We start from the raw sequence: 72,089 nt of genomic DNA, 5'->3' as shown, positions 1-72,089 counted from the left end.
CTTGGCCCCTCTCCTATTTTTAAAAGCAGCAGCTTTTACAGTCAAGATGATTGCAGTTCCTTTCCTGCCTTTGAAGCACTGTATGTTTTAGTAAATCATAAGGTTGTTCCCCTAGACAGACTTGATTCTCTGGTTTTGAGAACTCAGGACATGTTATTAATAATAGATTATTTCAAGTGCTATTTTAAGAAGGTAGATGAACACTAGCTTATTGCGTGACTCATTGTTTTCTAGAATCAGTAACTGAGCACAAATAGGTCTCTGAGGGGATGTATTTGGCAATTTATTAAGTTTTCTCTCCATAGAGACGACCAAAGGATGGTAAGGTGGATTTGCAATTTTTAGAAAGACATTAAGTAATGCTGGACATTGTGAAAACTCCACCTTGTGCAGGAAGGCAGGATGCCTTCAGGAACCCAGAGTAAGCCCAAATTTTTAGTCCAAAGGAGGATGGAAAGCAGGATTTTATTCTCAGCAGCCTTTATGAGACCTAGACTTCCATGAGAATCATGGGTTGAATAAGTTTTGGTTTTTCTCCTTGAGATAATCTTCAGAACACTTTACTCTTCTAAAAGCACAGAGTTTGGCTTTTTCTGAAAAGGATGCACTGTGTAATGGAAATTAAAGAACTCAGAGAAAACATTGTTATTGATCATTTTTATTTTTAATTGAGATACTTTTTGCTCCAAAATATTAAAAATTATTATTTACCAAAAACATCAGAGGAGAAACTACCCTAAATAAAAAATGAGAAATTATCAGCTAGTGATCAATCATTGCATAGGCTTGATACAAAACATCATAAAAGATGCATAAGAGCAGATGCCGTGCCTGGAAATGACATTTCAGTAAGCAGATTACCATAAACATATACACTCTTACCACCTCCGTGTTTACACTGAGGTTAAATAATTCAAGATGGTGTAACCAGCTCACAGAAATGTGACACAAGTCTTTTAATAAATTGGATTGTTGCCATGCCAAATAACCTAAAGAAATGTAACAACAGAAAAACACTTAGACAAGAAGAGACTGGGAAAGTCCTAAAACTGGAAGGTTCAGTATTTGTTGGCAAAAACTCAAAGTGCAGGATGTTACTAACCTGTACCTTGTGTTTCCACCCACAAATACCATCTTCCAGAAGCAGCCCAAACTTTCATGTATGAATGATTGCTGGCCTTCAAACCGTATTTGTCACTGTATGACTCAACTCCCATTACAATGTAGAGAGCTTGGTAAAACTTCTCTTGCAGAACGTCCTCAGAGACTGACACTCAGCTCACAAGAAAACGGGTTCCTTTACTTTTTAATCCATCCTAGATTTTCAGGAGGTACACTGCCCAAATGAACAGGAAGGCTTTGGAGGGCCAAGAATGATCAACTCCACATGAAAATGTATTGCCTTGACAGAGACTTACATTATTAACAGGAGACAGGCAGCATTTTGATGTGCTTTTAGAGGGAAGGAAGTGGGGATGAGGGAGGCGAGAGGGGCCAACTGAAGGAAAAGTTGAAGAATGAGAGGACACTGTGTTACTGTTATTTGCTCTGTCCCTCTTTCGCAAATTCAAAGTGGGTATCGGTGTACTAAAAGCTTATGGAAAGACTGCAGGAAAAAAAAAGAAAAACCTGTTTAACTTGGTTTAACATATCTTTTCTCAAACTGACTTGACTACAAAGTCCCTTCTTCATATAACAATTTTTTTTTTTTTTTTTAAAGATGACCGGTAAGGGGATCTTAACTCTTGACTTGGTGTTGTCAGCACCACGCTCTCCCAAGTGAGCAACCGGCCATCCCTATATAGGCATCCGAACCCATGGCCTTGGTGTTATCAGCACCACACTCTCCCAAGTGAGCCATGGGCCGGCCCTCATATAACAATTTTTAATATCCCAATTCTACAGGATGTGTTTTGGGGAATGTGGTAGCCTGTCTTCCAGATGGCCTCCAATGGTTCTCCCCTCCTGAGATTCACACCCTCATGTCATCCCCTCCCACATTTAATAGGGGTGGCCTGTGTCACGAAAAGGATATTGCAGAAATGATAGAGTGTGTCTTTTGAGGCTAGGCCATTGTGGCTTTCACCTTGGACTCTCCTGGATTATTCACCCTGAAAGAGGCTCACATGGGAAGGGAACTGACAGAGCTCACTCGTGCATGTGCCATCTTGGAAGTGAACCCTCCAGCCCCAGTCAAGCCTTCAGATGACCGCAGCCCCAGCCAACATTTTGACTGCAGTCTTACAAAAGACCCTGAGCCAGAAACATCCAGGTAAGCCAGTCCTGAACTGCAAACCACAGACACTATGTGAGATCATACATGTTCATTGTTATTTTATGCCATTAAGTTTGGGGGTAATTAGTTATGCAGCAATAGATAGCTAGTACAGAACTTTTCACCTAAAGAAAGCACTTGATATCAATCACTTAAGTCTGTCATTTCATCATCATGCAGCTTCAGTGTGGAATTTGTTTTTACACTGTTCTGCCTCTCTAGATACAGTTAATTGATTGAGGGATGGACTCATACCTAAAGCCAACCAATCAGCGTCATGAAAAAGATATTGCATTTTTCTAGGATTTTTATAACTGAAGCTGAACAAAGAGATTTATTCTCTGGTGAGGCCAGGAGATACGGGGTTCAGGAACTGTAGTGGCCATATTTCCTACTTTTCCAAGAGAAAGAAGTCGATAACACAGAGAGAAGCAGAGTCAAGAGACTGAGAAAAGACCTAGTAGCACTCAAGTTGCTAGCTCCAGTTACCCCGATACCACCTGCCCCTCATCCTTCTCAGTGTGAGCCTTCTAGTAAGTTCCCCTTTTTGCCTAAGTTCGTTTAGGTTGGGTTTCCAAACTTTGCCTCCAAATGGGTCTTGCCTGATATATTCCCACATGCTTCCTCTAGCACGGTGCTGTTAACACCATCTGATGCTGGCTCGTCTACCTCCCTATCTACAAAGAGAGACATGCATTCAGGTTCATGCATTCTGCCCTTCACTGGATAATGCACTCAATCCACCAGGTAGAACTCTGACAACCATGTCTGCACTTCATAACCCTGAGCCCTGAACTGTAGATGAGTCACCCAAGCTGAGCCAATCAGATTACCCTCTAAAATTTTGGAACTGAGTCATTCGGAGATTGAACACAGAAACCCTTTCACACTAATAATAGCACTCTTCAGAAGAAGTTATTAAACTCTAGCTAGTAAGGGGCCCAAGCTAAGTCCCTGCCTGTTCTATGAATTCTCCAAGAACCTCTAGTATTCATTCAACTAGCTTGCAAGGTCACTCTGCTTCACAAGGCCAAAAGAAACAAGACTAATGTACACCCCCCACCCATTGCAGTCTCTGTGTGAGCAGCAACAACTTGTTCATTATGATATCTCCAAGGCCAGCAATCAGAACCCACTAAGTATGATGAAAGACTGAAGCTCAGTGCCCTGAGTGGGAGATGCTCATTTTCTCACTTAGATAAGGAAATTTTGATTTTTTTTTTTTTAACTCTCTTGCCTTCAAGGTCCTGCACTCATCTGTCCTGGCCTTGGTTCTTCCCATGCTGTCAGCTAGAGGGACCAGTGTGTGCTTCATAGGCAGTATATCATATTCCTGCTCAAGGACCTTAGAGACTAGCAATCCTAGTCCTCCCATCATCTACGAAACTACCCTTGACTACATTCCCAGGGTCATTAATCCTATCACCCCGGTTTTCCTGTGCATCTTGTCTATGCTGAACTAGAGCCATGATGACTCATTGATTTCCATGACCAGTGAGTGCTGTCTTTATCTTGATATCGCCATGTTTCCAGAAGGCTCTGACCCTCAGGTCTTATTCTTCCTCCAGTCCTTGCTCTCAGCATTCTAGGAGGGGCTTTTTTATGGCCTCCCTACCTTGGGCAGGAAAGAATAGATTCCAGGGAAATTTCCACCTTTCTGTAGAAGCATCCTTCTAAGAACAGACCTCTGGTATGAATAGAAGGAGAGGGGTAGGTAGGGAATGGAACAGAGCATGAGGATTATAAATTAAGTACAAGAGCTTCCAATTACAAGAAGAGCTGAGAAATCATGGTTGGCAGAGGATAAAGAAGAAGCAAGCTTTCTGGGCAATTGTTGGGTTGACCACCTAAAATTCATTCCCCATTTTTTCTCCGTTCTAAAAGTACCCAGAGTTTCCTTTAAGGAGTTGTCTCTTCTCTGTGCTTAGCCATGGGTAGAATTGATGACCCTTTATCTCCAGGCCCTGAATAGCCTGAGCCAATCACCTTTCACCTTGGTGATCTATCATCATGTGGCATTTCTCAGGTCAGAGCAATTGGTGAGCACATGACCTAAACTGGCTTAATCAGATGAAGCCCAGCATTTTCTTTGACAGTTGGAGGAGAAAGTCTATTTTTCTCTGATGTGGAAGAAGTATGCAGACCTAGGACCTGTTGGCAGCCATCTCACCCCCAGAGGGGGTGGAACCCTTTGGATAAAGCTGACTCCATGGCAGGCAGAGTGAAAATAAACTAAGTTCTGGGCAACATCACTGAGATCAAACTCAACTTGAAGGTCACTCTACCTCAGAACTTTGCAGTGACATAAGACAGTAAACTCTCTAATAACTTAAGTAAGTTTGAGTTCAATTTTCTCATACTGCCTAAAAGATATGGACCATACACAAGGGCTAACTAACAAATGCCACATGCTAGACTGTGCAGAACTTCAGGGATGGTGATCTACTCTAGAAAGGACTTTTCCACAGTCTCCCAGCTCTGCTCCCTCAGTAGGCATACACCCACTAGTTTTATTTTATTTATTTTATTTTATTTTATTTTTATTTTATCAATATACAATGTAGTTGATTTTCATGTCCCTTTACTGATTCCTCCCTCCCCTACCCTCTCCTCCTCCCACCCATCAACATCATATCTGTTCACTTGTCTTAACAAGTTCAAGGAATTGTGCTTGTTGTGTCTTCTTCCCCACCCCCCACCCATTTGTTTGTGTATTTATTTTTAGCTCCCACAAATAAGTGAGAACATGTGATATTTCTCTCTCTGTGCCTGACTAGTTTCACTTAATATAATTTTTTCTAAGTCCATCCATGTTGCTGCAAATGGTAGTATTTCATTCTTTTTTATAGCAGAGTAGAATTCCATTGTGTAGATATACCACATCACCCACTCCACTGGTTTTACTTTTTTTTTAAAGATGACCGGTAAGGGGATCTTAACCCTTGACTTGGTGTTGTCAGCACCACACTCAGCCAGTGAGCTAACCGGCCATCCCTATATGGGATCTGAACCCGTGGCCTTGGGGTTATCAGCACCACACTCTCCCGAGTGAGCCACGGAGCCAGCCCCACCCACTGGTTTTAAAAGAGTGGACTAGAGCCCCAAAGCTGATAGAAACTTATAGAACAGTTGAAATGCATGTAATTCTAAAGCTTAGCAGCATAAAATGTCTTGTAATTTGGGCTGCATTTACAATTGCCACACCTGGTCTGCTATATTAAATGTGGTTTATCCACAAGCAAATAAAAACGTACTAGCTAAATTTACTTCCAAGTTTAAATGCTGAGAACTGACAGAGGCTACTACCTTCTACTGTACTGTATAATACTTAGGAGTTTCTTGGGTTTTTCCAATTCATGAGAGGCAGGCAAAACTTGTGTGGAGGGGGAAGGGAAGATGATCAACATCACAGGAAAATGAAGACAGTCATTAGGTTTTCCTGAAATCCCAGAGAAGTGTGAGGGGGGAGGGCTAGGATGCATGCGTCCTTCCGGTGACTCTCTCCCACAGCCCTGCATTTCATCCGCTTGGGGCATGTTCCACTTCCCTCATGACAAAGCCTTTGACAAAGCTGACTCCACGAAAGGCTGTACCCAGGCAGTGAGCCCTTGAGGAAGGTGCTTCTGCATCAGGCTGTGAGTCAGAGACTGGGCAAAGCTGTGGGACCCACCCAGGCAGGCCCTTCATTCCTCTGGGCCCTGGTCCCAGACACTCCACCAGTGCTCTCCCGCCTGTCTTTCCATTCACTGCTAGGACCTTGATCCACCAAGTACCTACCACTTTCCCTGTATCTCCAGCCTCTTCTTTTCTCCTGACTCTTCCACATAATCTATAAACACGCCCACGTTGCCCCCATCTTTAAATAAAGAAAAAGAGAGACAGGAAGGGAGGAAGGGAAGGAGGAAAAGAATGGAAGATAGAAAAGAAAACCTTCCTGCGCTAGGGTCAAATAGTGTCCCCCCAAAATTCACGTCTACCTGGAACTTCAGAATGTAACCTTATTTGGAAATAGGGTCTTAGCTGATAGAATTAGTTACATTAAGATGAGGTCATACTAGATTGATAATGAAAATGTTTCTACCCTCATTATTGAAACTTAAAAAACAATCAATGAACATAAACCTTTGGAAATCAATATGCTATTTAAGTTTTGTTTACACCGGCAAGTCTTAAATTCCTGGGAAAAAAAAGAACCCTGAATCAACAGGTCTATTTAGAGAAATACATCTCTTCTTTTCCTATCTAAAAAGTTCACTCCTAGATGGCTTTCATGGCTTAAATCCTGGTATTGTATTCATTTTAGTAGTCTGGGAACTTCCTCTGAACCTCCCTTTATTTCATCTTTCCCATGATTTCTCTTCAAGTTTTGCAAATTGGTTTAAAGCACAAAATCAAAATCACAAATACACACACACATATTCTCTTTTCCCAGAGCTGTCCTAATAATCTGATTCATTCTCAAGGAGATTGGCACCTCCTAAAGAATCTTCATTTTCTCTCTGTGCTTGGCTGTCCAGGAATGCCAAGCATTCCCTTGTAGATTACACTAGGCAGGCACGTCATCCTGGCAGCAAGACTGCCATGAGATGGCCAAGAGAAACAGCACCCCATCTCCCCTCCCTCAGGGACTATGTGAGTCTGAACCACATTCATAATCTGGAGTAGTGGCCAAATTTCCAGACTAGAGCACACCAATCTCTCCAGGCCAGGCACCTACAATTCCTCTGACCTAGGAATGACCCCCCCAGTAGGCAAAGTAAAACCCGCCAACCTAAGCTAACCTGAACTGCCTCTTAACTAAACCAGCATTGACTCTTCCTCCAAGGATTTCATTAATTAAAGAGGTTCAACTGGGTTATAACTCTACTCTTTTAAATATACATCTAAATATCCCATTGGCAATATATACTAATGGTTAATTGAGTGCTATTGTATTACAGTAATTAAATTTATATCTGGGATTATTTGATATTTAAAAAATCTTGATATGGGGGGCTGGCCAGTTAGCTCAGTTGGTTAGAGCACAGCCTTGTAACACCAAGGTCACAGGTTCGGATCCCCATGCCAGCCAGCCACCAAAAAAAAAAAAAAAAATCTTGATTTTCCACATCCATATCATATGGATCAAAAAATTTAATCTTATAAGTAAACAGTATATAAATACGAGGGGTCTTCAGAAAGTTCAAGGAAAGATTCATATTATCTTTTAATTCTATTTTCTCATGAACTTTTTGAAGTATATACAGTATATATAATTAGTATATATATTTTATAGTATAAAAGTCAGAAATACAGATAAACAAAAAGAAACAGGAAAAAAAATTCCATAATTTTCTCATCATCCAGAATGTACATTTGTAGCAGTCCTATGCATATGCAGCAGGATGATACAAGAGGTCTTCAAAAAGTTCATGAAGGGATTTTTTTTTTTTTTTTGACGGCTGGCCAGTATGAGGATCTGAACCTTGACCTTGGTATTATCAACACCAAGCTGTAACCAACTGAGCCAACAAGCCAGCCACATATCATCTTTTAATTCCATTTTTCCACAAACTTTTTGAAGTACCCTCGTATAAAAAATATTATCTTTGTTATGCATATGTAGCAGGATGATATGTAAAATATTAACTGCTTTGCTTTCTAAGACTTTGTGCTATCCTATTGCCCCAGAGAGGAAACCATTCTGAAGTGTCAGGACTTTAAGTGACTGAGAAACCACCAAAATCAATTCTGTTTACCTGGAAGCAACCAAATGCTGTTTTCTGTATCAGGAAGAATGGGCAGGAGAAGTAGAAATATGGGAATAGAAATCATAAACTGAGTTTTAGAAAATAATTGTTATATTTCTATCACACCCAATTTGTGTCCTTGATATATCACACCCTCCACCTATACACACGCACATAGTCATGCACACACACACATATACAGCTTTGTATATCTGCAAACAAAAAGGGAATCACACTGTACATGCTGTTCTATAATCTGCTTTTCTCATTTAATAACATATCTAGAACATCTTTACACGAATCAAACTTTCAGTGCAAGGCTGAAGTGTGCTCAAACCACCTCACCTTACCAAAGAGGCCTCAACAGTATCTCCTATCTTATATGCTCTTCTGCAATGTGACCTTGCCACTCCCCCATCAAGAAGAGGAGTCTAGGGCTGGCCAGTTAGCTCACTTCTCACTTGGGACAGCGTGGTGCTGATAACATCAAGGTCAAGGGTTAAGATTCCCAAATCGGCCAGGTGCCAAAAAAAAAAGAAGAGGAATCTAATTCACCTCCCCTTGAATCTGGGCTGGCCTTGATGATTCACCGATAGACTATGGCAAAAGTGACTACTGTGTGACTTCTGAGACTAGGTCAGAAAAGGCCATGTAGCTCCCCGCTGGCACTCTTGGATTGTTGGCTGTCTGCATGCTCTCTCTTAGAACCCACCTGCCATGCTGTAAGAAGCCCAAGCCCCATAGAGAGGCCAAACATAGGTGTTCCGCGTGACAGCCTCAGTTAAATCCAGCCTGCAAGTCATGCCAGTCCAGACACCAGATATGTGGGTAAAGACATCTCTAAATGATTCTAGCTCCTCATCTTTCGAGTCACCACTAGTTAGCTATGCAAGTCTTCCCAGCTGAGACCCAGACAACATGCCATCCCCCTGATGTTTGATTCCTGACCCACATAATCCAGGAGCATAATAAAATACTTGTTATTTTACACCACTAGGTTTTATGGTGGTTTGTTCTGCAACAATTAAAAGTCAGACCATAGGTCCAAGAGTTCCCAGGGAAAACTACAATAATGTTGTCACCAGCCTAACACACCAAACATACTCAACAGTTTATTTAATTCACAAGTACCCTACAAGAAATGTATTTTATCCCCACTTTACAGATGACAAATTTGAGATTCAGAAGAGTTACTCAGCTAATAAATGGCAGAACAGAGATTTGAACGTCCACCCTTTGGCTCCAGATTGATGCGCTCTGCTCACTATTATACAAGATAGTTGGCTTTATAGCACTTGCAGAAAGCTTATATAGCATAATAAAACCATAATTTCACCATACCCCTAAAAATACAAGTAGGATTTTAATGAAATCTGGTCATGGAGAGAATTCCATGGCTTCATTCCTGGTTCTTTCCTGTGATGGCACACTCTAGAAATGCATCCACTAACCTTTTATTTCACAGAGATATTTATATGTTAATACTTTCTCAGCCAAAAATTTTATCAAACCAGTTTGCCAGCACATACAGTATAAAAGAGCCCTCCACGAAGAAACACCAAATATAACATTGTCAGTACCAACATGCATTGAGCTGCTCTCTGCTTCTGTTTTGTTGTTTTTGGCGGCTGGCCGGTACAAGGATCAGAACCTTGACCCTGGTGTTTTCACACTGCACTCTAACTAACTGAGCTAACCGGCCAGCCCTGCACTTTTTTCTACTTCGATTTTTCATAAGAGCATATGTTGACCTATAATTGGCATTCTGTGATTGTAATGTGGACAGATAAAGTGGGGAGAAGATGTTGGAAGATGGTGCGTATAACAGAGGCATTTATAATTTATCAGAATATTGGTACTAACCCTTCCTGTTTTGTTTTGGTTTTTTTTTAACCAGAAAAAGGGGCTCTGAATTTAGTACTCAAACTGTAATTCCTGAGACAGAAGCCATCCAATGCACTACAATGGTTAAATTTTATATCAGCGGCTTTGATTGTCTTATATCAACAATGCCAACAACCAGATCAGTAATAATAGTATGAGCTTGTAATTAGTGAGAAAGCTTCTAATTAGTGAGTGTTCATCATGCCCAAGGCACTAGGTTAAATGCTTTGTGCTTTACCTCATTTAATCTTAATAGCACCTCTGTGATGTAGCCACTATCATCATCTGTATTTTACAGATGAGGAAACAGGCTTACAGAGGCTGAGTAGCTGACACACAGTGACTCAGCTGGGAAGCTGTGCGGCTGGCCTTGAACGAAGGTCCATCTGACTCCAAAGCCAATGCTCTTTTTATTTAAAAGACAATCACAACAATAATAACTAATATTTATTAAGAACTTTCTAAGTGTGCAATAAGTGTGAAGCCAATGCTCTTAACCCTGTCTGTCATCTTTCGATTTGGCAAGTGTCCTATTCATGGCTGCCTAGCATCTTTTGTACATAATTCCTACGTTTGGAGAATTATCTACTTTATGAGTCCCACCTTCAGAGGCACAAATCAGAAACTGGCTTTCTCAGCCTTTCTTGCAGCTGGGGTGCTGACGTGTGCTACAGGCTCCACTAATCATATATATCCATATGAGAATTCAATTTGCAGAAGAACACCACGAGGAAACAGGCAATGCACACAAGCCATGCTTGTGGGGAGGGTGCTGGTGGAGGTGCTGTTCTAGTGGGGGTCTTCATGGCAGACAGTGGTAAAGGGCACCTAACAGGGTCTTCAGTGGCTGACATTGTAATGGAGTCTTTGCTGTAACTACCATGCCCTTTGTTCCTGGTTGTCAAGCCACCAAGCCTAACTCTGACCCTCCCAGAATTTCCTTGAGCTATCAGTTAAACCTTAATGAATTGTATTTCTGCTTAAACTAGCTAGTTATGTTACACGGAACTAAGAACCTGACTGGCACAATCCTTTCAGAACTCAGGAACTAGTATTTCAGACAGAACGACAAAGACGTTCCTGTTTGTTCCGTTTTTCACAAGCTACAATCAATTTTATTATTAATGATTTATTTTAAATGCACACAGCTTTTTCTAAGGGGGTGAGTCTTCTAATAATTCATCAAAAGCTATAATCCTTAGCTATGTAGAGAGGTCTGCTGACTTTTTTCCAGCTGAGAACCATTTTTTTTCATGAGTAGAAACTCCAAAACAAAATTCAAATACAGTACTTTTTTCATTTTTACTTTTTGGAAGTATTTTCTTTCTTTGCTTATTTTGCTATTAATATTAATGTTTTATATCTGGTTCTAACTGTGAATTTAATCAAATTCTTATTCCATTGTCTTAATGTTATTCCTAAAGCAAAACTCTGAAACCTCTGCTAATGCTAGTCAGATATTTCCTTCTTATAAAATACATCCTCATCCTCTTTCTCTGTTCTACTGATGGATTAAATGACATTACGTAATTGTGAGGTGTTTAGAACACTTTTTTATCTGATTTAGGCTTCTGGTTGACAACTACTCAACAGTGTCTGCCATGTTACATGTTACCTGAGGAACATGCATACAGAGTAGTTACTTGACAGCCATTTCTCCTTATTTCTTTCTCACAGAGCTCCAATTTGTGCAGGCATAAGGCAGAAATATGCTCCAGATGGTGGGCTCTTCCCTAGCCCCAGCTACTGAGCCCTGATGGTTTCCCTTCCCTTTTGCTATGATTGATTTAGGGGTGGACATGTGGTAGGCATACAAATCTGACCAATCAGACCGAGCGTAGTCTAACTTTGGAGCAATTTATCTTCCTAATAAAACAAGAAGAATGCATAAAGAAGAGCATCTGTACTCTTTTCTCCCAGTTTGGACATTGTCATGAGCAGATGTAATGTTTGGAGTTGCAGCAGCCATTTTGTAACAACGAAGGATTTTTTAAAAAAACATAAATCCACAAGGTATGAAAGAACAGGAGAGGAGGCAATAGCAAGAAATGTTGGACACTGGAAAACAGATCGATTGAGGGGCAACTGATGGCAGACCCAAGAAAGTTGAATTCTAAGTGGTCAGTGAGCAAAGCTGAGAACCAACCTGATTAACACTTCAGAATCCTCAAAGGTCGTAGGAACTAGTAGCACCAAGGACCTCTGAAACCGGGGGTAGAAAAAGGTGATAAAATAAGGAGGAAGCAGTTAATCCCCTAGAACCCTTTCCTCATTCCTAAACCAGTGCCTCTCTCCCACACCAGCGAAATACTCATGGTTTATTTGCTGAAGAAGATAAAATAGAGTTCTCTAGACTTGAGGATAGTTGAAGTCATGGATACCACACCCAAATCAGGAGTATTAAGTAACTATATTCACTGAAGGCTGAATGCTGAGACCCTCACTCTCTTTCCTCACATGGTTCCCAAAACATTGGCAAGCAGACTTTAATCCTCTTAAAACTGTTCAGGCAGTTAACTGAAACACTTTCCAAGTAATCCAACCAGCTCAAGAGGAAAGAACTAAAGATGCACACATGGAGATAGGGGATAATCACTCAGGATCGCCACAGTGAGGCTCCCAAAATGAACAAGCGTTACCCACATCCAGAACTGCAATTGTCTTCAGGTTCTTAATCAGGAGCAAATAACCAGGCATTTCCAATCATCTGAGAATTGCTCCTAGTATAGACACTGAAAACCAAATAAACGGAAGGGGAAAGCAAAGCAACTTGAAGGAAACAGAAACTGTAGGAGAAAACTTCAAAAGTACTCTTTAATATTCTCAGAGAGAAAAGATAATATCTTGTTTCCATAAAATAAGAACTAAATGCTGTTTTACAAGTTACAATCCTTGTGAAAGAATGAGCACTTGAAATTTGAAAATATGCTAACAAAATTAAAAACTCAAAATACAGGTTGGAAGATAAATTTGTAAAAATCCTCCAAAAGTATAGCAAAGAGAAAGCTATGGGAAATACTAATTACATTTCTTTTAATTAGAGGACTAACCCAGGAAGACCAACATCCATTTAATAGGAATTCCAGAAAGACAAAACAGAGAAAACAAACAGAAGAAAATAATCAATCCAGAAAAATGTCCCAGAACTGCAAGGCATGAGTCACTAGATTAAGAAGTCACCCTAGGAATCATATACTTTGGATGAAAAATAAAAATCATTCACAAAACATCACTGTGAAATTTCAAAACACTAAGGGACAAAGAGGCGATTGACCAGCCCCAGAGAGGAAAAAAGGTGCACGTATTAGAAATCAAAATAACTTCAGATTTCTCAATAGCAATGCTGAAAGCAAAATGACTCTATCAGTCAAGATCTGACCCAGGAAAACAGAAAACTCTCTAGGTGTAGAAACAGAGTTTTAACCGAGGAAAATAGGGGGCTGGCCTGTTAGCTCAGTTGGTTAGAGCATGCTGTTGTAACTAGGGTGTGGATCCTCATACTGGCTAGCCACCAAAAAAATGAAATTAAAAAATAAATAAATAAAACTTGGGAATCAAAGGCTCATACACCTAAGGGTCAAGGGTATGGAAGTAGGCATGACCTAATCACATGAGCCCTTTAAAAGCAAAGCATTTTCTCTAGTTGTTAGCAAAGAGGAAGCCAGAGAGATTCTAAGCATAAGAGGGACTCAACACAAGGGAGATTCTCTGTTGCTGGTGGAGGGGCCACCTGAGAGCATCCTCTAGGAGCTGAGAGCAGTCCCCACAGACAGCCAGAAAGAAAATGGAGCTTTCAGTCCTACAGTCGCAAGGAAGTGAATTCTGCTAACAACCTGAGGTAGCTTGGAAATGGATCTTTCCCCAGTCGAGCCTCTGGATGAGGATGCAGCTGACCAACATCCTGATTTCAGCCTTATGAGACCCTGAGCAGAGGAGCCAGGTAAAATATGCCAGACTCCTGACCTGTGGAAACTGTGAGAAAATAAATGTGTGTTATTCTAAGCTGCTACATTTGTGGTAATTTGTGATGTGACAGTAGACAACTAACACACCCACCATGGCCTGCAGTCTGGATGAACTGAGAAAATTCACTTTGCCTCATAGAAGGGGTCCACTGATTTCCTCTTGAGAGTAGGAGAGAAGCCATGGAGAGATTGGGAGCAGCTGGTAGAGCTACTCCCTCGTTGACTATATTTCTGCAGATTTCCATTATCTGACCCAAACTATAGCTCTGCAGATGTCCCAACTGTAGTATAGCCTGTGTTTCCCAGAACTCTTGACCCTGACTCCTGACTTCTCAAAAGGGGCTCTTGTATTCTCTCAGAAAGTGGAAGTTAAATTTGATCCAGAGATTTGTTCTGCTTATCATTTGAGAGCCTGCCACAATAGTTGTGGTTGTCACTCATTTGCAAAAATAAACAATATAGTATTTAAGAATACTTATAGGTGGTAAAAGTATAAAGCAAAGCAAGAAATAAATACTTATCAAAAAATTTAAAAACAGGACAGTTTTTTAACCTCTTGAGGAGAAGAAAGAAGAATATGGTTGAAGCAGAGCCCAACGAGGACGTTCAAGTTACTGGCAATGTTTTACTTGTTCACTTGGGTAACAGGTTCACAAGTTTCATTTTACCATTATTCTTTAGACTCTAGATATATTTTACACAGTCTTCCGTGTGTATTATAATTAACACAAAATGCTTAAGAAAAAATGGTATAATAAAACGAGGATGCGTTAAGACATGCAACTACAAGCTAAACTTTCATTCTGACTGCTTTGTCCTTGAATTCATTTCTTAGAACTTACTATAGTATTAGAAGTTTCATAGGAAATAGTCTCTGAAAATCAAGAACACTTTAGAGTCTCCATCAGTGAGAAAAAGATAGAATATTAAATAAACAGTATTAGATTTGATTCATACCTCAAACCTTACACCAAAATAAATGCCACATGGATCAAGATTTACATGTGAAAAATTAAAAACCTCAAAGTAAGAGAAGAAAATATGGGAGAGTCATTTTATAATCTGAGAGTAGAGAAAGCCTTCCTAAGTATGATACAAAATATAGGAGTTATAAAAGGAAAGAAGCTAAATATAAATACATTCTTAAAATTCTGCTTAGTAACAACACCATAAACAAACTCAAAAGACATGAAAAACTGCGAACTACTTCCATTTCTAAATATTGATAAGAAAAAGACCAATAATTCACTCAAAAAATGGGCAAAGAATATGAACAGACAGTTCTCAGGAAAGAAATTGCAAATAGCTTTTAAACATACGAAAATATGCTCAATCTTCTCCATAATAAGGGAAATGCAAATTAAAACTACCAGATTGGCACAGATAAAAATTTTGATAACAGCATGTGGATGAAGGTTAGAGAAACAGATGCTCTCACATATTGCTGGTGGGAGTATAAACTGGCTCAACCGCTGTGGGGAACAACTTGACAATATCTATCAAAATCTAAAATGCATGTGTTGGCAGGCACCATGAGTTGTGTACCCCAAAATCATTCCTCCATATTTCTAGCTAACAGAATCCAGTTGCTCAGGTGGCAATGTGCCAAGCCCCATGCAATGATTTTATGTATTGATTCATTCATATTTATTAAGCACTTACTATGTGTTTGGCACTGTTCTCGCCTCTTGGGATACAACAGTGAAGGAAGCCAACCAAACCCCAGACTTCGTGGCAATTCTGCACCTACTGATTAAGAGATACAAGAGCAAAATGGCAACAGTGGTATTTTGATCTGTATTTCAAATAATAAATGACTATATAATTTTTCATCCAAATTAGGACACTTTTTCAGAGTGAAAGAAGTGCTACTACAAAATACGCCAGGAAAACAGGCACAAACTAGGCCTGTCCAAAGCAAACTGGGAAATATGGTCACCCTTAGTAATTCTAAAATAATGATGACGTCAACAATGTCTCAGTTGCTGTTCTAAATGATGCCCTTCCATTCTAAAAACACCTCACCAGGAAACTCTGAAAGAAAATCAGGACCCAGGGGCCAGCCTGTGACTCACTCGGGAGAGTGTGGTGCTGATAACACCAGGGCCATGGGTTTGGATCCCATATAGGGATGGCTGGTTTGCTGACAGGGTGAGCGTGGTGCTGACAACACCAAGTCAAGGGTTAAGATCTCCTTACCGGTCATCTTTTAGAAAAAAAAAAAAACAATCAGGACCCAAAGTAGCTCTGGAGAAGATACAAATGACAGATAAACATGAAAAGATGCTCAACCTCCTTAATAATGAGGAAGAATGGAATTAAATCAATAATAAAATGCCCTGGAAGGATTTGAAAGAGAGGAGGGATGTGGTCAGAATGCTTTCAAAACGTGTGCAACTTTGATTTGAAATTGTAATGCAGTATATACATAATTGTCTGGGCACATCTCCTGACATAAAAATCATTAAAGCATCATTGTTGAATTAAGTGAAAACAGTATTATATTTATAAGATTCCATTCTTAAAAACAGCACAGAATACTAGAATACAAAAAACCAGTATAAGAATCACTATACATTCTTTTTTGCCTGATAGTCACTTTCTCAGCCTCCTTGTGATCCAATAGTGGCTCATGAAACAGGGAAACAACTGCCAGAGTTGTTCTGGGAAGGCTTGTTTCCTGTTAAAAGGGACAAATTCTAAAGGAAAGTGTGTTGGAAATGCCTCTTCCCTCATGCTCCAGCCTTGAAAGTGGCCGTAATACCTGCAGCAGCAATCCTGCAGCGATGAGGTGGCAATCATGAAAAAAAAAAAAGTCAATTTGCTACATGTTGCAGAGAAGAAACAGAAGAAAGAACCTAGAGCCACCCTTCATGACCTCCTTGAGCTGCCTGACCAATCCTGACATCACTCAAGAGAACTGTAGCTGTGAATTAGTGATGAGAGACCTTCCTCTATATACCTTTTGGTACTTTTGGAATTTTGTACTATGTGTATGAATCACCTATTCAAATAAAGCTGTAATGCCTGGGATCCTATCAATCAAACATTTAAACCAAAAATATTTTGTCTACATTTCTGTTTTTTTTTTTTTTAGTGAAGATGTAATTTTTTAAAAAACACAGTTTCGGCTAGCCGGTTAGCTCAGTAGGTGATAGTTAGCATGGTGCTGATAATACCAAGTTGCAGGGTTCAACCCTGTACAGGCCAGCCACGTAAAAACAACAACCAAAATACACAGTTTGATGAAAAATGCAATACAATGAAGTATATTATAGACAAAAGGAGTCATCAGTATCAACCCACATTAAATTGATAAAGCTCAAAGTCGCAGAAATCATTATCAACAGTCAAGCTAAAGCCTAGATATCCAGACCTCTTCCACCTAGTTTATTTGCAATTAATCCAAAGTATTGATTTTTGCTGTACAGAACAAAACTTGACTTTCTTAGTTTTAAAACCCAGAAACCTCTGCCAAATGCTTTGAGAATTGACTTATTTACTATTAGATTTTTTTTTTTAACACTTGCGGCACAGATGCTGATTTTTTTTTTTTTAATCAGTATCCATACCTATAGGCTCTGATTAAATTTCAAAGACTAAGCCCGCCATGCGTGGTGTGTGATTCCTTCCTCCGAGACTGCAGACAACCTCATCTCTAAGCATCACCATGTGGGGAGAGCACTGTGAGAAAATGGCTGTGATCTGTCGGTTTTGCTTGGTTATACCACATTGGGACACCAGAGGGCGCGAGAAAGGCCAGCACTTGTTTTTCTTTAAACGTCGAGTCAAAAGTCCGTGCAGAGAACAACAAAAGACCAGGAACACAGGGGCTTCGAGACAAAGGGACAAGGGAAAAAGACTGCACGCCCTGTTTACTGGAGCTGAATTTGCTTTCTCAACTCCCTCGCCCCCACTTCTTCCTCCTGCCTGGTCTTAAGGAACTAGAAATAAACAACTTAAGCTGCAAAATAATGAAATTTTCGGCTAACAAGGAAAACCAGAGTACAATAGATTAGTCAACATAGGGCTAGGGAAGACCACCACAGGTGTGCATTTGAGCTGTTTGCTTTGCCCAGTATTAGCAACTTTTAAAAAAAAATTGTTTATTGTTTGCTTTTCTGAGTTCAAGAATATATACACATAGTACAAAATTTAGAAAATACAGAAAAGCAAAAAGAATAGAGATCATCCACACCTCTGACTCAGATGTAACTATTTTCAATATTTTCACCTATTTCTTTCCAGACTTTTCCAATATTTATAAATGCATAGAAAAAATATCATTCTGCATGCTATTTTGTATTGGTTTTCTTCTCATTTACTAGATCATTAACTTCATTTTTATCAATAAATTCTGATTTAAAAAAAAAACTTGGCTAATCACATGAGTTAATCACAGGTAGAAAAATTAAAAATTTCAGAAGAGCTACAGGTAGCTTTTTTCCTGATAGCAGCAACTTTAATACCAGACCTGAGCCACACATTTGAATCAGGAGTTTTTCTGTTCCTTTGCCTTTAAAAGAGGAAACAGGTAAAGACCAAAGGAAAGAAGTAAAAACCATTTCATTCCACCCCAAACAGACAGAGTGTATGTCTTTTCCAGCAGCCTTGAGGACTAACTCGTGAAGGGCCAGGGGAGTGTTGGTCACCCAGACACTCTGTCCCTCCCAGTGGGGCCGGTGCTTGCATTAAGGCCAGAAAAATCAGCACAGCTACAAATCTGGGCAGGTTAGCAGGTGGTCAGCAAGACAGGAAAAAGGTCAGGAACAGGAAGATCACTTACCATGAGGCTTGGGGCCAATGACCAGCAGGTTGGTTCCTCAAAGGAAAGGAAGCTTACTTAGACCAGCCCAGGGGCAGATAGCCATGAAGACGGTGATGCCAAGATATGATGACCTGGAAGCCTTCTATGGACATCTAATCACTAAGCCCTCACATTCCCTTACATTACAGCAACAGATAAAGGGAATAGTGGTGATGTTCTTGGCTGTAAGAATTTAGTTAAATAGCTAGAGCTGTCTGGACCTCAGTTTCCTTATCTCTATAATGAAATAGTCAAAAATATCTGTAAGATTCCTGCCAGCTCCTCAAAGTCTGTGATTTTTAACTATCCCCAATTGTGCATTGTAATGAAAGGTGAAGATGTTTCCTGCCTCCTGCCACCCTAGGCCCTAAGCAGCAGCCCCTCTACTTGTTATCCCAAATCCCCACATACTCTTTCACAACCTCTGAGCCTTTGCATTAGTGTTTCCCTTTTCCCCCAAGTGCTAGAAAACTTTTCCCCTTCTGTTTCAAAGTTCTTCATCATCCTTTGGAGAAAGAGTAGGTCTTCTTTGGCCATGCCAGGTGGGATTCCTTCTCTGTACTCCCATAGTATTTTGCACATACTTCCATCACTTTCTACGTCTGTGACCTTAACCTTCCTGTGCCTCAATTTCCTCACTGTAAAAGGAAGAAAATTATTGTACCAAATTCATAGGATTGGAATATGAATTAAATGGTTAATGTTATGTAAAGCACATCAAACAGAGCCTAACATATAGCTCTTATTACACATGAATATCCCTCCATCATAGCACTTAAATTGTACTGTAACTACCAGTTCAAGGACCCACCTCCCCCATAAAATTTGAGTTTCCTGAAGGCAGTCTTACTCATTTTTTGGTCCCCAACGCCTAGCTCCATGCCTGGCACAAGTATACATCGGTAAAGGTTTTTTTGTTTGTTTTTAATGAGGGAAAGAAAAGACTGAAGTGTTGATTTAACTCGAGGGATACAGACTTTTGCCTCTCAATTATTGTTAAATAAATTCTGTTATTGTTTAAATAAGTTAGGCTGGAAAATAGTGAACTATGAGCATCCCCAATAATTTTTTTTTCTGTCTGAATTATCTAAACATGTACCCATCTAAGTCTGTCCTCCAGACCCAAATCATAAACATCCACTCCTAGATTTTAATGTTTATGGATGGTAGTTACCATAATTGCATGGGAAATTTTGGATTTAATAGATGTAAATAATGTTTCCGTGAATGAATGACTATAGAATCCAGGAGAAATTTAGGGTCTTCCTCAATTATGGGGAGGAGAGAAGGGAAGAAAGGTTGGGTAGTGAGCTGGCCTGGATTCTTGTTTACTTTATGTTCAAAGGTTGAGTTGAGGAAGTGAGAATAACAGAGGAAAAAGAGAAAGAATCAAGAGAAAGAAAAAACCAGGTCTCATATGCTATTTAAAACCTTTCATGGTTTCTTATTACTCTTAGGATAAAAACAAAAGTTCATTAAGGGATGGTTGGCTCAGTTGGTTAGATTGTGCTAATAATAGCAAGGTCCAGGGTTCGATCCCTGTACTGGCCAGCTGCCAAAAAAAATTTTTTTAAGTCCATTAAAATTCTAAAAACAAGACACAGCTTGGGAAAAATATTTACAAAACATATACCTGATTTAAAAAAAAAAAAAAAAAAAAAAGCCTGGTAATTAGAATCGATGTAAAGAACTTTCAAAACAGTAAGAAAACAACCCAATTAAAAAATGGGCAGAGGGGCTAGCCAGTTAGCTCAGTTAGCTGATTAGCTGATAACACCAAGGGCAAGAGTTAAGATCCCTGTAATGGCCAGCCACCCCGTCCCCCGAAAAAGGGCAGAAAATTTGGATACTTGGATACTTAAATAAGTCCATGAAAAGATGCTGAACAGCATGAATCATTAGGGAAAGGCATATTAAAACTACAGTGAGATCTCACTACACATCTATTAGAATGACTCAAATAAAAAATTTTTTAAATATAAAATTTACAATACCAAGTGCTAGCAAAGATGTGGAACAACAACACGTATTTTTAGTGAGAAAGCAAAATGTTACAGTCACTTAGAAAAACAGGTCGGCAATTTCTTGCAAAGATAAATATACATTTACCCTAAGACCCAGCAATTCCACTCCTAGGTGTTGACTTCCCCAAAACGAAGACATATATCCACCCAAAAATCTATACACTTATGTTTATAATAGCTGTATTTATAATTGTCAAAAACTAGAAACAATCCGAATGTCCATCAACTGGTGAATGGATAAACAAATAAACATCCATACAATAAAATACTAACAGCAATTAAAAAAAAAAAAACACTGATACACACAACACCACGGATAACTCTCAGAAGCATTGTGCTAAGTGATAGAAGCCATACAATACACACAAGGTTCCACACTGTACGATGCCATTAATATGACATTCTGGAAATGGAAATCAAACCCTTGGTTGCTTGGGGTGGAGGGAGGAGACTGACTACAAAGGGACAAAAGTGAATTTGGTGATGGAAGTGATGGGGTGAGGGAAATAGTCTATTACCTGGATTATGGTCAAAAGTCATTGAATGATACACCTAAAGGGAATGAATTTTACTGTATTTAAATTATACGTTAATAATAAACCCCCCAAATAGTAAATAGGTAGGTAGGTAGGTAGTGATGATAGATAGACAGAAATGAATGAGTCCCCAAAAAGTTCTTAACACAGCCTGGGAGACCCTGTATTGTCCTTCCCCCATCGGCCTTTTTAGCCTCGTCCCTCCCATGACCCTGCTCACCCCTGCTTCTCTCTAGCCACTTCAGCTTTCTTCCAAACCTCTACTCACCATGTTTCCTTAGTTCCTATAACCTTTGCACACCCAGTTTCATCTACCTAGGAAACACTTCGCTCCGTGTCATCTTCTCAGTAACTGTCATAGTCGTCATTCTACACTTTCTCATGTTATTCTTTGATTAGTGATATGCATCTCCTGTACTAAAGTGAGAGCTCCTGGAGATCAGGGTCTGTCTCTGTTCATCACTGTATCTTCACCAGCCCCAGCACCCAGTACTGTGTTTGAGTTACACGGTGAGTAGTCAACCATTACATTCAACTGGTGACTCACGTCTCAATCTTAGCACATCCCAAACTGAAATGCTGATCATCCACCCAGTTACTGTTCCATGTTCAGGGCTACCATGTTGCACAATTCTACAGAGTGCCACCCACAGGGAAGTGTATGTGGCAGTGTATGTGAATGGTGCCCTTCCTTCTCTCCAGACGTGCCCCTTCACGTGAACTATCAATATGAATGGTGTCCTTTGAAGTTCTATGTTATTCTTCTCCATCTCAGCGATGGGAACTCCATCCTTCCAGTTGCTCAGGTCAGAAATTTTGGAGGCATGTTTGATTCCTCTTTCTCTCATACCTCACATTCACTCTCTCAAGAAGTTCTATTGGTTCTACCTTCCAAATATATTAGCATCTCGCCCTCTCTCCACCACTCCCACTCTAGCCTGAATCACCATCATCTCCCATGTAGATTATTGCAGTAGACCTCATTGGTCTCCCTGCTTCTGCTCTTGCCACACTACAGTCTACTCTCAACCCAGCAGCCAAAGACACCCTTTAAAACATAAATCAGACAATCACTATGGTGTTCAAAACCCTGCAGTGGCTCCCCATTTCCCTTAGAGTAACAGCCAAAGTCTTTACAATGATCTCTAAGGCCCACAGGCCTCCCAGAGAGCTATAGGACTACTGACCGTTACCTCCTTCAAGTCTGTTCCAATGTTAGTGAGCCCTTCTTAATGAGACCTACTTTGACCATCCTATTTAACATGCCACTTTCCAGACCCCCTCGCTCTGGGATTTTTTTTCTATTTACACTCTTATTACTGTCCAACATATTTATTTATTGCCTTCTTTGTTTATTGTCTGTCTTCCTTCTGCTAGAATATAAGCTCCACAAGAACAGGATTTATCTATTAAAAACTCCCCATGCATCTAAAATAATGTCTGGCACATTGTAGATTCAATAAGTGAATGAATAATTACAGTGCCTGCCAAGTAATTAGAGAATTAGTAAATCCTAATATAGAAACAAGCATGACACATACGTAAGTACTAGTTATAAAGTTTTTCTCACCATAGCATATATTTATTTGTTAAAATACATGTATATGGAACTATGCAGCAGGATGAAAACTGCAGAGGATTTGTTGTCAACGCTTGAATGATTCCTGGTCTCTCACTACTTCCTACCTGTGAGACCCTGCACAAGATTCCCAAGTGTAAAATAGGGATTAAAAACACTTGCCCTATTGGCCTCACAGGGCTATAGTGAAGATGAAATAAAGGGGAATCATTGTGCAAGCTGTGATAAGCTATACAAACAGTTATTTAGGCAGGGCAAGATTTGAAACTATCAATAACATCGATTGCCATCATGCTATTTACCTCCAAGAGAGTTCTGTGCCCTCTGTACTGCCAGATTTTAACATTTGCTCTCTCCCAGTGCTGACAGCAAGTAATCTCTGAGCTTCCTCACCCTGTTCAGGTTAATTACCCTCTTTTCCTTTCCATTTTAGGAAGATGGACAGCAGGTGTTGAGTTCCTGCTCTGCTGACTCAGGCTGTTTCTTAGTTTCCCCAGGCAGGGAAAAAAGAGCAGTAACAACACATGTGTATGAACACTGCCATAGCCTAACCAGAGCTTCAGTGGAGAGGATGTTGTCTCTTCTGAAGGAACAGAGATTAAACCTCTCCTCCCAGGGGATAGAACACTGGGAAACAGGAGATTCAGCAGACTTGGGTTCCCACTGCCCTGTAGCCCTACCAACTGAGAGACCTGGGGCAAGTCCCTTAAATTTTACCAGGAAAAGGACATCATCATAGTTATCACAGTGACTTTTGGACCTCATAAGAGTTATTGGAGGGTTGGGATGTAAGAAAACCCCAGGACACTGGAGTTTTGGGGTTTTTTTTTTTTTTTCTTTTTTTTTGAGGCTGTTGCTGTATTTAAGCATGGAAAAAATATGCCAAACAGGCCTCAGAAATCACCATTTGTTTAATGTCTGCATTAAACAAGTTATCCCTTTCATCACGTGAAAAACACAGATGCTCCTCAACTTATGATGGGGTTACGTCCTGATAAATTTGTTATAAATTAAAAATATCATGTGAAAAATGCATTTAATACACCTAACCTACCAAACACCATAGTTTAACCTAGCCTACCTTAAACGTGGTCAGAACGCTTACATTAGCCTACAGTTGTGCAAAAATCATCTAACATAAAGCGTATTTTACAAAAAAGAGTTGAATATCTCACATAATTTATTGAATACTGTAAAATTAATTATTATCCCAGGAAAAGACAGAAATTCAAAAATTGAAGTATGTTTCTACCAAATGGCTATCACTTTTGCATTGCTAAGTCGAAAAATAATAGGTCCATCTGTACCATGTAATCTATGATCTATAAAAATATATTAATCCATAGCACACTACAAAGTATTTTTTTAAGACACATAAATTTAAGTTCTATAATGATACTCTTTCCGTCTTGTCAGTTTATCTGTGACTCCAAAGATGTGCTTATTTAGAGACAAAGTCAAGGGTGTACATGTGAGGTCCTCCTAGTCCCCCTGGGAAGAGTATGCTGTTTATGAAAAGGCTCAGGATGACACAAGTTATCATCTTAGAGCACTTTCCTAACCCCATGTTAATCAATGGCACCTCCTTGTACTGAATTATTTACGTGCATTACTATTTAGCCATTTGCGTATTTATCTGTCATTTTCAAGTAGACCATAGACGCTTCAGAAGAGACCGATACGGGCAGAGCGGGCTGATAACATTTCACTGGGCCGCAGCTGGTCAAATGCTCGAGCCCTTTTGTGTCATGAAAGCTTACAAATTGTCTGAAGAGGCACCAGGCTGTGGGACAACCCTGACTGTGCCAGACATCTGGCAGCCATATGATGTCGTTGAACTTCAACTTCAGAAGGAACGTACGAATTTGTGAGGGTAAAGCTCTGCTTCAATTCACATACCCTTGGTCACGATTAAATCAAACAAAAGAACCTCACGCCAGCCACCTAAATCATTTGGAAAGCGTGAAGAGCCCCGGGAGGCTCTTTTAGCAAAATTCACCACCACTAACACTGGAAGTGTATTTTGGTTTTTTGGTTTGAGAGGGGACAGCTGGCCCGGTACAGGCATGGAAGTGTATTTTGTTTCATTTATTCTAAGCCATTTATCCTTTCCACAGAGGGCAGAAGAGTTCAAGTCTCCCAGACACGATAACAAGCGGAGAGGCAGGTTCCAAGAGTCCGGGTTTTCACACTTGGGGCCGCAGGCAGAAGACAGACGGAACTTGGAGGGACCTTACCTCTCCTAGAAGAAATACCCTGAAAAGGACAGAGCTAACAGCTCCTCGTTAGTATAGTGGTTAGTATCCCCGCCTGTCACGCGGGAGACCGGGGTTCAATTCCCCGACGGGGAGAGAAGGTGACTTTTTATTGACCAAAACTAACTGTTTTCCGTGTAATTTAACGGAGCGACATTCCCCTCTAATACAACATGCTGAGATATCTTACGTAAGTGCGTAACCATGGCCTTTCAAAATGGCAAGTGTTAAGCTTAATGCTCACTGTGAAATGAAAGCCTCCTCCGGGTGAAAACGTCTTATCAGTGGGCAGAAGAGGACGGAAAAGAAAGAGAAAACACCCTGAGATGCCTCTGCGCTCGCTTCCAGCCGCCAGCTGGCACAGGCTTGCGCGTGCGCGGTGGCGCCCGTCCGGATGACAACTCGAGGTCGCGAACCCAGCGCGCGGAGCCCGTGGGGGGAGGGGAAAGCGCGCGGAGTCTCCGCCCGCAACGGGGCGGGGGCGGGGCGGACAAGGACGGAAATCGCCTCCTAAGGAAGAGGAAGGGCCGGTTTCCTTTGACCCTGGGGACCCGATGAAACGGAAACCCCAGTCTCCCGCCTCCGCTGGTTATGTCCCAATCTAGGTAGACGGCCAGCTGGCAGGCAGGTTTGGGCGCCAAAGGAATCGGCAGCTCGGACAGATACCAGGCGGAGGGGCAGGGAAGGGATGGAGGGAAAGGCTCGCGGAAGAAACGCCATGTTGTCGGAGACCTAAGAAACTGCGCGAGACACAGCCCAGCAGGACCTCGTGGCGCAACGGTAGCGCGTCTGACTCCAGATCAGAAGGCTGCGTGTTCGAATCACGTCGGGGTCAGGGCTTTTTCGTCTTTTTTTTATAAACATATGTGTATTCCTGCCATTTCTCGAAAATGTTTTTAATGTTAAGGTTAAATTATCCTCGTCCAAATGTTATAGTAATCCTTGGTCTACAAAAAGATAAGGCTCACCTTACATCGAAGAGTTTTAAGGCTGATGTTTGTACTGTTTTGCCTTGCAAAATGAGGTTTTTGTCTTTTAACGTGCATAGTGCGTAGAGAGGTGGACGCATTAGCCGGCATGTGGGTTCAATGTGATCCTTCACAGGAAATGTACAGTAAACTGTACGGCTGGGTATTGGGGGGGGGTTAACTTGTAAAAATAAAACTTTATTACACTTCTAGTTGTGTCCTTTTGTGTGATATATTTAGGGTCAAGTACTTCGTAGAGAAGGCCTATATCCTTGGACTGATTTGATTTCTACCGCCACCAATAGACTGACTCTTGTCCCCCTTCCCCACTCCAGCTTGAGACACTTGGTGTTACAGAAGAAGCAGTGGCTGGCTGGAGAGATGGGGCTGGAGTTAAAAAAAAAAAAAAAAAAAAAAACCCAGCGTGAGTTATAGAACAGAGAGGAAGTCACCTTGCTCTCAGGGCCCTCCCTGGGTTAGCCAAAGGAAAGAACACAGAAGTCGTCTTGGGCATCACAGTTGGCTTCACTATCTCTCAGACCAGGTGGGGGACACCAAGGCATTTTCCCTGCCCCCACCCCAGTCTCTCTTCATCCTGTTTACTTCCTGGCCAGACCTAACGACCCTACAAACCAGCCCATTTCTTGACCTTAGCCCCTCACTTTCTGCTCTGAGTGGCCTGAGCACAAGAAGCAAGAGGACTCTCTGACCAGAGATCTCAGAAGCACCCAAGGAGGCCGCAGCCAGCTTGGGAGAATGGGGGCCAAATGGCTACACACAGCCTTCTCTCTCTGTCACTGTCATAAGTCAGAAGGAATCCCAGGATAGATGTTCCATATTGGCCCTGAACTTTATTTTGCTCACTCTTCCTCCCCTACGCCTAACTCAGATAAACAATGTATATGCATCATTGAAACAAGAAGGGATTGAAGTGGAGAGACCCATGGGCACAGATCTCTTCTACCTTCCTGAGCTAAAAGGTGCCAAGCCACAGGAGTATAGGACAATGGCCTATGAGTCCAGGAGGCTGGGGACAAAGCTCTCTGGCTTTGCTGGGGATTAGGAGAGGAAATAGCTGCACTGTAGAGCTCTTTTACCTGCCTGTAATCCTGCCAACTGAGCCAATTGTTGAGCTAGGGCTGGGTCTAGAGCTCACAGACCCCTCAAGCCCATTGTCCAGACTGGGTCACAAACCCTTCACAGGGCAGGCTGGGTCCCCAGACCCCTCACACGCAGCTCCATGAGCTAGGTAACCAGCCAAACGGTCTTTGGAGCCATAGGTTCGAGAGCACGGACGCCCAAGGCAGTCAACACCAGCCAGGTTGCATACGCACTAACTCCACCCACCCACACACACACAAAATCTGCCTACAAAGAATGTGCTGCTCCACCCCCAACCAGACCTAAGGCGAGGGGGCCTGATCAAACTATTGTTTTCCCAACATGCAGCTACCTAGCCTAGAAGTCTATAGCAGAGGTGAGAGCGGAAACCTCATCACCTTAAAGTCACTTCTGTCTTTCATATTCCTTTTACCATAGAATAGGCTCCTTTCACCTCCCTCGCTCCCACCCCCATCCGAGCTGTTAAGAATTTGGTGCCATGTAGTGGAGGGAAGAAGACACATCTTCAACCTTGTCCCTGCCGAGCCCACCAAGGGTGAGAGTTAATCCTCAAGCTCCTCCATCCCCACCAGGTGTACCTACACATCTACAGCCAGAGAGGCCACCCTTCCCCCAGACAAGAAGGAAACTGGGCATATTACTGGAGGGGAAGGAAAGTGGCCTGGGGTGCAGAGCCCAGTCACAGGGCCCAGCCCTCTAGGGAAAGGAGAGCCCAGAGTGGGGTAGAACAGGGGGGCACTCCTTAATAATGATCCCCCACCAGCTGTACAGCTGTTTTTCCCAAAACAGACTTAGGTCTTTTACCTTTTGAAAGCAAGTACAACCGAGTGCAGTTTCTAACTTTGAAAATTATGATAGTTGACAAGTTTTAGATCTTACCATGTGCCAGGCACTGTAAACAAACTTACGATGCATGATTAATATCCCACTTTTACAGATGAGACTGTGGCACACAGTGACCTGCCAAGGATCACCCCAGATTCCGAACCAGGCAACTGAGTCCAGATCCCCTTCTTTAATAAATGTTAGATAATAAAGATGGAAACAAATTGTTGAAAGAATGTGCTAGCCGTTGGATTTAAGTGACAGACCAGTGCGCCTTTTGTATTTTCACCAATTCATGCGAGTGGTGACAAGTCACATACCACTTTTGATTATTAATCTCTGTGATAGAAGGGAGCAAAGCTTACTCATTTGCCTTTGTAAGCTCCAGGTCGCTTAGTACTGAATAGTGCCTTACAGGTATGTGTCAAATATTTGAACAAAAAATGAATAGCAAAACTATGAGAAAGTAATATTTTTTAGATGCTTTTTGGATATGTTCCATAAAAGTCCCTGAGTTTTTCTGTTCAGTGTTTTGCAAATATCAAATACTAATTTCTTATGATTCAACATAATGTAGCAGTGTATCTGGGCATTGAATTTTCATTTGGTATAATTTGTTCATTCCTTTCCTGTTTGGTTGGATTCAAATTAGATCATCTATTTCAATGGATATTTATGGACTGCCAACTAGGATAGGCCTGATATTGTGCTAAACACTGAGGATATGCTGAGTAAAAATGTTTTTGGGGGGGGCAGCAGGAGATGGGTATTTTAAGCCACCAAATACCATAATATGTTGGGATAAGTGCCATGAAAGTAGATAAAAATGATGAAAAAAAGATGAAAGAGTGATGTGGGGGTGCTAAAACAGGGAAATTAACTCTGCTACATCACAAAAATATGATTTCGTACAAATGAAATAATATGCTTGATCCAAGCTAAGGTCAAGTAAGTACTGTTAAAAGTGTATGCACGGGCCGGCCCGTGGCTCACTCGGGAGAGTGTGGTGCTGATAACACCAAGGCCACGGGTTTGGATCCTATATAGGGATGGCCGGTTAGCTCACTGGCGGAGCGTGGTGCTGACAACAACAAGCCAAGGGTTGAGATCCTCTTACCGGTCATCTTTGGAAAAAAATATAAATAAATAAATAAAAGTGTGTGCAGTATATGCAAAAGTCCCAGGGAGAAGAAAGAAGATGGCTTCTGTTATGGGCTGAATTATGTGTCCCCAAAATTCATATGTTGAAGCCCTAATCCCAGTACCTCAGAATGTGATTATATTTGGAGATAGGGCCTCTAAAGAGGTGATTAAGTAAAAATGATTAGTGTGGGTCCTAATCTAATCTGACTGGTGTCCTTATAAGAGGAGATTGAATGTTCAGACACCAAGGATGCACACATGAAGAGGAAAGGCCACCTGAGGACACAAGAAGGCAGTCATCTACCACCCAAGGACAGAGGTCTTAGGAGAAACCAACCTTGCCAGGACCTTGATCTTGCCTTCTTAGCCTCCAGATCGCTGAGAAAATAAACACCTGTTGTTTAATTTTGTTCTGACAACCCTAGCAAACTAATACAAGTTCCTTGGAGAACTACTAATTCTCTAGAATGGCTGGAGAGGAAGAGAGAAATAAATGTGGAGATGTAAACAAGGAGCTAGATCACACAGGACCTTGTACCATCCTAAATGATGTAGATTTTGTTCTGTGGGCAATGCAAATTCAAGACTGTTAGAAGATCTGGCTTCACAAAGAACTTGAAAAATGCCCTAGAGCTGTTCCGGACCAGCAGTCTGGGAACAAGTTAGAAATGCAAATTTTCAGGCCCATCCCAGAACTGCAGATTCAGAAAACTCTGGGGTAGGGCCCAGCCACAAGCTTTCCAGGTGATTTTGATGCAAGCCTAAGAACTTCTGGCCTACAGAGCAAGGAGTGGAGGTCCCACTTTCTTCATGGTTGTTAAGAGGATCAAATAAGATAAAATACATCAAAATGCTTTCTAAGTTGCAAAGCAGTATATATACATGATATAACTCTAAAACTATCACTTCACAGGACCCAACTTCTTTTCCAAGACTGGGTGTCTGTAGTTTTTTAGAATAGCCCATCTGCTGACTTGCTACAACGTTAGAATGACCTAAAATCCAGCAATTCATTTTTTATTTAATCTTCTACAGTCATTTCATAAGGATAATGTGTGGGAAAAGGCTCTGGAATAGATAGGTCTGTGTATTGGGGCACAGAAAACTATTCTCCAAAATATGGCGCTTTGGCATGCTGAGTGCTTTGAAAATTAAAAGGCCTCAGAAATAAACCTCAGAATCAAGGTGCCTCTAACTATGCTTTGTTCACCTCACCCCAAGAGCAGGTAGGAACTTTCTCTGTAATTTCCTTATCTGACTAAGAAAACTTCTTGCCAAAAGAAATGCAATTGTCTTAAGATCCCTACCCTAGGAATCTCATCCAATAACCAGGAAAGTTCAACCCCTGGAGACAACAGAACGGGAGGTTCCCCACACCTGGACAGACAGATAATATCTGCCTCTCAGGCTCATTCCCTAATAATCATACACTGTCTCTCAAAAGAATTGTCTACATTCCCCATCCCCCCCTCCTACCCCCCTCCCCTCATGAAAGACGGTATATGTTTCTATACCCGGCTGGGTTATTGGCAAGACACTCTCTTCCGATTTTCTTATGCATTGTCCCTCCCCAGCATGTTAAAAATAAAATGTTATGCTTTTTCTTAATATTAAAATCTTGACATTTGATTTTTTTAAATTTTATTTTGTCGATATACAATGTGGTTGATTATTGTGGCCCATTACCGAAACCTCCCTCCCTTCTCCCTCTCCCCCCTCCCACCCAACAATGTCCTTTCTGTTTGCTTGTCGTATGAACTTCGAGGAATTGTAATTGTTATGTCTTCTTCCCCCCCCCCCGATTTTTGTTTTGTGTGTGTGTGTGTGAATTTATTTATTTTTAGCTCCCACCAATAAGTGAGAACATGTGGTATTTCTCTTTCTGTGCCTGACTCGTTTCACTTAATATAATTCTCTCTAGATCCATCCATGTCATTGCAAATGGCAGTATTTCCTTCTTTTTTATAGCTGAGTGGTATTCCATTGTGTAAATATACCACATTTTCCATATCCACTCATCAGATGATGGACATTTGGGCTGGTTCCAACTCTTGGCTATTGCAAAGAGTGCTGTGATGAACATTGGGGAACAGGTATACCTTCGACTTGATGATTTCTATTCCTCTGGGTATATTCCCAGCAGTGGGATAGCTGGGTCATATGGTAGATCTATCTGCAATTGTTTGAGGAATCTCCATACCATTTTCCATAGAGGCTGCACCATTTTGCAGTCCCACCAACAATGTATGAGAGTTCCTTTATCTCTGCAACCTCGCCAGCACAGTAGCAGGATACAAAATCAACACACAAAAATCAGTAGCATTTCTTTTCTCCAATAGTGAACATGCAGAAAGAGAAATCAAGAAAGCTTGCCCATTTACAATAGCCATCAAAAAAATAAAATACTTAGGAATTGAGTTAACCAAGGATGTGAAAAATCTCTATAATGAGAACTACAAACCACTGCTGAGAGAAATTAGAGAGGATACAAGAAGATGGAAAGATATCCCATGCTCTTGGATAGGAAGAATCAACATAGTGAAAATGTCCATACTACCCAAAGTGATATACAAATTCAATGCAATCCCCATCAAAATTCCAAAGACATTTTTCTCAGAAATGGAAATAACTATCCAGACATTTATATGGAATAAAAAAATACCACACATAGCCAAAGCAACGCTGAGCAAAAAAAATAAAGCTGAAGGCATAACACTACCTGACTTTAAACTATACTACAAAGCTATAATAACCAAAACAGTATGGTACTGGCATAAAAATAGACACACTGATCAATGGAATAGAATAGAGAATCCAGAAATCAACCCACATACCTACAGCCATATGATCTTTGACAAAGGCACCAAGCCTATGCACTGGGGAAGAGACTGCCTCTTCAGCAAATGGTGCTGGGAGAATTGGATATCAATATGCAGGAGAACGAAACTAGACCCATACCTTTCACCATACACTAACGTCAACTCAAAATGGATTAAAGAATTAAATATACACCCTGAAACAATAAAACTTCTTAAAGAAAACATAGGAGAAACACTGCAGGAAGTAGGACTGGGCACCGACTTCATGAATATGACCCCAAAAGCACGGGCAACCAAAGGAAAAATAAACAAATGGGGTTATATCAAACTAAAGAGCTTCTGCACAGCAAAAGAAACAATTAACAGAGTTAAAAAGCAACCAACACAGTGGAAGAAAATATTTGCAAAATATACATCTGACAAAGGATTAGTATGCAGAATATACAAGGAACTCCAACAACTTTACAAGAAAAAAACAAGCAACGTAATTAAAAACTGGGCAAAAGAGCTAAGTAAGTAGGCATTTCTCTAAGGAAGATGTACAAATGGCCAACAGACATATGAAAAAATGCTCAACATCTCACTCAGCATTCGGGAAATGCAAATCAAAACCACACTGAGATACCATCTCACCCCAGTTAGGATGGCTAAAATCCAAAATCCAAAATTGACATTTGATTTTTTAAATGAACTTTCAGGAGTGAAGAGGATGTTTTCCCTTGGCCTCTACATGTTTGAATTCCCAAATCCTGACACTTTATAGCTCTGTGGTTTTGTTCTATTTCACTAAAAATTTTCCAGTCTATCATTTATTCTTCCAAGAAGATTTATCCACTACTACAGAATCCTCTGAACATTTATTTCACCTGTTTAATAACTTTGCCTTCTGAGATTATTTTGAATCTGTTACTTAAGACCTACGTACTCTGGATGAACTGATAAAATGGAGCTTGGAATATGCAAAATTGAAAGGCAGATGTTGAATTCTGAGAAGGCAAGTTGTGCTACGTCAGCATCCTGCCAATGTCACCAATTGTCGCACTCTTTTACCTGCCTGTATCCTGCTGACTGGGCCAATTGTTGGACTAGGGCTGGGTCTGGAGCTCACAGACCCCTCAAGCCCGTTCCAGACTGGGTCATGAACCCTTCACACTAGGCTGGGTAACCAGACCCCTCACACGCCAGGCTGGGTCACCAGATCCCTCACACACAGGTCTTCGAGCAAGGTAACTGGCCAAAAGGGCCTTGGAGCCATAGGTTGGAAAGCATGGATGTGAGCAGCAGCGCCCAAGGCAACTAGACACCAGTCAAGGTGGCGGCACCGCACAGACGCACTAACTCCACCCACACACAACTTACAAAGAATGCACCGCACCACCCCCAACCGGACCCAAGGCGAGGGGCCCTGATTAAACTATTCTATTTTCCCAACAGCAAGTGATTCCCCAATTTTTTTAAAAAAAGAAAAATATTTGTGGTTATAAAATCACATGTGTTCATTGTAGAATATTTGGGAAATACAGAAAACATAAGAAAATGACAATCGCCTGTGCCCCCACTACCCAGCAGGAACTACTACAAACATTTTCGTGTATATTAATATAGTATTTTTTCTTCATACATATTTTAAAATATATACATATCCACACACACTTCTATATATATGTTCTTTATAGAACTGAGATCTTACTCTAATAATATGGTTCTCCATTTTTTTCTATTTGGTTATTACTTAATGGTATATTGTGAACATTCTCTCATATTCTTAAATAAATGTCCAGACATGATTTTCATGACCATGATTTTCATCATGTGGATATACCATAAGTTCCTTAAGAACTTATAAGTTCTTTATCATTGAAGATTTGAATTTTCAATTTTTCACCATTATAAAATGATGATGCAAAAATATCTTTATAAACTCCACATTTGATTATACCTTTAGAATAAATTCCAAGTGGCTTAAGGAAATAAACATTTTTTAAGGTTTTTGGCTTCTCAATCTTTGATATCACTTTTATTCTGCTCTCTTTGAGGTGACACCCTTAAGTTAATAACCAATGCTATGCAAAACAGGATAATGAAAAACAAAGAAGTCAGCTGTATGTTAACATAAAGAACTTCAAAAGGAGAGTGGAGGCAGTCATCTAAGTGATTAAAAAAAGTCATGGGAGCTGGCTGGTTAACTCACTTGGGAGAGCATGATGCTGGTAATGCCAAGGTCATGGGTTCAGATCCCCATGCCAACAAGGGGAAAAAAAGCTATGGAACATAAGATAACAAAAAAGGAAGTAAAGTTATGAAAAGTCTTCAAATAATTGTATCAATTTTTTTTTTAAGGTATGGCTTCACATGGAAATATTTTCCCACTGTTTCTCAAAGTTTTAGGTATCAATACTATGGTATTTTGAGTTTGTTTGTTTGTTTGAAGTCTAATCCTGTTTCAAAAAAAAAAAGATAATTGTCTTATATTGGATGAATGTAACACAAAATACAACACTAAGTCTTTTGTTTTAATTTAGAAAATTTCACAGGGATATGAGTTTTTTAAAGTCTTGATATTCTCACTCTTTGGTCAGAATGTCCCATAGAGAGACTACTGATGCATGAGAAAGGAGATGACCAAGTCCTTAAGGACAGAAGTGTGGGAACCAGAGTACAAATAGTGACATTTACTTGTGATAGGACATGTCTTCCATTGAAAAACAAAGATACAAGAGAAAATGACTGCAGATTTGGCAGTCTAAAATTGAAGGATTCCTTGCAAATATTTTCTATTTTCTCAAGGATGAGATAAGTTCACCAGATGAAAATGGAAAAAGATGGGGGAAAGAGATGTGAGAGACTTCAAGAGAGAAGTGTCAAATTAATTTTGGCATAAAGGTTTCTTCAGACACGGTGAACTGTAACCTAACTTGATGTGTAAACAGACTGTAACTCACTCTTGGAACAGGTAGCAGAGTCTTAGCCATTCACAGGCAGCCAGCTGTTCAAACCATGTTCAAATAAGGCAAAAGCCCAACTGCAACCAATCCAGCTGTTCTTGTACATCACTTCCATTTTCTGTGCCTCACTTTCCTTTTTCTGTCTATAAATCTTAGCTGACCATGCGGCAGCCCCCGAGTCGCTCTGAACATATTTTGGTTCTGGTGAGTGCCTGATTCCTGAATCATTCTTTGCTCAGTTAAACTCTGTTAAATTTAATTTGCCTAATTTTTCTTTATAACAGAAGTGAAGGTATGATAACATTGCCAGCCAGTGTTCAAGTGCTCCTGTGAGGACTGAGGTCATGAATTAAAACCAGTCAGCCAGTTGTATCAGTTGTCTCCAGCAATGTTTGCTGTTTAAATGCAAGCAGTGAGAAAGTTCAGCCCAAGCAGCGTTGAGGTTCTTCCAAGCAAGAAAGAGAAATATTGAGAGAAGAGTTGAAAATGTTTGCACAAGAGTGATCACAAAAATTTATCAGGGAATCTAAGACAGGTGAATTGGAAAATGATTATATATGATGGCAGAAGCAGGACAAAAGATTTTTAAAAAGTGTTGGGGTTAACAGATTAGAGGTCTTGAGTAGGTAATTGAGAGTACAATAAACTGGGAAGACAAGTTAGTGGTTTACAATGGGGATGCTTGAAATTGAGATTTAGAAGGTAAAGCTGTGATTGATGACAACGTTTGGAGTTGCCACTGGAGTGGATAAAATGGAATAGAGCAACAAGTTCTTGCAGATAAAAAGGTCAAAGGTCTAAGAGGCCAACTCTTGGTGTCGCATGGGTCAACCACAAGAAAGTTAAATTCATGTAGAATGTAGACAAGAAGGCTGGTGAGAAAAACTTAGAGTAAGAAGCTCTATAATTTCTGAAGGAGAATGGCCAGGAGGTTGGTAAATGATAGTAGAGGGGGATTTCGCCAGATGATACGAACTTCAAATGCTTTTGAAAGGGGAAAGAGGAGAAATAGTTTGGAAGTAGTAATCAGGAATAGAGGCCACCCAAACTCTGTAGCCCAACCTTTTGGCCTTAATGTACGTAGAATATGAAAGAAAAGTAACTTCTACTTTGGGGCTGGCTGGTTAGCTCAGTTGGTTAGAGCAACGGTCCTGATAAGACCAAGGTCCAGGGTTTGATCCCTTTACCAGCCAGCTGCCAAAAAAAACTACTTTGGATCTCTACAGCAGAGTTAAAAGCAAAGATTATCTTCATCACTTAAAAGAGTGCTCCTGGGGATATACCTGGGAGCATCTAGGATGATTCTAAGTCTGAATTTTATAACTCATGATTGATTAGAAAGATCTAGAAAAGAAAGCAACCTTACTGATAACTTATGACATCAACCACATCTCCTGAGAAATGTAGAATCTGCAAGTAACCTCCTATTGATAGCGCCCAGGGATAAGAAAAAGCTAATTAATGAAAGAGAATGAAAATGATATTTTTGTTTAGGGAACATTAATTTCAGGCATCTAGAATGCAGTTTTATGAATCATATCTTGAATATTGGCCTGTAGGGCATATTGTCTATTTAAAACAACTTTCAGATTCAACAGGTGATTTTTTTTTATTAACTTCAGCATTGTACTCTGCTCAAAAACTTAGGTAGAAGAATATTATCTTTAAATATCAGTGATGCCTCCTCCTCTGAGGATCCTCTTCAGGAACCTAGCTGCTCAAGGATCTACTACCATAGGGCAGCTGTCAGAGCCTAAAGACATTACTACATACAACACCTTAGTCAGATCAGATCTAGCCCTGGTAACTGCTTCTTTTCCGCCAGCAAACAGCAAAATCTACCTCTTAAAAATTATTACCATAGTCAGGCTACAGCCAAAGTTTTCAACTAGCAAAGTAACAATTTAACAGGATATTCTGCTAATTCAAATACAGTTTAACAGACCCACTGATTATGCTTTATCCTTGCAGAGATAAAGCTCTTTACTCTGCTCCTTATAATTTGAGACTATACTGGAAGAAATAACTGAACTGTGGCACGCACATTGCAGATTGGGATAATCCCACATGCATTAAATTTACTGGGGTTACCAATCACTGCAAAATCATGGTCCTTTGCCTCTCAACTCAGTTCCCCTTCCGGAGGTAACACTTGCTATAAAACACTTCCCTATGTGCCTAGGGAAGCTGTGGAGGCAAAAAAGAGTAACTTGCACAAGGCATCATAAAAATCTACAACATGACTTGCTAACTAAAATACAATTTTTAATTTGCATTACTGATCATAAGACTATTGCTTAAATATATATATTATACATATATAATATATAATATATAAAATATATATATTAAATATATATTATATATAATATATATAATGAATCCTGAGGTTTTTAGAAAAGATTAGTAAAATTTAATAAAATCATCTCTAGGAAAATAATCCATCATTTCAAGAAATAATGTCTCCTCGATTTGAACAAAATAAAACGGCTTAATTCATAGGAAACATTTTCAGCGAAGGCGCTTGTTTTAAATTTATTCCAGCTTAAACAACCACGTAGAAGTCAGGTAAACATTTTTTTTTTTTTTTTTAAGCAGCTTATAAAGCATAGTTTGGAGCTTAGAATTAAGACACCCTAAATCCGAGATCAGGTTCTCTCCTCTCTTGGAATAAAGCATCTTGAAACATATATATTCGTAAGAAATACAAGTATTTGTCATCTACGGTATTTGTTATCAAGAAGGCATTTTAATTGCAGTAAATTTCTGAGTCTATCAGGTTTTTACTTGGATCAGTAATATGGATTTGATTAGGCTTCCTCTAAGAGTAAAACCTGGTGTGCACCACCTCAGTTATTTTAAATTAACCCTTAAGGCGTTCCTAAATGTCCCGTTTCATTTTGTTATAATACTAAACCTTAGGTTTGATTAAATTAAGGTGTCTAACCTAGAGACGGCTCTCAACAGAAATACACGCACGGATTCGTCTTGAGCCTCAAATAACTGTTCAAATGAAATAACCTAGAAATGCTCCCGTCTTTGGGGTCAAAAGCGAATGGTATATTTAACAATACAATTTTGTCACAAATCCAAACGCAGTGTAAAGTGCCCAGTAGCAGAGGTCTGGCTCTCCCTGAATTTCAGGAACAAAAGAAGCGTCCGCGGGCACAGAGAGGGGGACTTAGCTCCCTGCCCTCCCCGCAAAGTAAATCAAGTCAGGGAGCAGGAGCGCCCACAGACATGCCTCGCTTTTCTCCCCCTTCAGGGCTAGCGTTCGGGAAGGCAAGGCTGCGGCTATTCTTCGGTGGACCCGTGTCCTGCGAGGGAGGGAGGCCCAGCCGAGGGTCCTTCCAGCTGGCCGGGCATCGGCCCGCGGGAGGTGACCGGCTCCCGAGAGGAAGGCTGCTCCTCAGGCAGGGGGAGGGAGAGGAAACGAAGCACAAAAGCTGTACGACGGGCCCCTTATCAGCGTCGAAGGGGAAGGGTGGAGAATAGAGAACAGAAACAGGCGAGCGCCCCGGCTCCCGCCCGAGCGGCTTTTAAACTGCGTTTCTACCACCTCTCGCTCGGCGCCACGGCTAATGGAACCCGCGCGAGCCGTCCCGCCAATCGCCGCCGCGCTTCCTCCCGCCGCCCGCCAATGGCGGGGCGCGTTCTTGGGGCGTGGGCGAAGCTGCCTGCTCTCCCGTTGCCTGTAGTGTGTGGGCTGGGGTTGGTGCAGCTCCCAGCTCGGCCGCACTTGATCCGTAGTTCTGCGCCGGGGGGCTTTTGTGTCCGGCTCGGGCTCTGCTTTGTGTCTGCGAGTTTTGCTCGGCTCCGCGGCGCTCCTCCCGGGCGGGAGCCGTGAGGCTCGGAGGCGGCAGTGCGGCCCCCTGGCCAGGAGCGAGCGCGCCCGGCGGGAGCGGCGGCTGGGAAGGCTGCAGGGAAGGGGATTCGCAGATCCCGGAGATGCCGGACTTCCTGGAAGACCCCTCGGTCCTGACGAAAGACAAGTTGAAGAGTGAGTTGGTCGCCAACAATGTGACGCTCCCGGCCGGGGAGCAACGGAAAGACGTCTACGTGCAGCTCTACCTGCAGCACCTCACGCCGCGCAACCGGCCGCCGCTCGCCGCGGGCGCCAACAGCAAGGGGCCCCCGGACTTCTCCAGCGACGAGGAGCGCGAACCCACCCCGGTCCTCGGCTCCGGGGCCTCTGCCGCGGGCCGGAGCCGGGCCACCGTCGGCAGGGTAAGGACGCCCTGCCGGGGCCACAAAGGCGTGCGTTTGGCGGTTGCGACGCGCGCTCGCCCGCGGCCCCTCCCTCCGGGGCGCCCCCTCGGGCCTCCTCGATGGCGGGGCTGTCCCCACGCCCGATCGCGAAGCTCCTTCGCCGCGAGCTTGCAGCCTTGCAAGGGGAGGGCGCTGGGGAGGAGAGACCAGGAGGTGGAGCGCAGGCTCGAGGCTTTCGACGTTGTGTGTCTGGGAGGTGTGAAGTTTGTGTTTGCGGTCGTTGATGTGCGCGCGGGTGGTGGCCCCGCGCGATGACTCGGGGATCCTTGGTCACCGGCCGCGGGGTTGGATATTTAACCAGGTACTTCCGAGCCCTTTTCGAAAGCCTCTGGTGGGTCAGTCCTAAAACGCTATAGGTGAAGTTCGAGCGCTTTCCCGCTTTATTAACTGAAATGACTCGTAACAGTCTCGGAGCGCTCCCTGGAGGGCAATTTGTGACATACTAATTTTTAACCAAAATTTGAAATAAAGTTCCCGCCTTTTTGTGTTTTTGCTTATGGAGGGCTTTTTGAACCGTTTAGTTTCTTATTTGTCTTATTCTTCGAGCAACAGGCCATCTTTTGACAGGGCAGCTTTACTCTATAAGGAGCATTTACGCGCTTATCATAGGCAAATATTTTAAAATCCTGATTATTAAGGGTTTGGGTTAACAGCCCCCCCCTTTGGTAAATTTTGCTTAATAAAAAAAAAGACTTCGGAATTAGGAAAAGTGTTTCTATTTTGTGACATTCTGATGTATCAGTATTGCAATTTGGAATTTCTGATACCGGTTAATTCTCGGATTGGTTCCAGCAAATGCTTATTTTGTTTGAGAATAGTTTGCTTCTCGTTCCGTGCTATTTTGTTGGTTTGCATCTACCGAGTTACATAGTTCGAATCAGAACGTAGTAAAAACTAGTGATTGGCGTAACATACAGTGCTTTGTAAGATACAGTGAATGTGGAATTTGGAGTTGTTGCTACTTATTCACTACTAGCAAAACTCAAAAACTGTTGCTTCATTCAAGCTTTACAACACTGTTGTTTAATTTTTAAAAATCTAATGTTTTCCTCACTACCCATGTGGAAATGAAAGACAGAGATGTAATCACACACATGTAATTTTAATTGAAAATCTTAGGGCTTTAGATAAATTGAAAGTCTTAAATGTCTTAAATCAGTGTCTGGCACACAGTAGTGCCAAATGAATGTTTGTTCAGTGAATGGCCAACCACACCTCATTGTTTCTGATGTCTTGTTTTCGTGGATTTTGAAGAAAGCTGTTTTACTATTCCGTAAACAGAAATTTACTTCTGAAGTAAAGCATATGCCTTACCCATTTTTCCCCACCCACTCTGAAAAAGAAGGTAGTATTCAAACTATTTCAGTAAAGGTTCGGCTGAAAATAAAGTATTTTCCATTTAAGTCAGCACTCTGAAAAAAACAGTTCTTCTGTAGAATCCTATATTGGTCTTCTGTGCAAATGTATTCCTGAAGTCTTTGGTGGTATGTTTTCAATAGGATTATTCTTGTTTATTTTGATAACAGAAACAACCATCTCGATTTTGTTTTTCCTAAAGCAACTTTGTAAAGGAGAGTTTATGTCGGAATCTACCCTGTGTTCTTTGGGGATAAGAAGATCTGAATGTAAAAATTTTAAATCTCAGATTGATTATCCAACATTTTTTAGTTTCAACCGTGTGCTCTTAACTACTGGAGAGCGATTTCTGCAGACCCAGTTCACCATCATAATAATTTAATTTCTTAGTTTTTTTTTTAATTGATTGTGTTTGTTATTTACTCATATCTGACCTCAACAGATTACCTATGCTATTCAAGATGGTCAGCACCATGCAAATAAGTTTGGGGTGAATGGAATTAACTTTTTTTTTTTTTTAAGGGGACCTACAATGGCCAATGGCATACTAAGCCCTTTATGTCTCATTTAATGGTTTGACCCATATAGAGAATATTTTATAACCATAGGTTTAAATGTCTTCTTTACCTTGAGTATTTAGAACTCAATGGTGAATACCCTTGCCTGGGCTCAATTGTGCCAGCAACTTGAAGAAGTTAATATTGGTAGTAAGTTGGTAGCATCATTTTCTGTTGTAAAGTACGTTAAGTAAAAGTGAGTAATAATTTAACTTAAAAGTCTGATAGATACTTTTATCTGGCATAGGAAAAAATATCTTGAATTTACCAGAAAAGAATTGTAGGGCATTATAATGTGTGAAAATATTCTATATGTCAGATTCTTTTATATGTACTATATTTTATGTTTTAGTTACTTTTAGCACCATTTTATTAACAATATATCGTCACATTTCTTAAAGAATATTTATAATCTAGGAGAAAGCCAAATCAAACATGAGAATTTGGCCAAGATTAAATATTTGCATGGCATGTACCTCCTATGTATGTATGTGTGTGTGTGTATGTATGTGTGTGTGTATGTTGTATGTGTGTGTGTATGTATGTATGGCAGGTGGCCAGTACAGGGATCTGAACCCTTGACCTTGATGAGGAATATTTTTAATTAAAAGAGGAACTTTCGGGCGGGCCCGTGGCTCACTAGGGTGAGTGCGGCGCCGCCAGTGCGGAGGCCGCGGGTTCGGATCCCATATAGGGAGGGTCGGTGCATTCACTGGCTGAGCGTTGTGCGGACCACACCCTTCCAAGGATTGCGATCCCCTTACCTGTCACACACACACACACAAAAAAAGAACTTTCATTTCAGCCTCCACCATGGTCTCTTAGATTCATTTACTGTGAAACGACAAAAATTTGCATGTTAAAAATTTTATTTTGGTTTTGTTTTCTTATTTCTAAGCTCTTATTTTATTGATCTTGATGATACGAGTGATTTGGGGTGTTGAAATTACCTAGATTGTGGACACAAAAATAAACATTTACAGGGTCAGCTATCTGCCTTTTTGTTCCAAGGTGCAGAGCATGAAGGTATAGCTATTTGGGATCCACTGGAGCATAGTTCACTTGAATGGTCTGGTCTGGTGGATTATGAATTCTTAACAGGAGATATTTAAAGACTTGGAACAGAACAGTATAAAAAGTAGTTTAGCGACAGTTAATGTTAATTAAATCATAAATTGACCAGCTACTGTATAGTAAGGTGTAAAGTGTACAATCTTCTCAATCAGAGTTACAGATTCAAATTCTAGGTCTGGTGCTTATTCAGATAAACTTGAACCGTGAACACTGCCTTCTCAGATCCTCCGTTTTCACCTGGAGTATAGGAAAATCTAATTGCTTTGTAAACAGATTGAGGATTACATGAGGTTGCATATGTGAAGTGTCTAGTACTCAGTAATTGATACCTATTGCAACATATGAATTCAACATTTTTTGTCTTTAATGCAAGGGCAATATAATGCAAAGTTACTATGATAATAGTTTTCAGAAATCAACGAAATGAATATGTGAAAGCGATGTATAAGGTTTGTTCAAATGTTACTATGTAGCATAGTGTGTAGATTTCCTGAGTTAGCGGTGCAGTCTTGGACCTCAGTTTCCTCACTTATAAAATGGGGATAGTAGTATCTTATCTCATATGATTTTTAGGATTCTGTAAGTTAATATATATAAGGTACTTAGAACACAATTGCATACACAGTGCTCAATAATATCTACTTTATAATAACAATGTTTTGTTTCAGCAATTAGGGAAATTAGAGTAGCTCATAGTGGTATCACAGAACTGTTGGATTTTAAAGCTGAAAGAGACATTAGAGATCTTCTGGTAGCTGGGAAGCAACTGGAGAACATTGCCACCTAGCTCATGGTAGTACTTAATATTTTTGGTTGAATGAAACTCTAAGAGATTAAGTGATTTACTTAAAGGAACAAATTCTTTGGAGGCAGAAATCAGTACAAACTAATGGTTCCTTCCTTCTTCCTGATTGAAACTGTTGGCTTGCTAATAGTGTACACCACACTATCTGCCTCCCAATTTTTATTCTTATTAAATTTGATTTTTATAAAATGACATTACTTTTCTGGAACTTTTGTCCATACAGATATAAGTCAGGGAAACTATTAGGAACCCTTGCTCTATTTGACTTACCTTCTGCAAATTTATTGGCCCTTTATTTAAAGATTCCTTTGTTAAGCAGAAGTTTTTCATTATGTTTGAAGGAAATGTAAGGGAGTTGGTTTTCTACTTCGATTTGATAGGCCTATCTGAGTATGATAAATCTGCTTTCTGTTGCCTACTTAAATGCTGCATCCAAATCACCTGAGATACACATTAAAAATACAGATTCTCAAGCTCAAGTTTGAGTCAGAATGGGATAAGACCTTTTAAAATAGGGGTAACTTTTCTAATAAGTTTTGAGATTTTGATGATGAGCCAGACTTGGAGACTGTTGCTCAAGGAGTTTACTATTTGGAGAAGATAAAGCACATACACAAATAATTAGTAAAGTAGGTTTAATGTGGTGAGTGCCAAAGAAAGAGATTTCTGGAAAATCTCAGGCTGTTGCAAGGAGTTGGAAATCTTGATAGTAAAATTGGAACATTCTTACGTTGGCAGGGATTATCTATAGGTAATATGATTGACTGTTTTTCCATTATTTAAAATATTTATGTTATATAGTGGATTTTTTCTCGCCAGCCTGTCCACATTTTTGGGGAAAATTCAAGTAGGTTACTAACAGGATTAGGTCTGTTCGATTAAAATAAATCTCTAAAGAATTCAAGGCTTTAAAAATATAGAACTCTTAGACTCTAAGCAACTATTTTCACATCAAAGTGTGGGTTGCTTCAAGATTTGATCCTGATAATTCTTTTTCAATGCAATATATGTATATTAAAGTCTTCTGAAAGTATCCTCACCATAACTTCACAGCCATCTTTTTATTAATGATTTTGCTTGAATTAACATAATTGTTCTTATTAGCAAAAATATTAGAAAAAAAATTTCTCAATCTTGCTTTATATGAAGTGTTTCAATTTTTTTTTTTTTTTAAATAAGAAAAATGAAATTTCTTCAGTTTTCGAGGCTGGGAAGTCCAAGGTCCAGGGATTACATCTGATGAGGGCCTTCTTCCTGTGGGGCCTCTGTAGAGTCTTGAAGTGGTGCAGAACATCCGAGGGCAAGGACTGAGCAAGAGCACTTCTTTGTGGTCACTTGCTCCCCTTATAAAGCCCCCTGATAACCCATTAAACCAATAATCCAAGAATTAATCCATTCATGAGGGCTAGTCCTCATGATCCAATCACCTCTTAAAGCCCCCCATTTCAAATACCATATTGGGGATTAAATTCCAACATGAGCTTTGGAGGGGGCAAACATTCAAACCATAGCTTGTCCCATCTTCAGAAATCTGTTTTATCTATTCTTGTACCTCTTACTATGTCTGGGCCCTTGTACTATATTAAAGCTATTGATGGTGGTGATTTCCCCTTAAATTTTGACCAGAAATTCCCTTTAAAACACCCCAAAGCTAAAGACTGGAAATAAGATGTAAGTTTATAACCTTCTCTCATTAAAAGTGGATGACCCCATAAAACTGCTGTCCCTCTTTTAAAAAGTCCAAGATAGTTTTGGGAAGAGGGAATTTTGGAGTCTTATTGGCTGAAGGGACTAGAAGGATCTCTCCCCAGGAAGGGTTGTGGGGCTGATTGTGTAGTGCTGAGCTATACTTGTAAAAACAATCTAGTTTTTACAGTATTTCCATGGAAATCAAAGTGATACTAACGCAGATACTTGGGTTAAAAATCAGACAAAGAAAAGAAGAGAGTCAAGGGGTAGGAAGATCTGTTTTCTAAATTGTATGGTATTTACTAAACTTTGATCAGAGAAATCCAAAGTATACCATACTGGATGTGTTCTGGAATTCCAAGCTGTCTCTTCGACTATAGGCTGCAAAGATTTGGCTTGTCATACCAGACTAGTTTTGGCTTCTCCTACTGGACCAGGTTTGTGACGGAGATAGATCTACAGCTGGACCAGCAAAAGCACTGAGAAGGAACCCTGTCCTTCTGGCTGGGGCCTTGTGAATGAGCGATACTGATATAGATAGTGGAAGGAAGAGCTGGATATCTCATCCTCGTCAGGAAAACTGTACAGTTCTATGATTTGGGCTTTGTCATAGACATCAGAGTACAAAGCAGAAAGTGAGGCCACTAGCCTCTCCAATTGAGGATCTTGCATTTGAAAACCACTTGTGGAACTTTCAGTGAAGACAGAGTCCCATGCTTGATTGGAAGAGCCTGAGATCTGAGGTGGGAGGGAGCTGTGGAAATCTGAAACCACAGGAAAAAGAATAAGGACTGGTGGATGTGCTCGATGAGAAGGATTTGTTTTGGTTGTTTTAGTGATTGCTGCTGTTGCTACTGCTGCTTCCTCAATTTGAATCACCTGTTCCTGAACCAGACCTTCACTGTTGACTCCAGTAGGTTGAGTTTCAAAGCTAGTTTCTTCTGGAGATTTTTATCTGGGAACCTGGTCTGGCTAAACAGAGCCTCCAGCTCTTCATACTATTTGTGTTGTGAGTGAATGTGGTACGTTCTTGATGCGTCTTCCATAATGTGGAATTGGCTTGATCCAGTGGCATCAAGTGCATACTGGACTTACCCATGTTGATTAAAGTGTGTGAGGAGTCACGAGGGGCATTCTGTTCATCAGGGGTATGGGACTAGCTGGATCCCATGGTATCAAGTTCATGCTGGAATCATTCAGGTTGGTAAAAGGGTCTGGATTCTCTGGGGCCATTCTGTTAATCTGGGTTTCTGAAATCTGGGCTGGAAGGACTGTTGTGAATCCCCGTGGAGTGCCCTTTTCAATCCTGCTTGACATATCTCACTCAAGATGCAGTTTTGTTAGTGTATATTTCAAATTTTTATTAATAACAAATTCTAGTACATGGCCAAATATTGCCTTGCCAGTGCCCACCCCTCCTAAACCCCCCCCCCCCCCGCATTACTGGAAAGTACGCAGTTATACAACTTTATAATTTTAGCCATTTTCATAAAATATTTCTAGGATGTGTCATTAACTCTTCTGCCTTAAATAGTAATTGGGGCCTAAATTGACTTGGATAGATGTTTTTGGCCATTGTTTAAACAGTACTTTCTATTTTTTGTCCAGTACTCTGATGCTTTCTGGGATTACTGAGGCATTTATAAGGCTGTGTGCCACAGTTTTAAAAGGTTCTCATACTTTTGTTCCCTTCACTTATTAACCTTGGAAATTTATATGGTTTTTCCAATACATACTGCCATTGCTTAAATTATTTTAAAAACTTCTTTTGAAATTTCTCTTAAAGTTTGTTGTGTTTTGATTTTTCTTAGGAAATGACCATGTAAAACAAAATCTGGTGACTAAGCTGTATCAGAGGTGGTATGTAACCAGGAAATTTGTCAGACTTCCTTCGGGGGTCATAAACTGACTGTTAAAATAATTATGTGATAAGGAGAGTATTCATTTGGCTTCTTAAGTTCTGATATACTTGTTTAAAGAAAATCATTTTTATATTTAACTGGAGTATAAGCCTCTATGGTAAAGTCTTACCGTTAAAAAAAAGACTTACCGTTATGGTGGTGTCTGGGCGGTACAGGGATCAAACCCTGGATCTTGGTGTTATCAATACCATGCTCTTAACCAAATGAGCTAACCAGCCAGCCCTGGTTTAAACTTTTAAGGATTATCAAAAGTGGTTAATAGTAAATTGTGTTTACAGATATCTGGATGAAAAAGTCTATACCCAGTCTGGCTTAACTTTGCAACTTTCATGCCAGTCTATCTCCCTTGCCATCAGGAGTTATATATTTTAAGAAATGTGTTGGCCTGTTAGTTAGCTCACTGGTAGAGCGTGATGCCGATAACACCAAGGTCAAGGGTTCAGATCCTTGTACTGGCCAACCACCAAAAAAAAAGAAAAAAGAAATGCAGTATAATTTTTGGTTATTTAAAAGAAAACAAGCATAAAATTCATTATAATACAGATGTACTCATATAATGTTATCCAAAGTCAGTTTGTTTTACTTCCTTTCATCACCACCTCTTTAGATAGGTAATCCAAAATTGACTATTTTAACAGTAATGTCTTTAAAATTTGAGTTACTTGCTTGACTATTAGGTTTGTTTAATTACAGTTGAATTTTGAAAGTGCCTTTAAATAATGGGTTGCTTTTAATTTAATCAAATTACTAGGCCTAATATAACTACAAATCAACTTGGAGGTGAATGTTTATTGTATACAGAGTGTTACTTATGTAGTAAATGATCACTTTTTAACTCATGTGGAAATAATTGGACTTTGTTTACAGAAAGCCACAAAGAAAACTGATAAACCCAGACAAGAAGATAAAGATGATCTAGACGTAACAGAGCTCACTAACGAAGATCTTCTGGATCAGCTTGTGAAATATGGAGTGAATCCTGGTCCTATTGTGGGTGAGTGGATAAAATTTTAAATGTCTTTTCTATGAAGCAGGGTCCTAAATTGTTATCTCCTCTTGCCTAGTAGTCAAAGTTTGGGTTCTTAGGGTGTCTTTCATCAATCATTTATATGACCAGGACCTTAGTTTCTTTAAGTGAGGGAAATAAAGTGAGAGGATTGAACTAGATAATCTCCAAAACTACCTCTCTTGTTGAGATTGTTTCATATGGTGCTCATGTCATACTACTTGAGGAGAGAGATTGTCTTACATGACAGTTGAGGAAACTCCGAGGTAACGTACCTGGCTAAATTCATCCAAATCAGTAAGTTAGTGACAGACTTGAGTTGTTAACATAGCTCAGGTTATTCATTTCCTAGCATTCGACCCTTTTTCAGTTATCATTAATGCATCCTGTCTTGATTGGAATTCAAGAATTATACCCTAAAGAACAAACTTAGAAAAGAAAACATAGAACTAAATACACCATCGTTGGGTTATTTTTGAGTGATGATTTTGCAAGGTTGATTATCCCTTAGTTTTGGAGGGTCTCAGTACTAACCTCAAGATGAGAAAAATAAGTTTTGATTGTTTAAGGTGTGTAAAATTTTGAACACTGGAAGTTTGCTGGGTTTTGCTATAAGGTATAGTTGCAAATCAGGATTTAGAATGTTTTGTTTTATTTAATATACTGCTTCCAAACAGATAGAAATAAGCCTATTAATATAGTTACCAATAGACATTTGATACCTTTTTCATTTTTCATTTGGAATTCCAAAGGGAGACACTGAAAAATGTGTGTTATATATCAGCATACACTAAATTACAACTTGGAGACACTGAAAAATGTGTGTTATATATCAGCATACACTAAATTACAACTTGGTATACCAGCTGACTACTTATATAACCATTTATAGATATGTGTTGTTGTTTCTAGAAAATAATCATTGTCATTTTACTCATCTTACAGAAATCAAGGGAAAGGACTGCTAGTGTAAAACAAAATAAAGGTTTTCAGTTTTAAATTGTCATTGATGTTGAAATGTGTTAAGAATTTGTAATCAGTTTTGCTTTGCTATCTAATTGGTATATAATTTCTTTTTGTAATTTGTGTTTTTCATGAACAAGGCATTTTAACTGCAAAGAAGTTATATTTAAATGTGACTTATGGAACTTTTCTCCATAACTGAATGGCTGTTTATAGGCTTATTAATTTCTTAGTATTAATTTTTTAGTATTCTTCAGAGGGGTATAATCTGTTTATAAAAAAGGTTTTTCTTCATAGACAAGTACTATTACATAGCTATACAAAGTCCAAGACTTTGTCAAAAATACTCAGGTTACATGGCTCTTTAGTAGGTTATTTCTACAGTAAGACCTGTATCAGTCTACTGTGTATTTCATGCTATTAAAAGAAACGTAATCACTTATTAAAACCCAGAAAACACCAATTTTAGAAAAGAGTATATTACATACTATTTTTAAACACTTAAGTTTAAAAAAGGAAAGGGTGAAAAAGTTTTAAGCATACAATGTTGCTAACGATAGTATCTGGGCTAAATTTAAATAAGACAGTGCAAGTACTAAAGCAAGTTCTGCCTCAATTTAGGAACAACCAGGAAGTTATATGAGAAAAAGTTGATGAAACTGAGGGAACAAGGGACAGAATCAAGATCTTCTACTCCTCTGCCAACAATTTCTTCTTCAGCAGAAAATACAAGGCAGAATGGAAGTAATGACTCTGACAGATACAGTGACAATGAAGAAGGTAAAATATTAAATGGTGTTAATCAAATATATGTAATTAAGGTTTTAAATTAAAATTCAACTCTGGTGAAATGAAAAGGTAAAATTGAAGACAATATTGGCAAAACATATATAATATTTGTTCGTATCATTAGAGTAATTCTCCCGGTAATTTGATTTAAATACTTTCTGTTGAGGGTTTCTAAGAAACAAAAAAGTACAAAGGTCTAATTTTCCATCACCTAAAATCGCCAGTTAACTTGATCTTTTTTTGCTCCAAATCTCATTTCTCTAAGAGAATAAGTACTACAAGTAAAGACAGAGTTCCCGCCACTTACCCCTTTCCCATTATCACCTCCACAGAAGCAACCACTATCATTAATTTGATGCTTATCTTTCCAGTTTGTTTTTTAAACTTTTGTGTAAGCATCAGTCTAATTCATGGTATTTTGTACTTTTAAAAGTCTATATAAATGATATGGTAAATCTTTTCACTTGCTTTTCTTTGCTCCATGTTATGTATTTGAGATCTAATTTTATTGGTTATTACATATACATGTGATTTATTCCCTGTAGTTAGTGCTAGCATTTGAATAGGGCATATTTTCTCTGTTCTCTGTTAATAGGCATTTACATCGTTTACAGTTTTTGATAGATAATCTAAATGTAAGGCAACTTTAAAGCGAATATTTTAACCATATTTTTAGTAGACTATTTTAAGAAGATTTGACCATGATATTTAAATTATTTTTTGAGAATAGTACATGAAATAAATGTCCTTTTAAAAATTATTATAAGTACAACCTGATATTTATAAGCTTTTAATGACTTGTTTGTTAATTTTGTGATTATTTAATTTGATCCAAATTGCTTATGTCTTCATGAGTATTACCTGCCAGGGCATAGTCTGCCAAATTGGTTGTTCAGAGTATAAAATATAGAGTCTTTTTCTTCAACAGCACTATTTTAGCAAGGAGGCAAAGAATAAAATCAGCTTAAACACAAGTAATGCTTAAACTTCCTGCCTCTTTTGCCTCTACAGGAAAGAAGAAAGAACACAAGAAAGCGAAGTCCACTAGGGATTTTGTTCCTTTTTCTGAACTTCCAACTACTCCCTCTGGTGGATTTTTTCAGGACATTTCTTTTCCTGAAATCTCCACCCGTCCTCCTTTGGGCAGGACTGAACTACAGGCAGCTAAGAAAGTACATACTTCTAAGGGAGACCCACCTAGGGAGCCTCTTATTGCCACAACCTTGCCTGGCAGGGGACAGTTGCAGAAGTTAGCGTCTGGAGGAGATTTGTTTATTTCCTCCAAGTCTAGCCGTGGTAGGTGTTTAGAGAAAAGTTCTTCGTCATCTTCTCAGCATGAACTCGCTGCCATGTTGGTCTCTACTGCAGCCTCTCCTTCACTGAGTAAAGAAACCACCACTACTTGCTATAAAGACATAGAAAATATTTACTGTGGAGAGAAAAGTGGAATTCAGCCATTATGTTCTGAGAGGTCCCATATTTCAGATCAGTCGATTCTCTCCAGTGAAAGGAAAGCACTAGAAGAGTCTGAGAGATCACAAGTAATTTCTCCACCACTTGCTCAGGCAATCAGAGATTATGTCAATTATCTGTTGGTTCAGGGTGGGGTAGGTAGTTTGCCTGGGACTTCTAACTCTGCACCCCTACTGGATGTAGAAAACATATGGAAGAGAATTGGTCAATCTAATTTTCAAGAAACTGAATCCCTGTCACCTCCACGAAAATTCCCTAGACTCGATGAGAAGTCAGTAGAGGAAAGGGATTCAAGTTCCTTTGTAGCATTTCAGAATCCACCTGGCTCTAAACTGTCTTCTTTTGCCAAAACTGCTATCTCTAATTCACTCGCTACCTTAGGCATAGAAATGGCTAAGCAATCACAGCTGGATAAAATAGATGCCTCAGAACTATCCTTTCCCTTCCATGAATCTATTTTGAAGGTAATTGAAGAGGAGTGGCAGCAAATTGACAGGCAGCTGCCTTCATTGGCACATAAGTATCCGATTTCCTCCAAAGAGGCAACACAGATATTAGCAGTTCCAAAAGTAGATGATGAAATCCTCGGGTTTATTTCTGAAGCCACTCCACCAGCAGGTATTCAGGCAACCTCCACTGAGTCTTGTGGTAAACAGTTGGACTTAGCACTCTGTAGAACATATGAAGCTGCAGCATCAGCATTACAGATTGCAACCCACACAGCCTTCGTAGCTAAAGCTATGCAGGCAGACATTAGTAAGGCTGCACAGATTCTTAGCTCTGATCCTAGTCATACACACCAAGCACTTTGGATTCTAAGCAAAACATATGATGCAGCCTCATTTCTTTGTGAAGCTGCATTTGATGAAGTGAAGGTGGCTGCCCATACCATGGGATCTTCCACTGTAGGTCGCCGACATCTCTGGCTGAAGAATTGCAAAATTAATCCAGCTTCTAAGAATAAGCTGACTGTTGCTCCCTTTAAAGGTGGAACATTATTTGGAGGAGAAGTATACAAAGTAATTAAAAAGCATGGGAAAAAACAGTAATAAAGTTAAGAACAAAGGCATCTATGTTGTCTTTGGTATGGGGAGCTTAGAAGGTTTTCTAGGAAATTCAGGTACTTTTATGACAAAATTTTTATTTTAACGTCTTTTTAGTCTCTAGATTGGGCCAAATTTCAAGGTGCTAAGCTTCTATGCATCAAATTACAATATAGAAATAATGAGCATAGTCTTTACTGTTTTTGATAGTACCATACTCATTCTCCTTTATACCCAGGATGGAATTAAACAGTTCTAACACATTCAAAAGAATGATTTCATTCTTTTTGATACTCCCATCTAAGTATCTTTCTACTTTCTAAAATCTGTTCACATTTTTGCTCTCATTTTCTTTCGTTTCATGTTTACTCATGTTGGCAACATCATTTATATTATTCTAGATCATTGCAGCTCAGAGTGCCAGTCCAAAAATTGTTACTGAGCCACAGACAAGATAAGCATGCACAAGGATTTAAATCTAGAGACACTTTTAGGTCACTGACAGGATTTTTTTGTAGTAAAATGCTATTGATAGTGAAAGCAAGATATTGGTTTACATTCTGGTGCAAGTGCCTCATTTCTTCAGGGACTTGGTAACAATTTATGGACCAATGACAGTCCATGGACCATGCTTTGCAAAACACTGCTCTAGATGATAATAGATATTCTGGGATAGTGTGTGTGCACTACCACTCTAGTTTGTAAGAAGAACTAGACACTGGAAAGATGGGGCTTTTTTTTAACAACGTAATACTTTTCTTTCAAGGAATATTATATTTCGTGGATGATTAGGCTTAACAATCTAGGCACAAAAAACAAATTTGAATTATTATTTTTTAAAGCCGTAAAGAACTATATCCCAGTGTCTGTATGTCTGTACGTAAAGCAGTGTATTTATCCTCTGTTTTCATTACTATGATTGTAAGATGAGTCTAACTATAGAGGCATTTGATAATCAAATTTCTTTGCATTTATATGGAAAATAGTAGTCTTAAGTATAACAGAATATGCTCCTTTGAGTACTTTTCTAGTCATTACCATATTATATATGTCCATCTTTGCAGCTTTCTAGGACTAATTTTATTTGTTATTTGTCTTCTGAAATGTACATGTATACATGTACCTACTAAGTGCTATGTGATTTTTAAACATGTATTACTGTAGAATGCTTCTGCAAATTCAATAAAGTTGTTAAATTTGAACAGTTTTGTGTGGTCTCCAGAAACATGTTGTATGTGTGTTTTATTCTTGGAGTTACAACAAGTTAAATATTTGTGAATGAACATCCCTTTTCCATTTCATCATTGAAACTCACTTGATGTTCCTATGACATAATTGAAAATATTCTAATTATTGGTGTATGGTTTTTCTTCTGTTTGAGGACCATGCTTTTATTGGCTGTTGGAATCTAAATTTGTAAGAGGAATTAATCTGTAATGAGATAACTTATTTTTCTAATCAGTTTCTGCTCAACCGTTAAGTTTTTACTTTGCGCTTTCTAATTCTTAGATTCTGAATTAACAAGGCATAAAAACATTTTATATTTATAATGGTTGTACCAAACAGATATATTTATAGATTCATTAACTGAAGTGTTGGGAGATGGGGGATGGAGTTGATAGCTTAGTCCTAAATAAAGATTGGACTATTTGAACTAACCTGGTGAAAATCACTGTTCTTTTTTGGGAAACTTGCAAGTAGAATCTGGACTGACTAGTGTTCCACTGGAAAGTTAGCAAGACACATATAGCTGTCTTGACCATTGTTTTTGCACAATTATGTTGAGTTCATGTAAAACTAAGCTTTGTTTAAGAATTGACACCATACCTGTCTCTTTGGTTAAAAAAAAAAAAGAAAAAAATCTAAAATTTTTGGTAGTAGAAGTTTTATAAGTAATAAGTGACTTACTAATTTTGCTATGCTATGATAAATGGCCACAAAAATGGGGAAGTTATCTAAAATTTTAATCAGTCTTTTAAAAAGTCTAGATCTTCAAATGCTAATAAAATCAAAGCTAGGAGAATGGAATGTTGAAGCCTATAAAAAATATGTACCTTTGAATTGGTAGGTTAATAACCATCACGGTGATAAGTAATATATAAGTCTGGCTTCTCTTCAAATACATATTATCTTATTTTTATTATGGTGAGGAAAGAGACCTGTAATTGGTTGTACTTTTTCTGTGAACAAGATTCCTCCTTATCTCCGTTTTACCTAGGTTTTTTTGTAACTACATTATAAAAGAAGGGAGGAGAGACTTTTGTACTGCTCTTGCATATTAATGTCATTAGCACTTAACCATTTGTTGTTATCAGAGGCTCGGTACCATGCAAGTTTTTTTACATTCTTAAAATTCCATAGGCTGGCCAGTTAGCTCAGTTGGTTAGCCCAATGTTACACCACCAAGGTCCAGGGTTCAGATCCCTGTACCAGCCAGCCGCCAAAAAATAAAGTTTGCTATACTTTTTTCTCTTCCACTTTCCAGATTTTAATTTAATAAGCTAATCTTTGCTATATAGTTGTATTCTATGGACAAAACAGTGGCAACAACCATGCATTTTATATGTTATTTTTCCACATCTAAATTGTTTTTGGTGAAAAGCCTCCACAGGAGCAATTTGAATTCACTTATGTTTAAAGATTATTAGTCCCAGAAAAAGGAAAGGAGAATAAATAGGAAGAAGTGATGATCAGATTAAAAAGAGGGAGAGGTAATCAAATGGAATAAAATGGTAAGGGAAAAGAAAGGTTTTTCTGAAATATTTCAGTGAAACAACTTTGGTCTATTGAGGTAATACCAATAGACAAACTTGTTTTACTATTAACATGCCTAAAACCAGGATTCCAAAGTGATATTAGGATGACATCATTGTCTGTTGTTTGTTTCAGAAAGTAATGGTTTCTCTGATATTATTTCCAGACTCTAAAATAGAGCTCAAGCTTGAGAAGAGAGAACCACTAAAGGGCAGAGCAAAGACTCCGGTAACACTCAAGCAAAGAAGAATTGAGCACAATCAGGTATCTTTAGTTTTATGATTGCTGTGTACAGGTATCAGTAGTCTCCTGACAACACTAATCTCTCTGTGTTTTAGCTTTTGGTTAATAGTTGACACCCAGATTCCAGCATATTCAATGAACTATTGATTCCATTGTTAATTAAATGGCATTAGAAATCTGAACTTCATTTTTTTGTCAGTAGTGCTGCCTTTGCTTACCACGAAAGCAAGTGTTTGATAATTGTCTCGTTTGTGTTTAATTCTGTGCTAAGCATGGTTCAAAGCCAGTCATACAACTTTTTGAGATAAATATTTTAAAAGGTGGAAATGCCTAAGCACTTCTGATATAATCACTTTAAAAGGCAGGGGAAGGGTTTTATATTTGTGTCTTTGTCTCTAGATTTCTGACTTTGCTTTTACTTTTGCCTATCTTCTTGGCTTTTCCTTAAACTCTGAAGCTACTCTGGTCCTAAAACCACACTATTTTCTTTCCTTAATGTAGATGTAAATTTACCTTTTTTTACTGAAGGAGAGGCAAGATGCAATTTTTTAAAAGGAAAATGTAGGAAATAGGAAAATAAGCATAGGTATAATTAAACTACTTAGAGAACAAGTTATTGATCTTAATCTAGCACTGATTTGACTGGCAAGATTTAACTTCAGAAGATCGCTATCCCTAGAGTCATTTTCTTTACCTTTATTTCAAGCTGGATGATTTGTTTGGTGGGTTATTTATCTTTCCCATCTTCTGTTTGTCATTTTATTTTATTTTATTTATTTTGGCAGCTGGCCTGTATAGGGATCTGAACCCTTGATCCTTGGTGTTAGCAACACTGTGTTCTAACCAATTGAGCTAACCAGCCAGCCCTGTTTGTCATTTTAAAAGTCACACATCCTCAGAGAAAGTGTTCTTGATTTCCTAAAGCGATATCCTTCTCTTCATTTGATGTTGGTCTGTTAAATTCCAGAACTATTTGTTAGAAATGAGCTCACTGTAGAGAATGTATAAAGCACTGAATGAAAGAAGATTTTACTTAATATAGAACCAAATCCTAGAATAAGTATTTTATTGCCCTTTTATCTAGTATTGCTAGCAAAGAGCTGTAGAAGCATGCTGGAGAATAAGAAAATAACAGCAAGAGAAACTAGGAAGACCTGGTGAAGGACACTGAAATAGACAACGTGGAGAATTTTGGTGTAGAGTATGAAAGCAAGGTGATACAGTGCTAACAAGTGGGTAACTGATGAGATAATAGGCTAAAAGGAGGGAAGAAGGATGGCATTAAAGATGGCTTAAGGGGTAACTGTTTTGAGTCAAGGAATCTAAACTGGGGCAGGATAAATAGTCAAAGGAAGAGTGCATAGGCAGTGTTAGGAGATGACAGGCGGAATTAGAATGGATTATTACAGAAGATTTAAAATGTGGAAGAGTAGAGGGAAGAGTTTAACGACCCTTTAGTCACTGATGCTGAGCAGTTATCAGTGTTTCATCAGTTTAGCTTCATCTTCATCTGTACAGTCCAGCTTTTTAAATTGCTTTCGGTTTTGTTTTGCTTTTTGCTGGAGTATATTAAAGCAAATCTGGGCATCATATCATTTCACACCTTAAAATGTCAGTATTTCAGTATACATTTCTAAAAGATGAGCTGTAAAAATGACAATGCCACCATTAGACCTAATAAAATTAGTAATTCTTTTATATTTAATTTGTATTCAAATTCCTACAATTTCAGAAATCTTTTATGATTAAATTGTTCAAATTAGGATCAAAACAAGATCCATTTTTATCTTTTAAGTTTGTAGCTATTCCCACTGTAACTGTTTACCTCCCTCTTATCTGGTGAAGAAATCCAGTCATTACAGAATCCACATTCTGGATTTGGCAGATTGCTTCTTAATGTCATTTAGTTTGCTCTTCTATATCTTGTATTTCCTGTAGACCAGGAGTTAGAGCTATACAGCAAGAATGTGCAGTGAAACTTTCCCTGATGATGGAAATGTTTTATATCTGTGCTGTCAATTACAGTAGCCACTAGCCACTAGCCCCATATGGCTGTTAAATATTTGGAATGTGGCTAGTGTGGATGAGACACTTTTTTTTCTTTTTTGGCGGCTTGCCAGTACAACAGGGATCAACCCTGGACCTTGGTGTTATTATCAGCACCACATTCTAAACCAACTCAGCCTAACCAGCCAACCCAGGAAACTAAAGTTTTAGTTTAATTTAAACTTAAATAGCCACATGTGGCTAGTGGCTACCATATTAGACAGCATAGATCTAGAGGAGAGTTGGTTAGATTCAGGTTTAGTTTCTTTGGCAAGAACACATCATAAGTGGTGTGTGGCTTTCCTGTTTCATCATTTCAGGAGGCACATGATGTCCTTTTGATGATGCAAAAATTAATTCATAGTAGGTTCAGAGGTTGAAAGCCTAATTCTTTCATTATAAAGCTTCACATCACCCTTTTATTTAATGGTTCTAACAGCCATTGATGATGATTGCCTAGATCTATTATTTTTGGATCCATTATTGAGATTGTAAAATGGTGATTTTTTTCCTTTCATTCTTTTATAGCTGTAACTAGAATTCTTTTATAAACAACTTCCTCTTATGAACTGCTTAGTTACCTTGAAACAAATTCTTTTAGGAGAGCCAGGAGAAATGCTTCTTGCCTTTTATTTGTCAGTTTTCAAATTAAAGTGTCCTAGTCACTTCAAAAAGTGACTAATGATTTTTTTTTAATATTGTGGTTTTTATATATTTAATTTATGATCAATTGCAGTTCTTATTTTTTTATTTTTTATTTTTTCATGGTCCAGTTGTGCCATCTTTAGCCAGTGGGAATTACTAAGTTAGTTCCTGTATCCTTTTATTGCCCCTATTTGTCTTTGATAGTTTCTTGTTTTCTGGTACAGTAAGATGTCCCCAGCTTATGTATGCTTCCTGCCTCATATCTGGAAGCAGCCATTTTTCCAAGGAACCCTGATCCTTTTAGTAGAAAGTATTATTTGGAGGCTACAATCTGGATGCTAGGGTGTTCATTCCTACTGGGTGGTCATTGCTTGTAGGCCTTTTCAGTAGGTAGAGCTAGGAAGTACTTGTTTTGAAAGACAAAAATAAATCATAAATTCATGATGATATTTTGAATTTATCAGTGCAGGCTATCTAACTTTTGGGTGTTATATTTTTATCTCTTTTCTCATGCTGAGTATCTTGGTTCTTCAAATGATATCCTTATGTGATTATCACTATATATGTAAGTTTCAAAACAATACAGTGTTATTACTAACAATAAGGCTGCTAAATGCAATTTGGGGTGGTTTTTTTTGTTTGATATATATCCCACTGGGATATAAAGTCAAAATACTGTGCTTAAAGTCACTTAAAGAATTTTTTTCTTTGTGTCATAAGGCCACCAACTTAATGTGCAGTTAGGTTTTTTGTTTTCTAATATTAGGATTGCTTTTTCTTTCATATTTTTTAATTATTGAGAATGTGTATGCAGTGGTTTTATTTAGGCAAAATAAGATAGAGTCAGAACCCTGGTTTCTGTTCTTGTCCCCTCCATCTATAGGTAGCCATTTTTATTAATATTTGGTTTAAATGTTGTTTCTTTTTAAAAATATAAGTAAATACATAGATTAGCATATGCTCTTACATAAAAGGCAGTCTACTTTGCACACTCCTTTCTTTACCCTGAGCACATATCCTAGATTACTCCATATCAGAATGTAGCCATCTTCCTCGTTGCTTTATACAATTGCATAGTATTGCATTTTATGGATGTACTGTAATTTATTCAGTCACTTTCTTTTTTGTGGATATTTGGGTTTTCAGTTGTATGCTATTATGAATACCAAATTCCCCTCCATATGAGTTGAAGTATTTTGCATTTCCACCAGCAGTGTATGAAAGTACCATTCTCTAACATAGGAATATAATGTTTAAAAAACTTTTAAACGTTTAAAAGTTGTTGTTTTTTTAAAGTTAGTATGAGTAACTGTATTGGTCATATTTTACCTCAGTAAAAGTGAGCTCTTTAGAGGAAGGTGGCTTTTAGTTATCTTGGTTATTTTTTATAACCTAGTTTGTGTAAATTTTTTGTTTAGAGCTTGTATTTTTACGGATTGGGATTTATAACCTTCTTTAATAAAGCCCAGCTTCTGCATTCTCATGTGCCTAAACTGCCTAATGTCTTCTGAATAACTTTTTACCTGCTAGCCTATCAGAAGGCAGTGTGAAAGTTTTCGTTTCTTCCTCCTGTTGTCTCCATGATAAATCAGGACTTTCTATAAAACATCTTGCTGAAAATAGATGCCACAGCACTTCTTATTTTGGCCGCAAAGCATATAGCAATCACATTACTAATTTTACATACCAATGAGTTTCTTTCTTTTTAATCAGCAATTGTTTGGTCCATCTTACTAAGTAATTATAACACTGAATTATAATTTTATTTATTTATTTATTTTTTCTTCTCACAATTACTTGTTTATCATGTGGGTTCTGGTAAAAAAAGAAAATCTTCAGAATATCTTTTTTGGTTGTGTGAAGGGTTGTCGATTAATTTTCTGAGAAGATGACTAATTCTAATTAGGATGATAGGAACTAATAAAAGTGGTTGATATTCCTCAACCAAAGATTTTAATAAATCTGAACAAAAGAAAGTATAAATGATTTATAATGTTCCCAACTATTCCCACAGGCAACCAATGAGAGTTTTTTGTGTTTCTTTCTACAGAAGAAAATAATCTTTAAATGAAACTTGGCCTTAAATATCAAAGATAACTAATAAAAATGTCAGCTTTTTTTATTAATCATAATGGTTTCTATGATGTCTAGTAAAATGTTTGATGAAGAGATTGTTTCAGTTGTTTATTCAGAATATAACAATTTAGAAAGTTTTGGCATTTGGTGGATAACCAATTTTAAGAAAAAAAGGTTGTCTTCTTCCCCTCCCTCCCTTTACTTTTATGGATATAGGTAAAATATCTGGGCTTTATATTGTATCAGTTGCATAACTGATAACTTTATTAGCTCTTTCAAGTAATGTAATTTTTTCTAGAGTTTTTAAATACAGTTGGCCTTTTGTGTCTGCGGATTCTGCATCCACAGATTCAATCAATGGTAGATCAGAAATACTAAGGAAAAAATTAAAAATAATGTTAATTAAAAAGCAATACAGTATAACATGTATTTTACATGTTATTTACATGGCATTTACATTGTATGAAGTATTATAAGTAATCTAGATATGATTTAAAGTATAGGAGGATGGGTGTTGGTTATATGCAAATACAGTCATAACTCGATACTGTGGGGGATTGATTCCAGGAACCCCAGGAATACCAAAATCCTCAGATGCTCTAGTCTCTTCTATAAAATGGCATAGAATTTGCATATAATCTGTACACATCCTCCTGTATACTTTAAATCATCTCTAGATTACTTATAATATCTAATATACAAATTTAAATACTATGTAAATAATTCTTATACTGTATTTTTTAGCGTGTATTTTTTTAAACTTTCTTTTAAAAAGTATTTTCAATCCATGGTTGGTTGAATTCATGGATGCTGAACCCACAGATATGGAAGGCCAATTGAACTATGCCATTTTACATAAAGGACTTGCGCATTCACAGAATTTGGCATCCAAGGGGGTCCAGGAACCAATCCCCTGTGGATAAGAAGGGCACACTGTATATTGGTAATGTCAAATAGACTATCAAACTAGAATTTTTAAATAGTTCTAATTATTTCTACTGGCATTGAGCAATTGATTCCTGGAAAGGAAACTGTTGAAAGTAGTTTCTTTTGTTTGGTTGAGTTTTTTTAAATTTGGCTTTGAGATACATCGGAAGTTCATTGTCAGTTATATAAAACTATTCTCAACCCTGGCTGCACATTAGAATACTCCCAGGAGCTATGTAAGAAAGTAAGAGTACGCCCTTTTAGAAGAGATTCTGATTTAATTGGTCTCAGGTGGGGTTTGGGACATTTGATGTTTTTTTAAAGCTCCCCCCAGATCATTCTGTGTTGCCAAGATTGAGAACCTCAGATTAAAACTATTGTTCCTTTCTATTCAAATAATAAGGAAGTTGACGATTAATAAGCATTTATTATACATGTTTGTTTACAAATTTGTCTTTTGACTGACATTAATTTTGCATTCAGCAAATATTTCCTAATTGATAGAAGGATAGGGAACCCAGAGATTCAGATTGGGAGTCAAAGTAAAACTCTCATGATGTCAATTTCAAACATGGAGAATTATAAAAATACCTGACTTGAGACTGTCTTTACCTTGTGGGGATTGGGTAGTAATGCTTCCAGCCAAATAAGCATACTTACTGGATGACCACTTTTGTCACAGGATAAGCGTAAAAAAAAAAATCTGTCTTTAAATTCAAAAGACACTGACTTGAACATTAAAAAATTATCTAGATAATAGTAGATTGAAAGCAAAAGTGACAACATAAGCACACTTTAATACTAATCATTGATGGATGTTCTCTAGTTAGAAGAATTTTATTTATTTATTTATTTCAGAGCCATTGTCTTTTTTTTTTTTAATTGAATCAAAATTGATTATACATATTTTGGGGGTTCAACATTGAGATATGTTGATCTAATCAATATCATTAGCATATATATTGTTACAAATTGTAATTATTCTTTATGCCCCTTGTCCAATCTCTCCCCCTCCTCCCTCTAATTAGTTAGAAGAATTTTAAAGGATCATCTGGTAATAGTTGCTTCAAAATTGAAATCCTTGCTGCTTGGAATGCAGACTCTCAGGCCCCCACCCCCCCAACTACTGAATCAGAATTGATATTTTAACAAAAGTTCCAGGTGATTGATATGTACATTTACTGTTTGAAAAGCACTGGTCTAATGGTTTTCAAACTAGTATGTAAGAAGTGCTAAATTACTTTTTAAATGAAAAATTTATCAGGGAGATAAGAATCTGGGACTGGAAGATAACAACTATCGCTATTACCTTTCGTAGATAGCAGTGTGATTTGGCAATGACATTTTAGGCTTGCCTTTTTGTGAAAGGGTGACCACCAGGTTTTTGTTGCTGCCTGATTTCAATATTACCTGTTTCCAGGAGGAGTTTGACACATGGCGATTTCTGAGTTCAGATAGCTGTGTATGGGTTGTTAAGTTAAACTGGTTCTGCTAAAATAATCCTAACCACATGCAAAAAGTGCTTAATTTATGCTAACAATTATAAAAGGTAGTATTTTTGTTTGAAAAGGAAACTGACTTGTTATAATAAATGGCTTCCTTATAAGTCATGATTAGTCTACTTTTTGTTTAGTCAAAAAGATGCAGCTGTGATACTACAGCAAAATAGCAGCCAACAACCCACAAAAGGAGCCAGTGATAGTGACTGATGTGCATTTCCCCCTCACTTTTTTTATAATTTGTGGACTACAATAGGTGGACTCTTCAGTGCATTTTACCATATTTTCAGTGTTTTCTGATGTCTACATTATCAGTTCAATCAGTGTATTTAAAAATCTTTTGAGGGCATAGGATTGTTTGCAAATATTGGCATTTGGAGACTTTTCATGGCTTCTCAGTGTGCTAATATATATGGTCATTATTAAGGTTTTTGATGTCAGAATATGACTTTTTAATGTGTCGATGCTTGACTAGAGCTATTCTCAAGCTGGAATAACTGAGACTGAATGGACAAGTGGATCTTCAAAAGGCGGACCTCTGCAGGCATTAACTAGGGAATCTACAAGAGGGTCAAGAAGAACTCCAAGGAAAAGGGTGATGCAAGGCTTATTGCTTAGAAATGGGTTTTCAGATTGGTAGGGTTTTAGTGATTATTTTATATTTATTGTTTTTGTTTTGTTTTCAAACTAACAGGTGGAAACTTCAGAACATTTTCGTATAGATGGTGCAGTAATTTCAGAGAGTACTCCCATAGCTGAAACTATAATGGCTTCAAGCAACGAAACCTTAGTAAATATGTTTCATAAATTGTACAAGTGGTATTCTTTGTAAATTACCCTTTAATTAGAATTGGGGAGGTGGTGAATTTTGGCAAATCGCAAATCTACTGTTTTTAAACATTTTAAACTGATTTTCCCCATATAGTTCTGAATTTTAGAATTTTTCAATAGCCAATTTATTTAAATAAATTTAACTCATTGTACAAGAATCCTAAGTAATATAAGAATACTTTTTTGATAAAATATTTAAAGAATGATAAGGCTTCACATGTGAAACACTGAATTCATTTGTTTCTAGGCTTCTGTTGCCTAAATTTTTATTAAGGGAAAGTTTCAGGTATTACAGAAATAGAGTATCTTTTTCTTTTCTTTTTAAGTGTCTTTGTTATGTTTGGATAATTCTGAGTCTGAATAATTTGAATCTTGGCAGGTTGTCAATAGGGTGACTGGAAATTTCAAGCATGCAGCTCCTATTCTGCCAATCACTGAGTTCTCAGACATACCCAGAAGAACACCAAAGAAACCATTGACAAGAGCTGAAGTAAATGAATAAAATTTAGATCGATGCTACTACCATTGATCTTTCAAAGAGAAAATATTTATATTTGTTTTTTTGGAGTGGGAGGGAGCAGAGTTTTCTTTATTGGGTGGTGTATGTGTGTGTGTATATATATATGCATATATTACTTTAAAGACACTTTTATTAGTGGAAATGGAAATCAACTAATATAATATGACATGCTAATACTGTCTTCTTGCTACTGTATGCCTGTTAAGTTACAGTTTTCAAGGGGAGTGGTCATTTGTGTGCTGCTTATAACATGTTTTGTTTGTCATGGATGCAAGTTTGAAAGTGCTTCTGGGCTGTGAGGGGAAGTTACACTATCTGTCATTGAAAGGTCAAATAATGGAACTTTAAAATGACTTTATATGGTGCTCGAATTGGTTAACTCCTGTATAATTAAGCTTTAATGTACTAACTGCATGGTGCATTATAATTTTAATGAATCTTTACCAAAGGAGATGAAATATTTATTTTGATCTGGGCAGAAAGGTAAACACAGCAAAACAGTCAAGCTAAAAAATTATGTTTTTTAGATCTGGGAGATTGCATTGACTTAAAACATTGTACTAAAATTTGTTAAAGGTCCATGTTAATTGGATATCTTCTATATGTGATCATTTATTTTATTATACAATTCTTAACCAAGGAAGACATGTTGTACTCTTAATGTTTCATTATGGAAAAACATGGAAAATCAGTGGGAGATTTACAGTACTATATTAGGATACTGGATTTTTTGTTTTGTTTTGTTTTTCATTTATTTGAATGTGTGGCAGTTTTCCCATAATAACCACATTAAGATATCTTCATATTGGAGAAATTTGAAGAGAGCCTTAGAAGGGTGTGGATATCTAGATGATGATAGAAACAGCAATTGTAAAAACTGGGACAGATTATTAAGGCCATTGTTTTCTCTAAAACTTCTATTTAAAGTTATGTTTGAATTACTGCACATTTACACTAAGTTTTAACTTGTGGTTTGTTTGTTTCTCATTAGGTGGGAGAAAAAACAGAGGAGAGAAGAGTAGAAAGGGATATCCTTAAGGAAATGTTTCCCTATGAAGCAGCTACACCAACAGGAATTAGGTACTCGGATTGAAACAAGTATTAGTGTATTCTTCTAGGGAATTCTTATTTTTAATTTTTCATCACAAAGTTGTTATATCTTTGTTCTCAGAAATAAACTATCCTTTTGGAAACAGTTTAATTCCCCTAAGCTACCAGTTGTTCATATCCTTGAAAGTTGAGTCAGTGTCAGAATTAACTTTGTTAAGCTGAAGGATCGTAAAGAAATCATGTACTCACTGTTTAATTCATATTTTCAAATCTAAATGGAAACCTAAACCTAGTAAGAAGGAAATTATATTTTTTTTCCCTGAGTTTCTCTTTTCTAGCTGAAAACATTACATTTAGATATCTGTCGAATTATTTTGTAACTGAAGGAATCACAAACAAAACTATCTTAGGTTTTGCCTCTTTCCTCCTAAATATATTAGCTTTGAAAAGTTTTTAAGAAGGCAGGTTTAGGGAATTCATTTTTCTGAATATTATTTTTTAATAAAAGATGCATCTAACTTTTAAAATGAAAAATGTATAGAAGTTTTTTAAAAGGTTGACTAACCTCACTGCTTAATATGTGTCAGTTTTCTACTCGGCCCTCACAGAATGTGCTTGGAATTAGGAGTAGCAGTAACATTTTATGTTATTTATCTAAATCATACTTTATCTGAAATATTTTTTCTTTTACCCCCAACAGCGCTAGTTGCCGCAGACCAATCAAAGGGGCTGCTGGCCGGCCATTAGAACTCAGTAATTTCAGGATGGAGGAATCTTTTTCGACTAAGTACGTTCCTAAGTATGTTCCCTTGGCAGATGTCAAGTCAGAAAAGACAAAAAAGGGACGCACCATTCCCGTGTGGATAAAAATTTTGCTGTTTGTTGTTGTGGCTGTTTTTTTGTTTTTGGTCTATCAAGCTATGGAAACCAACCAAGGAAATCCCTTCAGTAAATTTCTTCCTGCCGAATCTGGAACATCCAACTGAATACCTATTTGGCACATTCAACTTGGTCTCCTGTTTTTAATAACTATAGAAAAACATTTGTGTACACTTGTTGACTCAAGAACTAAAAATAATGTGATTTCACCTCAATAAATGTAGTATTCCATTGAAAAGCAAACAATATATAAAAATGGACTTCATTTAAATGTTTTGGACTTTGGACAAGTAGGAGATCACTTTGTGCCATATGAATAATCTTTTCTAGCTCTGGAACTTTTTTGTAGGCTTTATTTTTTTAATGTGGGCATCTTATTTCATTTTTGAGAAAAATGTATATTGTTTTTGTGTATTTGGGAAAAAAGAAGGGCAAAACATGGTAATAAAATGTGAAGCTACACATTTAAATACTTTGAATTCTTACAGAAAAGATTTTAAGAATTTCTCTGCTGAATAAAAACTTTTACAGACATGTGAAACATAATGAATTAAGAGAAAAAGTAACTTGATTTTACTTTCTGTAACTGCAGCAAAGTTCGATTGTGTTTATGGGGAGAAGTACAACAATAATCTCTTCTGTAGCTTTTATTAATGGTAATGTTATTGTTGTAGCCCTATCATACACACTTTTTAAAAGATTTCTAGTATCATGAAAGTCCTACTTCAGTAAGACCCATTTAAATACAGCTGATTTTTAGCAGGGATCTTTTAGTGCTACATATACGTGTTTTAGAGAACTATTAGCTGGCTGTACATGTTTTGAAAGCTGTGAGCTAGCTATAAGGCTACAATTGGAAATATGTACTTTTATTTACAGCAGCATTGGTTCTGTCAATCCAGTTTGCTACCAAAACATTAATAAGTGTGTGTGTATGTTTATTTAGAAGTTAGAAACTTTAAACACTGGTCTTAATGTTCCATTTGGATTTATTCTTGCATTGTCTTCTATTACCAAAAACAGTTTTACCAATTTTTTTGCCCTATATTTCCCAAAGTAATTTGATTATAAAGTGCGAAAGGTATTTGCTTTTAAATTACATAATAAGTAGTTGTTAAGTTGTAGACTCTGACTCTGAGGTGGGCATTATGATTTTGTTTACTCCTGAAATGGTTAACTTTGTGGTTGATTTATTTTACTTTTTTAGCTGAAACTTACCTCATGTATACTTGGTTAAGTAAAGTCATAGGTAACTGAAATTTCAATAGAATCGGGTAAAATATAAAAAATTTAAACATTGAGTTTCAGCTTTACAGTCATTGACCATAAAGCACACTAAAAAATGTAAGTTATTTTTAAATATCATCTGAAATAAAAAGATACTTTTAAAAAAGGAAGAAGCTGAAGATGTATAGTTAGACTAGCATACAATTTTGATTTGAATTAGCCCTATCCTGATATTTAGCTTTTAGATATTTTGTAGACATTTTCACCTACTTTGCAATGGAGACCAGAAACATTCGCAGGTCTAGTCCTGCAGAGCAAGTGAGAAACTTACTCCTGGATCAGCCTCTCTGAGTAAAAGTGTTTCTTTGAGATGAGCCACAGAAGGAGCATGTTTTACTCAACTTTTCCACTGTAAGGTAATAGCAATCTACTCTTTATTTTTAAACTTTGTTTTCCATATTGTTTTCAGTCTTTTGTTTATTATTAGAAATTGTGAGAAGCTCCATTTAATGTTTAAAAATGTCAAGAAATAAATCACACTTAACTTGTATGTATGAACAATTCTCTAATAAGAAACGTATGGTCCAAAATAGCAAAAGTAGAACCAGGTAAAACAGGTAGTCATTTTTTAAAAACATGTACTTGGTCTTTTGTCTGTGTCTTATTTCACTAGAGTAAATGTGTCCTTGATGTAAATGCTAAGCATTTTTTTCTGATTAAATTGTGTAGATGTAGACTTTACCATATAATTCGATAATAAAAATGATTAACCTCTAGTTTTGTCATTGCAATAAATGATTTTCAGATAGCACAAACTGTAAGATTTCTAAATAACATTTCTTAAGTGGTATTTATGGATTATTGAGTTTTAGTTCCTATTTCAGTCTATTCCTATAAATTTTACTTCTAATCATTGTAGTAATCAGGTCCTCATGTGTTCATAGGTAAGCAATGTATAGCCATTGTACTCACAGAATGACATTAGGAAGCTCTGAGTCACCTCTCACGCTTTGCAATATAGTAACTTCTTTTCAGTCTCCACCCCCTGCCCCTCAGTTTTACTGTCTTTAGTCCTTATCTGTGACACTCCTGATTATTAGTCTTGCTTTGAGACTAAGCCAGTATTCAATGGAATTTTTGTATTAACAAAAATTCAGCAAACTTACAGAAGACATTAGCAACACTTTCATCTAATTTGAATGAATTCACATTTACGAAATGCTACCTACATCCAATAACATCAGAATATACATTGCTTTCAAGTGCACATAGAACATTCACAAAAATAGAATTAATGTTGGGTGATAAAATAAGTCAATAAAGTCTCCAAAAAACAGATTGAAATTATACAAACTATGTTCTCATCAGAATGGAATGAAAATAGAAGTCAGCAAAAACATACCTGGAAAATTCCCAAATATTTGGAAGTTAAATAAATTATAGTCCAGGAGCGACCACTGAGCAGCCTCAGGAAGTGCCCTGGGCTCTCCTGAACTGTGGCGGTGGGGGGGCGTCGGACCCCACCAACACCCACAGCCAGCCTAGTGGTGACCGCTGAGCTGCTGCAGGAAACATCGTGGTCTCTCCCAACCCAGTGCGGTGGGGGGCCTTGAGCCTCTGCCATGCCCCCCGAAATGTGCAACCAACCCAGCAACGACCACCAAGCTGCAGCAAGAAGGGCCCTGGGTTCCCGAGCTGGGACGGTGGGGGGCGAGGGCTTTTCCATTTTTCCCAGCCCCACAATGACCAAGCCACTGCTGGAAGCCCCAGTCTCCCCTATGGGAATAGGGGGTGCCACAGGCCTCAATCCCACCCCTCCCTCCTTCCATCCCATTTCCTTCCCCTTTCTCCTCTACCCCTACCGCCCAACTGCTCCACATCAACATCCTAGAATGTAAAAATATTGATAAAATTTCATTTACTTAAAAAAAAAAATAGACAAAAATAAGTGTTGACAAAGAAACTGGAACCTTCATACATTGCTAATATGAATGTAAAATGCAGGTGCTTTAGAAAACAGTCTGACCTTGCCTCAAAAAAGTTAAACATATAGTTATATGCTGGGCCGACCCCGTGGCTCACTCGGGAGAGTGCAGCGCTGGGAGCGCAGCAGCACTGGAGAGCCGAGGCTGCGGGTTCGGATCCTATATAGAGATGGCCGGTGCGCTCACTGGCTGAGCGCGGTGTGGACGACACCAAGCCAAGGGTTCCGATCCCCTTACCGGTCATGGGGGGAAAAAAAAAAGTTATCATATACCCACGAATTGGTATATGCCCAAGAGAAATAAAAACATAAGTCTCTCACACATAAAAATAGTAATAATAATAAATTATTAAATAATTCATGGATCAAAGGAGAAATTACAAGGGAAATTAGAAAGTATTTTGAACCAAATGATATTGAAAATTCAACATAACCACATACAGAAGATATTTGCATTACATAGATCTGTCAAAGAACTTGTCTTCCAAATATACAAAGAAAATCTAAAGAATAAGACAAAGAATGGACAAACAATTAACATGTTTCACAACTTATATGGATGGCCAATAACCACATGTGCAACATTGTTAGTATTCAGGGAAATGTAAATTAAAAATACAATGAACTAGGGCCGGCCCGTGGCTCACTCGGTAGAGTGCGGTGCTGATAACACCAAGGCCTCGGGTTCGGATCCCATATACGGATGGCCGGTTCACTCACTGGCTGAGTGTGGTGCTGACAACACCAAGTCAAGGGTTAAGATCCCCTTACTGGTCATCTTTTAAAAAAAAAAAAAAAAAAAAAAAAAATACAATGAACTACACACCCTTTAGAACAGCTAAAATTAAAAAGCTTGACAACATAAAACAGTGATGAGGGTACAGATCAGCTGGAACTGTCATTGCTGGTGGAAGTGTAAAATGGTACAGTCATTTGAAAAACTGTGTGGCAATTTTTCTGTAGTGTTAAATATATGCTTGCCACATGACCCCAGTAATCCCACACGTATTTACTCAAGAGCAATGAAAAACATGTTTAAAAATCTTTACTCATAGAAAAAAAAACTGTAAGCAACCCAAATATTTATCAAAGGACAATGGTTAAATTGTATATTCATCTAGTCAGTGGACTAAAAAAAGAACAATTGATAAACACAACAACATGGATGAATCTCAAAAACATGAGATGCTGAGAAGCAGCAGCCAGATGCAAAAGAGTACATACTTTATGATTTTATTTATGTGAAATTATAAGAAAAAATTGCCAAGGTCTTGGTATTGGAAAAAAAGAGAAAAAAGATTCTAGTCACACTGACATCTGTTTTTAAAAAAAAGATTCTAGAAAAGGCTAAGTTAATCTATAGTGACAAATCAGGTTGTCTGGAGTGGGGTTGGGGGTTGGGTGGAGGGGAGGATTGACTGCAAAGATGCAATATTTTGGGATAATGGAAATGTTACACAGGTGTAAATATAGAACTGTACAGTTAAAAATATTGTGCATAAATTATACTCCAGTAGAGTTGATTTTTTAAAATACTATGGCTTTTGTGTTTTGTGTCTTGCTTCTCGTATTAGTCTGTCTCTGTTGCTTATAACAGAATACCTGAAACCGGGTAATGTATAAAGAAATAAAATTTATTTCTTACAGTTTTGGATACTAGGAAGTCCAAAGTGCAGAGAACATTTTCCTGGTAGTGACTATAGCAACACAGGATATCACATGGCAAAATCTCTGAGCAAGAGAGAGAGCTAGCCTGCTCACTTGCTCTCCATTGTAAGGCCATCAGAATCATGCCTATTACTCCACAAATGGATCAATCCATTCATAAGGGTGTAGTCCCCATAATCTAATCACCTCTTTAAGGCCCCACCTTTCAATTATAATTGGATTTCCCAGCCTCTTAACACTGTCACATTAGGGATTGTTTCTAATACATGAAACTTTGGAGGACACGTTCAACCCATAGCACTTCCTTTTTTAATTCTGATCCATTCTGAATTAGCCTGTTTTCTGCTTGCTACCCAGTCATTCACTACCCTATTACCTTGTTTCATTTTCTTCATGAACCTATCATTACAGGAAGTAATTCTGTGTTTTTACATGCTTAATATCTGATAGAGTTTGGATGTGTTGTCCCCCACAAAACTCATGTCAAAGTCTGATCCCCAACTTGGCAATGTTGGGAGTGGTTTGGGTTATAGGGGTGGATCCCTCATGAATAGATTAACACCCTGGGGTGGGGGTTTTGGGGGGAAGTGAGTGAGGTCTTGCTGTATTAGTTCCCACGAGAGCTGGTTGCTTAAAGGACCCTGGCACCTTGTCTCTCTGTCTCTGTCTGTCTCTCTCTCTTTCTGATCTGCTTGCAGCCACCTGCTGCCTGGCACTTTCTGCCATGAGTAGAAGCAGCCTGAGGCCCACACCAGATGCAGCTGTCCCGGAATTGTAAACCAAATAAACCTCTGTTCTTTATAAATTACACAGTCTCAGGTATTCTGTTATAGCAACACAAAAATGGATTAATATAATGTCCTTGCCCAAACACCAGAATGGATATTTCTTGAGTGTGGGTCTTCTGTGTCTTTTCACTGCTGAATTGCAAGCACCTTAGTCCTGTGCTTAGCACATGGGATACATTCAAAACCTATTTGTAGACAAATAACGTATCACCTTTCTTAGTCCATTTTGGCTGTTATAACAAAATATCATAAACTGAGTGGTTCATAAACAACAGAAATTTATTTCTCAGTTCTTGAGGCAAGGAAGTCCAAGATCAAGACACCAGCAGATTCCTTTTATGATGAGAGACCACTTAATGATTCACAGATGGCACCTTCTACCTGTGTCTTCATGGTGGAAGGGTTGAGGAGTCTCTCAGGCCTATTTTATAAAGGCACTAATCCCATCCATGAGAACTCCACCCTCATGACCCAGTCACTTCCCAGTGGCCCCACCTCCTAATACCATCACACTGGTGATTAGGCTTCAACATATGGATGTTGAGGGGACATAAGCATTCAGACCATAGCATCACCTTTATATTTCCCCTCAAAAACGGGAAACTGGCAGGGCCTCTAGTATTCTTTGGGACCTCTTACAAGTTGACAGAAACGCACAGAACTAGTGAAAAATCCCCTTGTCTTCAGACAAGCATTTGATAATGCCTATTCCTCTGGTCCTGGCACTGAGAAAGCTTGAGTAAGGTGTCTAGGTTATGTTGAACATAGGATATATTCTGTCTGTTTATACTGCAGCACCCCATACACATCTGAATTTTACCTGATTTTATCCTCATTCAGTAGGGAGAAAATATACGAGCTACTCGGCATGATACCTTCATTAGGACTCCTATAAATATTATAAATCACTAATCTCAAGTATAAACTTTCCGGATAATTCCCCCGTGCTGTTAGAGAGGTCTCAGAATAGAATAGGGGGTGGGGGTCATCAAAAGAGGCTGATGACCCAGGGGAGTGGTTTGAAAGAGAAAGACCGACCATATTACTAGTGGATGAGAAGGGAGACTTGGGGAGAGCTGGCCAACCAGGTTTTTCTAAGCAATTTGGTAATGCTATGTATAGATGAAGAG

General features: G+C 38.5%; 1 protein-coding gene, 2 non-coding genes and 1 pseudogene across 7 annotated transcripts; 3 read left to right on the top strand and 1 right to left on the bottom strand.

The window, feature by feature from the left end:
• Positions 1 to 25,078: 25,078 nt before the first annotated feature.
• TRNAD-GUC (transfer RNA aspartic acid (anticodon GUC)) lies at positions 25,079 to 25,150 on the top strand. Its single transcript has one exon. It is a non-coding gene; the product is annotated as a tRNA-Asp (tRNA).
• A 667-nt stretch (positions 25,151 to 25,817) lies between these two features.
• On the top strand, positions 25,818 to 25,889 carry TRNAW-CCA (transfer RNA tryptophan (anticodon CCA)). Its single transcript has one exon. It is a non-coding gene; the product is annotated as a tRNA-Trp (tRNA).
• A 9,130-nt stretch (positions 25,890 to 35,019) lies between these two features.
• TMPO (thymopoietin) lies at positions 35,020 to 67,250 on the top strand. 5 transcript variants are annotated; one of them, XM_063074840.1, is made up of 9 exons: positions 38,744 to 39,103; positions 47,416 to 47,542; positions 49,139 to 49,297; positions 54,743 to 54,840; positions 62,488 to 62,607; positions 62,707 to 62,802; positions 63,223 to 63,333; positions 64,355 to 64,443; positions 65,114 to 67,250. In XM_063074840.1, the coding sequence occupies exons 1-9, from the start codon at positions 38,825 to 38,827 to the stop codon at positions 65,397 to 65,399; spliced, it is 1,365 nt and encodes a 454-aa protein (XP_062930910.1). In that variant the 5' UTR covers positions 38,744 to 38,824; the 3' UTR covers positions 65,400 to 67,250. The 5 variants fall into 5 exon arrangements, with proteins under 5 accessions (XP_062930908.1, XP_062930912.1, XP_062930909.1 ...); XM_063074841.1 differs by lacking the exons at positions 62,488 to 62,607; positions 62,707 to 62,802; XM_063074842.1 differs by lacking the exons at positions 62,488 to 62,607; positions 62,707 to 62,802; positions 63,223 to 63,333 and having other exon boundaries at positions 38,667 to 39,103.
• Positions 44,940 to 45,943, bottom strand: LOC134360920 (arginine-fifty homeobox-like; annotated as a pseudogene).
• Positions 67,251 to 72,089: the final 4,839 nt, after the last annotated feature.

The sequence above is a fragment of the Cynocephalus volans genome, chromosome 12 (assembly GCF_027409185.1).
Source record: "Cynocephalus volans isolate mCynVol1 chromosome 12, mCynVol1.pri, whole genome shotgun sequence".
NCBI classification, from domain to species: domain Eukaryota; kingdom Metazoa; phylum Chordata; class Mammalia; order Dermoptera; family Cynocephalidae; genus Cynocephalus; species Cynocephalus volans.
This window is presented reverse-complemented; position numbering and strand designations above follow the sequence as displayed.

Excerpts from the sequence above, each read along its gene's own strand:
- TMPO (XM_063074839.1), top strand. The coding sequence starts at position 38,825 with ATGCCGGACTTCCTGGAAGACCCCTCGGTCCTGACGAAAGACAAGTTG. Across the intron at positions 39,104-47,415 it reads GCCGGGCCACCGTCGGCAGG|AAAGCCACAAAGAAAACTGA; the intron begins GTAAGGACGCCC and ends CTTTGTTTACAG. Across the intron at positions 47,543-49,138 it reads GAATCCTGGTCCTATTGTGG|GAACAACCAGGAAGTTATAT; the intron begins GTGAGTGGATAA and ends GCCTCAATTTAG.